This window comes from Pinus tabuliformis, chromosome 4_1 (assembly GCF_031772625.1).
Source record: "Pinus tabuliformis cultivar Carrire ecotype Pingquan chromosome 4_1, CPIR1, whole genome shotgun sequence".
Lineage (NCBI taxonomy): Eukaryota > Viridiplantae > Streptophyta > Pinopsida > Pinales > Pinaceae > Pinus > Pinus tabuliformis.
The window spans coordinates 722,096,210-722,168,298 of NC_142303.1; the positions used below are offsets into that span (position 1 = coordinate 722,096,210).

The window sequence follows — 72,089 nt, forward strand, 5'->3', positions numbered from 1 at the left end:
ACTAGAATGAAATAGCACACTTCGAAATTCAAATTTGAATTCAAATCAAATGGGTAGATGAGTATTAATGTCGACGGACTGGATTACGTACTATCATGTATGTTATGTCCATGAAGTGCATTCTCGTCAGTATTATATGGTCATGGAGCAGTCGCCGGAAATAATCGCGTTATTTGTTGCCAAGAAACCAGGGAGATGGGAGTCCCCATATCGAGGCGGCCAAAACCCACTGTCAAGGTACTGTCTCTCGTACTCTTAAGGTGTAATAAATATCCTATAGGGGTGGAAATAAGGCTTGCCGAGTATATGACGTTTCCAAAATATTTGACTAATCACATGGCCGTCATCAATTCATTAGTAAGGACCAAGTATAAAAATAATGAGAATAGCATGAATGATTCAAATTAATGCAAGAATTAAGAAATGCTGCTAAGAGTATTTAGGTTGATAGATGTCGGTAGAGTAACTTTTTTCAATTTAAATGTTTATATATATATATATATATATATATATATATATATATATTAGATATATATTCGATATAATTTTAAATCACATTTATTTTATATACTTATAAAATTATTATTTAAATTATTAAATAACATAATATAAATGTAAATTAAAATAATCAATTAAAAAATCACAATAATTTAGTTTTATCAACTATATTTATTAATATAATTGCAATAATAATAAAGAAATTATTAATAAACAAGTGTTATATAGTAGCTATTATATGCTGTTTAGTTTTAATATAATTAAATTAAACTAAAAGTAAAAGTATTAAATTTAAGTTAGTGTTAAGGTTTAGTATCTAGTTAATTTAAGTTTTATTGATTGGTAAATTGAGTATTTTGTTAATAGCTGCATTATGGTGGTGGAGAATTCAATCTTACCCAACAATAATAATGGCTTATTGTGCTAGTAGTACATTTGTCGTGAAGGTTGTCTAGAAGGTTTTACATTTTCCACAAAAAAGTTAGATAGATATATTTTAAAAGGTATTTGTTCTTGCCAAAGTATAAATAAATATTGTTCTTGCGAGATATATCTATGAAACATAGATTGAATATATTCCTTAAAAATATATATATTAAAATTGAAGTTGATTTATTTACTAAGTTATTTCTTATTTGAATTGAAAATTATTTGAATTTATTATCAATAATTTTATACTTATTTGTTATTAATATTAATATTGAAGGACAACTTGGTCATGGCACAAATAGGATGAAACAACAAACAGATCAACATCGTAGTGAAAGGGAATTTGAAGTGGTGAATTGGGTATTTGTGGGACTACAACCATATAAACAAATGTCCCTTAAGCAACAAAAGAAGGACAATAGATTAGTTTCAAGGTATTATGTCCCCCATAAGGTGTTGTAGAGGATTGTAAGTATGGCCTACAAATTATAACTGCCTCTATATTCACGTGTAGGTCCAATCTTCAATGTTTCTTACTTAAAGAAGGTAATTAGCGATATGATCATAGTACAAACTCTTCTACCATAAATTGATGAAGAAGGGAAAATAATACTAGAACCATAAATAATTTTGGAAATGAAGACTAAGAAGTTGATAAATTGAACAATTATTGAGCACCTCATCATACAGAAGAACCTATTAGTGGAAGAATTGACATGGAAAGATAAGTTTTCCATGCAAAAACACCCAAACATATTCAAGTGTTGAGGACATCACTTCTTTGATAGGGAGGGACATGTTAAGCCCTATATAAGCCCATGTTAACCCAAAAGCCCCTTGTTAAGCCCTAGATATTGAGTGATTACATTCCTATTGTTATATTGTTATATTGGCTAGAACCCCTGATCATCTCATTTTACTATAATTGTATCCTTTGTCTCCTATATATACACTAAGAAGACCTATTCTTAGGATCATCAAATATTGTCTTGTTCATTGTATTTATTGTAAAATGAGGTTTCCCCCTCAAAGTGGACTATAATGATTGGTTTCTTATCATTTTTAAGGTGCAATGATCATAATAAAATCCTTATTAGATTTCAGAAAAAAAAAAAAAAAATAAAAAAAAAAAATAATTATGCCTAACAAAGGGTCAAAAGATAGAATATTTAAGCTACATGAAATATTTATGGTCAAGCCTTGAGAGATCAAATATCTTATAGTGTAAAGTTCTTGTATACTTCAAAACTTAAAAAAAGGTTTTCACATTGAGAAATTTAATCTCTCTCTACGTTTGATATATATATATATCATCTTTGAATGTATAAATGGATTCAACACCTTGAAAATCTTCTTGGGCACTTGGATTATGTAAACTACATAATTTAAGTTTGTAATTCCAATAAATCTTTATTGGATTTAACACAAAATTGACTCAAAAATATACCTTAAAAATAGCGAAAATGTAATTTCGAGTTAAATATAATATATACATATTTGATATTGAAATATTTATTTATGACTTACACTAATATCTATATATATATATATATATATATATATATAAATTTAAATTGTATCTTTAAATGTATAAATGGATTTTTAACTCTTTGGGCACTTGGATTATGTAAACTATATAATTTAAGCTTGTAATTACAATAAATCTTTGTTGGATTTATGACAAAATAGACTAAAAAAATATACCAAAAATAGCCAAAATGTAAATTGTTTTCTAGTTAAATATGATATATAGGTAGTTGATATTGAAATATTTTACTTGACATGGAAATTGAATGATTTTATTTATCGACCATATTATCCACACATTGGAATATTTTTCATTTTTGTTATTCATATATTTTTAAATTTGCGGCTATATTACTTGACCTTACATAACTTGAAATATTTTATTTATGGCCTACACTCATTTTTTATTATTAATAATTTCCAAATGCAACATATCAATCTTATGTTAAAAATTGAATTAAATACACATCTCTGTGTTATTACTTTTATTAGGTAATATTTAAAGTTATTTTTTCTCTTTTAAGCATTGAAATATTTTATTATGATTAACACACATGCATATTAAAATAAATTAGTTTAGCCCTCGATCGAGGTGTGAGTTGGAGGGAAACCCCATCAAGACTGATTTAATGCCAAGTACGTCGAGGTACACCACCATCGCCCCCCACATGCTCGAGGCGATGGGTGCGGTGGCTCCCTGCATACATAAGGATATCAACACAGTGGAAGGTGGTAGATTTATTATGTTAAGGTTTGAGTTCGGTGGCAAGTGTTCTGAGAGGTTTGTAGGTTGTTTCCGCACCCAAATGATTGTAGTGCAACGATTCTGGAGGAGAGACTCCGCGAACAATGAAGTGCAGCGATTCCAAAAGAGACGGTCGACTCTTCAGCTCCAAGAGAGGGTAATATGGTATGTAAACTTCTTTTTCTCCTCCTCCTCCATGCATCCGAGTGTCTGGTTTTGGGATTGGATTCTCAATGGAGACAATTTCTCTGCCGAGGGGGTTGTAAATTGCGCTGGTGGAAGTGTCTGGCACCGATAGTCTAGCAGCAATATGTTATCGTCACCAGAATAACCTCAGTGTTGTTAGCTATGAAATTCTCCTCTCTCGAATGGGGTTATGTGGGATCTGGGACAGGGGTGTCAACCCTAGGGAATGTTGTTGTCTGGCTTAGTTTGAAGACCAGGGGGTTTGGGATTGGGTCGCTGTCAGTTGTACATTTAGGGTCTGCTTTACTGTTTTTTATGTAATTGAATGGAAACCTGGATCCCTGCATAACTGATGGTACCGACATGGTAATGAATTGGTTTGTTGGATTTCTAGGCTTTGCACCCATAGCCTATGTTGAAGCATCTGCGGGGTCACTATTGAGGTGTTGCGTCGCCCTAGGTTTGGGAATTGTTATAATGTTGCTGAAGCTGGCTATGCTGGGCTCGTAAATTTTGTTCCTGTTTGTTATGAAAATAGGCCTGGGGGTCAAGAGATTGCATGCCTGGGTGGGTTGGAGGACTTCGATTACCTACAGGGTCTGTGAGTGGCAGAGGGACGAAGTTTAATTTTAAGTAAATTATGGCTTCTTTCTCCCATGGCAGGTGCATAGTAAGGTAGGCTCTCCTGGGTGCAAATGGATTCTAGGCTCGCACCCTCACCTGCATAGGGATCTGCCAACACCCATTTCATTACCAAGCACCAAGATTGTGTTTTCATGGCAAGGGCAGTGAAGGCTAGGGGCCGAGGTAGGAGGCATCAGGCAGCTAAGCAAGAGGAAGATACTAGTTCCTCTAGTGTGGGACGTGGCAAGAAACCAGTCGCCAACCTCATTAATGAAGAGGCCAATGCATATCGAGAGGGGAGCAATGAATAGATTATAAGTTTATGGAGGAATGGGAAGACGACCTGAACCGTCGAATGAGCGTGACAGATATAGATATGGAGTATTGGCACACGATGGTGCCAGACCTTGTGTATACTCGAGGGCAGGTGACCTAGTTCAAACAAACCCTGCACATCTATTGAATTATGAAAAGCCTCCTGGGCAAGGCCCGAGAGCAAATTTCAGTGAGCATGGAAGCAACAGTGCAAGACTTCCCTAATTACAAACAAGATTTCCAGAAGCTACAATTCCAAATGCAAAATTTGGATGGACTCCTCGACCACATCGAGAAACACTTCCCATGTCTTTTCTCACAGAGAGTAATGCATGGTTCCAGTGCCAAGAATCTGGCTCCATTTGAATCCACCTCTACTAAGCCAGATGATTAATGATGTTAGCTAGTTTTTAATTTTTTATTAATACATATGTAGACAAATTTTACTTTTCAGTTTGAAGTCATATATGTTCATAGGAAAATAGAGTATGGGCAAGGACATGATATACAAACTTATACAGCTTGGGTAGAAAGACTTATCACCTTTTTCTATTGGATGGCTTATCATGTAGTTAAGTGGCTAACAACTTGGTTTCGCACTAGGCAAGTTGAGGCCACCTAACCACTTTTATGTGGTTGTAACTTGCTTATATATTAATGAAAATGGAAGAATCTACCAAGCTTACAAAATAAATAGTTCACACATTTTCAAATAATAGTTTATTTATGTCATTAGTAGAAATATTTTTTAAAGTATAAAAATTATATAATTTTCTTGGATTCAAAAGTGAAAAGTAAGATTTTTTCACTTTTTAAATACTTTATATCTCTTTAAATCTCATATAAAATAATGTTACTTCTCATGAACATTTAGCATATTTTATCATGTCTTCGTTTCCCTAGATTTAAACCCACGTATCTAGGAAAACAAGTTCACCATACCACTAGAGCTAACATAATTTGACATAACAATTAAGAAATATTAAATATCAATTTTATATTAAAAATTGAATAAATTGCTATGAAGTAGTTGAAAATAAAGGAGGTGTAATTCTTTCCAATCAACTTGAAGTTGACAAAAATAGAAATATTCACTTAAAAAAACAATGTATATATAACAATTTCATATTAAGAATTCAATAATTTACACATGTCATTGTTATAAAGTGATGAATTTTTTTATTCTTTGTTAATTTTCCTTTTTATATGTGTCAAATTATTGTACCAAAAGGCACATCATACAACCAGCATGAGCGAGAATTCATTTTTTTTATTTTTAATTATTTTTTCTTTCTATATATGTCAAATTGTTTCCATGAGAGATTGCATTCTAGTATGAATAAGGTGTAATTTCTTTCATGCTCAAAACGATGTAGATATAGAAAAAACCAAAAATAAATTGAAATATATTAAAAAAAAATTCATGTTAAGAAATGAATGAATCACAAATCTCTTTATTATGAAGTAACTGAATTTTTGTATTTATAATTATTTTTTCTAATGGCAGCTACAAGGAAAAAAAAATTAAAAATAAAAAATAAACATACTTATTTATTGAAATATATTAAAAATAAAATAAAAAACAACTACCATAAATAAAATAATTGTCAACTATGTATATATCATATAAAGCAATTGAAAAAAAAAAAACTTATAGTTAAAACATTTTATTAGTTTATTAGTGTGTTGTTCAAAATGAAAGATGCGTGTAATTTCACACATGGTCACACATAGTTTATACATGATATATACACAAAGATACATATATAAAAAAGAAATTAGTCTAGATCCATCCAATTTTATCAAAAACCTTTAGGGATTTCCATTATAAAATAAGTTTGCAGTTAGAGAAAGGACTTGATAAATAACAAATTAAGATAGATTTAAGTTAATTTTATTTAAGATGAATATTCAAATATTTTATTTATAATTAATTTTTTACTTGTTTTTATATATGTAATTGATATTAAAATATATTAATTAACATTGATATTTAAATATTTTATTTTAATATAAAAGAATATTTTTCTTAAGTGGAAAATTTTATGATAACTCAGTTAATTGCAAAGACAATCATTTTTGGCTGCTATGTGCCAATACAAGTTGAGTCATCACTATAAAGAAAAACACACCTCTTAGAATGATTTGTTGGTGATGTATTAAAGAGCAAGTTTTCACTTAGGTTAGATACCTCTGGATCTTAGATGCCAAATTTTCACTTAGGTTAGATACCTCTGGATCTTAGATGCCGGGAAATCTGGTTTTTAATCAATATCATATATATAGACATATTGATCATGTATAATATTTCCATATTTTATTTTATTTTAAAAGAGAGATAGATCTTTCATATTTAGCTCCAGACTAGAGCTTTTTATGCAAATATAAACCTGAGAGTTTTTATGGTCTCTTGTCAGATAACACGTTTACACTTTACAGGTTTGCATGTAGATTAATTTGTTATAGTAATGTTCTCTGCAGGCTTATTTCTTTTCATTTGAAATGAATCGATTTTCTGAGACAACGATGGATTTATTCCATAAATCGGAAGTTGTCCATTGTTTAGAAGTAAAAATAATCACGAAAGTGTCTTACATTTAGTTGTAAATTTAGTAATAGAGATTTGTATTATATTTTGCTCAAAACATTTGTTTCCCTCCTATACCAATCAATATCTACAAAACTTCAACTCCAAGTACCGTACTCGCCTGCTTACGATATTTATTTACCCCAATTCCCATCAAACTCTGCTAATTTATTAACATTTATAACAGATAATTCCAGAGCGCATTACATTAATGTAAAAATTCAGAACACGGCCTACTCAGAAATGGCTACAAATGTTAGGTTAAACGGCAACAGCTTTACAACCGAGTATTCCTTATCTACAGTTTGTTTCAAGGATTACAACCGAGTATTCCTTATCTACAGTTTGTTTCAAGGAGTATATGTTAATACTGTGGGTAGCCATGATCTTCTTCACTAAGTTTGTCAAGAATAGCAATCACTCCAAAAACGAATGCTTGATCAACTCCTGCTCCCACTGCAACGCTGTATATGTCCTTCGAATCCGTAAATGCAGTATTCACAAACACCTGCAAACCATTCAATATTTGGATCATTTATCTGAATAATAAGCAGAAAGCAAGAGAAAGATAATGGGCCCACCTCTGCAGCAATTGCACCGGAATGATCGTAGATGCCACAGTCTCGTTCAGTGAAACTACCCACAACCTTGTAGTCCCACCCCCTTTTATTCTTCTCTGAATTTGTGAGGGAGACCTTAATGGGGTCGTCCTTCTGGCAACAACTCACGGCCGAAGCGATGACCTTAAAAATGGGTTTCTGGTGCTCATCTATAATCTCGTCCTTCACGAACCCTTTCCATTGAGTTCGAAAGCAGAGCACCTCCACAAGACCCACCTGGAAATGGCATACATACATCCTTATTACTTTCACAATTATTATAAATTTTGAAATTGAACTTGGTGTTTTCCAGTCATATAACCTTGCGTTTCAGGGCGAGTATGGAATTCCCTTCATCGTCTTTGATAACAGCTTCGTTTTTAAACATTGGACAACATCCCTCCACTCTGAAAACTTCGTTGCCTCCGCAATTAGTGACCACAAAGCCGCCACCATTAACAACACACGGCCTCTTCTTCACAATGAATTGGGCTTGTGAAATGGAGCAGAACTGTTTGCTAACCACAGGAAGAATAATCACAGGAGCAGAACTGTTTCTATTCATCTTTTCTTGTTTTTCTTGTTTCTTGTTTTCTATTCGGGCCGGCCTTTTTGAAAATATTTGAAATGACCGCGGGAGATACAGATGTGCGATTTTTCCGGTTGACGAAGCTCTGAAGAAATTCGAATGTGGTTGCTGAAATATAGATGAGCGCTGAATTTTGGGCGCTTAAATTCAAATTTGAATTTGAATTCAAATGGGCTCATTAATTGAATAACATTAATGCTGTGATTACTATCAGCATCGGAGCGCACTACTTGCATTGATTACGCTGAACCGTTGGGCAACTCGGGCAAGAACACCGGCGCTGGAGGCGGGCAGGAACACACATCGCAGGAACTGGGTGAGGGGAGATGAGTGCATGGATGCATGCTCATGATCAATGGTCTCATATGTATATAGATTTAGTCCGCTGCCATAGTTATTATCACAATCAAAATCTAACATGTGGTTGAATTTCAAATTCCAACCATGCTTGGGTGTACCCGGCCAGCCTCTATTGCTGGAAATAAAACTGTTGTCATCTCTGTGTTGACGTACGCACGTGATACCATGTTATTAGAATTTAAGTTGTGTACAGACGACGCCGTCAAGGTCGGCAACAAATAACTGGCCTATGAATAATCGTTAGATAATTAGCTTTGCCAAAATCCAAACCGGTCCAACTATGTGGCATCACTCTCGCCGGTCCAAAAATCTACATTGTATTCGAAATTGATATGGCGAAACATTCAAACTATCAACCATTGAAGCACAGTTGATATGGCGAAACATTCAAATAAAATCAGATATTTGGAAAAAAGGAGACGAAAACATGATTTCCTCCCGACGTCAGATCAGTGGTCCTTGTCCCAATACTTCCCTACACGTCGATATTGTAAGAATTTTTTTTAATGTGTTTTGGGAACAACATTCAACTGTATTTAATTCCAAAGAATTTTTTTTAATGATGTGGTTGTGAATCAATTCACATCAATTTCGATCAAACCTTATAAACAATGATGGTAAGTACCCATAAAGAATATCACGAAAAGACCGTCGTTGCATTATCAGAAATCTTTCCGAGATCTTCTCCGCTGCTAATTTTAAAAAAGAAAGACCGCACTCACATTAATTAAATCTTTATAAGTGAAAAAGCATTCTCATTTTCAAAAAGAAAAACCTCACTCAGATTAATTAAATCTTTCAGTCTGTTTGAAGTTTGAATAAACGAAAAAGCATTCTCATTTTCAAAAAGAAAGACCTCACTCACGTGGATTAAGATCTCAAACTGCTAACTTGGGTTTGATAGAACAACACACATAATCCAAGAGGCTCATTAACGGTTATTCTATAATTTAAATGGGTTGATCCTGGGATATGGTTATGGCTGAAATTCGGACAGATAGATAGGAAATATAAATATAATTACCGCTGCTTACTATTACATAGGAAATATATTTGTGTCTGAACATAAATCTAAATATTACATCTCAACTGCTAACTTGGCTTTGTTAATTTTCTATCCGACCAATCTTCACTATGGTTGTATATTAATTTCAGTCACTAAATTACGTATCAAAATTTTCTACTCCACCAGTCTTCACAAAAATTAAATTACGTTTTAACTCGATTAAATTAGAAGAAAATGATAAAAGAAAAAAAAGATGATTGGAGCAATAACATGCAAGGCACACAAGTCAAGGTAGGCGGCGAGATAATCTAAAGCAATTATAAAGGTGATATAATCTTTTAATTGATAATATTTTACACCCGGGTTCAAGTCCTCCCGAGTTCAATTCCAGTCCTCCCGAGTTCAATTCCATATGTAATATAATATCAATCTAAAAAAACTAATACTCTATACCCTTGGATCTTTGGATGTTTGTGCAAAGCACCAAGTGACCATAAGCAAATGTGGATAGGAAAAAATAATATTTTTATACACAAATAATGATATTGGTTTAGACAGGGAAATTTGAATTTTAAGAACGGATAGAAAAAAATAATATTATTATACACCATAAATCTTAAGAGTGGAAATTTGTATAGAATTTGTATTAATGATTTTTTTTAAAAATTATGTTATTTTTAGAATGTGATTTCGTATTTATTTAATGTGTTTGAAATATAGGTATATATTTATTGATAGTTAAAATAACAAATAAATGTTTAAGTGAAGATTAAGGAATATCATAATGACTTAAATAACTAGATTTATAATTATTATATTTGTACTATAACTCTAGGTGTATTTGTTACAATTTTCCTTTCAAAAAAGTATTTCTCATATCTCTTGTCAGTAAGATTTATTTCAATAAATTCGAACTTTAGCAGTAGAAATTTATATCTCACTTTAGTATTAAGAGTTAATTTTAACAAATTTGTGTTATTTTTAAAATACATTTGATATTTACATATTTATTTGACACTTTTAAGAGAGAAACTTAATAATTTTTGAATGAAATTTTGAATAGAAAAAATAATTAATGGAAACTTAATGCAAGGTACATGTATATTTGATAAAATTGGTGTATGACACGTTTATCCATTAGGCCCAACTTTATCTTTTCTGGTTTTGGCTTTCTAATCTCTTAGAAGGAAATACATGCTTTTACCCATTAGGTCCACTCAAACTATATATATAAGGTGTATAACTCTAGTTATATGTTTAAATTTATATTTTTTAAAGAAAAACAAGTATGTTGCTTTTTATTATTGGATTTTATATTTTCGTGTAAGTATTTTCAAAAGTAAACTTAAATGTTTAATCAACAATATCCAAATATAATATTTGTGTCAACTTTTATTTCATTTTATACTTATTAATTTCTTTAAGAATTTTAATTTTAGATAATTTGTATTTATTTAAATATTTTAATTTTTGAATATATATTTGTTTAGAGAGATGTGTTAGTGTTGGTATTTTTCAATGTCCATTATTTTAATGGGTTAAGTGTTGTGAGTTGCAAGTTCATGTAAGGTTTTTATTTGCCCAATTTTCATAGGTATCTTTAGCCAACATTAGACCTCCTCTACATATGACTTCTCTATGTATTTTTACAACATTTTCAGTAATAAAAAACTCTTTCATAGTATTAGAGTGGTTGTTTCTTGCACTGGTGAATCATAATTTTTTTAATGGGGTCTCCCAAATTTCTCTTATTCCAGATCTATAGATATACTTGAGTGTGAGTTCTAAGTTTCAGAAGCTTCTTCAATTTGTTGAGTCACTAGTTAATTTACTTTCTTATGAATGGTTGTGCATAAAATATAACAGGGGTGTGCATGGGGGATTGCTTCTTTACTCGTGGACTCTCTAGTGATTCAATAACTCATTATTTTTTGTTGGATTGTGGTGTTTTAAGAGATTGTTCCTCTTCAATGTGACTTCCACTATAAAGAAAAATGCAATCAAGTTGTTGTGACAAAAAATATATGGACCTTGTGGGTTTTTGTGTAAATTTGGCCCTAGCATATTTGTCCCTTATGATGATTATTTGTTGATCCTATGATCCAACATTTTATGGATTGGACTTCCTTTTATTTCATATAAATAAAATTAAATTCATCCCTTAATCAAGACATATTGAGTTACATTGAGTATCTATACCACCTAGACTGGTCGATTTTTTAGCATTCTAGAGAGAATTTTTTGTTGTTGCTTGACTTCTAGTTGATGAGAAGCCATACTAGAAGAATGGGAATCGGAAATGTGTTGTAGTTGAAGAAAAAAAATATGTTTGCATCTTATCCTTTAATAAAAAGCGAGGGCAATGATCTAATTTTGATAAGTAGGCTTCTTGATTAGTGTTGAATCCAAATGATATACATTGGTGGATGTCTGTGTGCTAACCTCAACCATTGATATGTCAAAGTGCATGTCATTTAATCAATTAATAAAATTCCAAGTCCCTCAAAGGATTTGATTTTGTGGCATGTAATGCTACAGGGTTTGGAGAAATCTAGATAAGTAAAACTGGAAAGTTGGAGGTCTAGTGTTCGAGCCTCAGTGATGCAGAAGCATCCCTCTTCATTTTGTTTTCTTGAAAACAACTCTCCTTGTAAATATCTTCTACAATTATATATTTGTTGGGATTATGTTTCCCTTGTTAAGTAGCTACCCTTAAATACTTTTTTTTTTGTATGTCTCCCTTTATTTTGTTTAGTTGTGTTAGTTCTTTCTAAGGGGCTTCTAGAAGGGCCCAATTTTCATCTTTGGGAAGGATGTTATTACCAATGCCTCCCTATTCAGTTATAAGAAAAAAAATATCTTTTTTGTTCGCATAAGATATGGGCCTAAAGGTCTCGTGGGAGAGGGGGAAGATAGTAGGAAATTATGTCTCAATGTATTTTGTGAAACTTGAATATTCTTATTGGTGATTAATTTTCTCAAGAGATATGTACATGCATATTCTTTTAAATGTGTTGATCTAAGAATTGATGTGATTCTGAGCAGGAAAGACTCCTCCAACAGTTATAGGTAAATTAGTGAGAAGAGCCCATCAAATTCATGGGAGACTAATGAAGTCGACCTGAAACAATTTTTGTTGGTCGGGAAGTGTATAGTAAAATATAAGAAACAATCAGGTGGAATAAGTAAGTATGGAATGAAGGCCCTGACCCTAACTAACCTCAGGGTATTTCAAGATCTAATGTCATCGATGTAGTCAACAAGTTGATATATGTTGGTGTGTTTCCTTTACCCGACCACCAACTACATTAGTAGATAGATTGGTTGAGCCTGAGTTGTTCGACATATGAGTTGCTAAGGAGAATTAATTGACCCCCAACTAGCTTTAATACCAAGGAGTGTGGACTATGTCTTCATAAATAAAAAATAAATTAATTAATAATGCAAAAAGGGTAAAGGAAGGCTTTATACTGAATGGAGTAAAAGGGACTCTAATGGGATTTTTTTTTGTTTTCCTTTGTGATTCAATGATAGCCTAAAGGTTAAGAATGGGAAGTCTCACTTTGAAAACATATTTTTGTTATCATAATTTTGTTGGGGTGATTCCTACTACCGCTGCGTCAAAGTGGTATTAGAGAAGGAGAAAATTTAAAGAAAATAAGGAGAAAGTCTGCAATCAATAAATAAAACCTAAGAATCCATGAAAGTTGTTGTTGCAAGTATGCCTCCCAAAAGAGGATGCTCAGAAAGGAGTAGATTAGATGAGAACCCGAGGTTGGAACTAAGGTGTATCTAGGCAAGAATGGAAGCCATGGAGATTTCACAGAGATGAGAACCTGCCATGGGAGACATCAAAGAGAGTTAGGACATGAGTTCTTAGGAATAGATGGAGGAAACCCTAGGAAGGGCACAACGAGATGAACAATTGATAAAGCCAATTACCAAGGGCAGGTTCAAACCAACGATGGAAGTACCCTATATGAAAACAACCTGAATGTGGAAGAGTTGCTAGACTAGGTCACAACTCTGGAAAAATATTTTGATTACAAGGATGTTGAAGAGGATTAGAAGGTTATGTATGTTTTTACCAGGTTAAGGGGACATGCAACCCTATGATGAGATGAATTTCAAGAAGGTTGAAGGAACAAGGTCAAAGTAAAGATTAAGAGTCGGGACAGAATGGTGGCCAATTTCAAGAGCAATTTTATGTCCAAAGACTAATTGCTAAACTTATCCAGGTGGTTGTAGAGTTTGAGGAAAATGTCCATGATGATGAAATAATATGCAAAGGAATTCTAGAGGTTGAATATTATAGCATACCATATCGAGGAAGATGTGGAGGAGGTGGAAAGATACATAAATGGCCTAAGGAATGAAACACAAGATGAAATTAGTGTTTTACCCTTGAAGACTATGGAGGATTCCTAACAGGCAACACTGGGAGAAAAAGAAAAGTTCGCTAGAAAAAAAAATCCAAAGGAGTAAAGGTAGGGGTCCAGCAAGAGGGAAAGGATATCCCAACATGGGAAGATTCAAGACTCCCAGAGAGGAAGAAGGTGTTAAAAAATGTAACTTATGTCAATCTTCATAATTTTATTTGATTCATGATGTAATGTATTTGTCAAAAGAAAGAAAAATAATTTTTATTATAAAATAATTTGACTTATTAAATCATGTGTTTCATGATTGGGTCAATCTCTGGATTATGTCAAGTGTCATTGTCCATGTCATAATGTAAAAGACCATTCGTGGGCTTCATATATCATGAAAGAAATTTATTTTAATTTAAAATATGTCTTTTAGGTATCCTCCACCAAGTTGGCCTAATTGAGGGGAAAAATCTACTATATAAAGGCAACAAAACGACCTCATTTGAATAACATCAATCACAAGTTCGATATATAGTAGTTGGAGGTAGAGAAGGGTACGAAATCCAAGGAAGAGGAAGGAAACCCTAGCGAAGGAGAAGGAAGTATTTTTCCAAGCATAAGAAGTCAAATTTCTCTCTCTTTGTCTCACATGTGCAAAGTTGTTGGGTTGTTGGAAGAGCCAAAATTTTAATAATGTAGCCGGGAAAAAAGTCTAGAGTAGCTAGGCTGAAATTTTGGATTGTTATTGGGGAGGAGTTTAACTGGTTTCCCCTAGAAAGGGATTTTAGCCATAGATGAGTGGCTACATATGTTGACATTGATCTTCATGTTTTGTTTTGATGGTTTCTTACTGAAGGAAAGATAAAATAATAACATAAAAAGAAGATAATAAGACTACAAGAATATCACAAGTAATTATCAATATAACATAATCTTTTTTCCTTTTGTATTTTCTAACATGGTATTAGAGCTAAGACGAAGAAGGAAGAAAAGGGCAGTTTGAAGATTTATTGAAGAAAAAGGAAGAAAGGAAGGTCATTAAGAAAAAGGATTATATAATAAGAGTATCCTACTATCTATAGAGACTATGTCAACTACAATTAAGGTAGAAAAAAATCTAGAAGGATCCGCTTGGAAAAAGAGGATATATCTTATCCTTGCTGAGCATAAATTTTTGGATCTTGTTCAAGGAAATTTCAAGAAACCTACATATGATGCAACAAAGGAGAAGTTCAAAGAAACCAAAATATTGGCCATGAATAAGATATTAGATGGGGTAAAGGACAACCTAATCACATACATATCCAACATAGACTCTGCTTAAGAAATATATGAAGCTCTTTTCAAGTTATTCACCATCAAGGAAATTTTTCAGATAGGTAGCCTCAAGAATGAACTCAGGACAATAAATATGAAAAAAGATGATATTGTGTCATCATATTTTGTAAGGATATATAGAATAAGAAATGAACTCCACCCCATAGATGAAGTTGTACTAGAGAAAGAACTAGTGATTGCTGGTCTACTAGGTCTACCAAAACCTTAGAGTTCTTTTGCTTTAGGAATTAGCAATTGGAAGTATATATTAACCTTTGAACAAATATGGAATGCATGAAATCAATATGAAACCCACATCTCATTAATAAATAACAAGAAGGAGGTTGAAGTAGAAATTTTTTTAGATGCCTACTTTTCTCATCACAAGAAGAAGGGAACATACAAGAAGTTCAAAGGACCAAAGAAGGAAGTTGACCTATCCAAGATCGAATGTTACAATTGTCATAATATGGGTCATTAAAAAAGTCATTGTACTGAAGATATAAGGAATAATAAGAGAGAAAGATAACATGCAAATGTTGTCGATGAAGCTCCACCTAAGAGAAACAAGATTGAAGAATCCGAAGGGAATATTATCCTCGCATATCCTTCTATTTTAAGTCTTGCAATGTTTTTTTTATGTTTTAATTTCTAGAGTTTGTAGGTCTAATATATCTTGTTAGAACATTTCTGGATTGTTTAAATTGTAGGTATCCTTCAAAGGACTAGATTAAGAGGGAGCTTCCACCATTTTAGTAAAAGATAAGTATCTTTTTCCTTGTTTCCTATTTTATGCTTGGTTTCCTCCAAATATCGATATTTGCTTGTATTGTATACTAATAAACTTTCCCTTGTATTTTCCTTGGTTAGGAAAGATTGCATAATGCACAAGTTTATGGAGGAGACTTCAAAGGAAAGACTTGAATCAAGAAAGAAGTTATTTTGGTAAGGAAGACCTTCAAGAACTAGAGTCCTACAAGTTTTTTGAAAGAACATTATAAGGTATTTCTTAAACTACAAATTTTGGTACAAGGTTATTTTCATATAGTAGGTATGGTAATTGTCTTTTGAAATTTTCTTTACATTACTAACATCATTATATATAGGATTTTGAATCAAAAAGATTATTTTTAGGGTGATTAATCATTAGATTCAATCAACCCTTGTTATACTATCTCTTGTCATTTGATCGTTATTGCGAAACCCTAACCCTTAGGGTTCACTATAAAACCCTAGCCTCTTGTTGTTAAGGGTATGTCAATGTTAAATAATTAAACCCTACTCTACTTAGGGATTTTTGATAAAATCTAGAAATCCTATTCTTTTGAAGCTTAGGGTTTTGATAATGTTATGATACAAAACCTTAGTCCTTTAGGGTTTACTGCTAATGTCTAGGTTATATAATGAAACTCTAGATTTTAGGATTTGAAGAATTAGGGTTTAGCAAAAAGACCATTGTAATAAGTAAATTAAGATGATAAGAATGAAACCCTAGGTGTATATTCATCTGTTTTATTGAAACCCCAGCCTGAATTGTTTGATGTATTGATGTTTGATGTAGATATAGTTGTGAAATGCTAATTCATGATTATGAAATCCTATATATGTGTATGTAAGTATGGTATCTCAATTATTGATACTCATGTTTTAGTTTGTGAAATCTAGAGTGTGTAACAAAAACCCTTTTAGAAGTTAATATCTAGGACATGATGATATTGTTTTCAATATGATTTAGATCTAGGGTTTGCAACAAACCTTTGTAGGGTCTGAATATAATTCTAAAAGAATATTTTTTAAAGCTTATATGTATATGATTGGATTGTTATTCGATTGAATCTAAGGCTTTGTGTCTTGAAGATGGAGTCTAGGGTTTATGGCAAACCCTAGCAAGAAGTTGAAGTCTAGTATGTAAAAAGATGTCACCCTTGATAATTATGAACCTATCTAGGTTTAGGTATTTAATGTCTAAAGTTTGAATGTTTTGATGCTTCAATTGTAATGATATGATTTTGATATAAATAAATTCATGCTTCTATATATTTATTTGGTTGTACTTGCTATCAAAATTTTGCAGGTACATGACCTTCAAGATGTTGAAGATGTTTGTAATTGAACATGATAATAATGATGAGCATGATGAAGGAAGTTATAATAATGATGATGATCAATATGAACTTGATGACATGAGAAATAAATGAAATCCTTGAAAAGTTGAAGTCTCTCCAATATTATAAAATAAGGAATTTTTTGAGTTGAGAGGGAGCTTGGATAGAAGAAAAGGTATATCTCCCCAATCGAGAGGGAGGGCATATTATGATAGCCATAGTAGCTACCTTGAAGAAAGAATGAAGCTGAAGAATGAATGAAAGTACTACAGATAGATTTTCAAATAAAAGACTTGAGAAGTACTGATGTTGTATTTGGTGCTACTGAAGAAAATAAAGAAGAATAAAGCTTCCAACAAATTATATTTGGATAACTTGGTAATAATATAAGTAGTATCAGAATGATTAAGGACCCCAAAGGTTTGTGTTTACTTGTATATATATTTGAATTTTTATTATTGATTGGGGTTGTGATTGTGCAGGATCTCTCTGTAAAAAGGTTGAAGCTTGAAGCATGATGGTGAATATATATCTGATTTAGTTAAAAAAGGAGAGATGAAGCATCTTTTCGAAACAAGATACTTGCGAGGAAATTTTGTCGGCCTATGTGTTGATATCTAGATCTCGAAGTAGGGAGGGTAGCGTTGGGCATGGAGCTCTGACCTTGGATACACATCGATATCTCTGGTTTGGTGTTAGAGCTAAGAGATGGATGGTACCTAGAGAGGCTCAATATTGAGTACACCTTAGACCGACCAAAAAAGAGTACCTTGGTTAGGTATCTAATCTCTAGCACTATGTGTGTTGTGACTCTTCATAGAGTATATCACTTTGATATCCTCCATGTACCTTTTTATATATGTAATTGTGAATATCTCCCTAGTTAAGAGGGAGTGTTGAAAAATGTAACTAGTGCCAGTCTTCATAATTGTATTTGAGTCATGATGTAATGTATTTGTCAAAAGAAAGAAAAAGTTTTTTTTTTATAAAATAAATGCGTGGGTAAATGGGTCTTATGTCAAATCCTCCATTGTAGGCTTCTAGGGATTATGTAAAGTATCCTTTTCCATGTCATAATGTAAAAGACCCTTCTTGGGCTTCAACTATCAAGAAATAAAAATATTTTAGCATAAGATGGGTCTTTTAGGTCTCCTTCACCAAGTCGGCCTCAACCTATAAAATTCATCCTAATTGAGGGGGAAAAAATACTATATAAAGGAAACAACTCGACCTCATTTGCAGCACATAAATCACAAGTTCAATTTGCAGTAGCTAGAGGCAGAAAAGGGTGTGAAATTCAAGGAAGAGGAAGGGAACCCTAGTGAAGGATAAGGAAGTCGTTGTCAAGCATAAGAAGTCAAATATATTTCTTTTTGTCCCATACATGCAAAGTTGTTTGGTTACTGAAAGGGCTGAAATTGCAGTACTATAGCCGGGCCGAAATTCTGGAGTAGTTGGGCTAGAATTATGGATTGTTGATGGGTTGTACTTGTTGGACTAAAAGAAACTAATGAAGTTTGATGAATCGTATTGGAAGACTGAATTGGTGGAGAAGGAATGTGTTTTGGTCAGGCCTAAGTTCTTGATTTATTAGTGGAAGAGTTTGAATGGGTTTTCCCCTAGAAAGGGGTTTTAGCCCTAGCTGATGGCCTACATATGGTGTCATTGATCTTCATGTTTTGTTTTGATGATTACTTGATGAAATAATGATAACAGAATAATATAAAAATAATATAATAAGGCTATACCAATATCACAAGTAATTATGAATATAAGAGAATCTTTCTTCCTTTTTTATTTTCTAACAGGGAGATCAAGTAGTCAATCTCGTAGAGGAGGATAGTCAAGGGGAAAAATATTTTTTCCAAAAGACAGGGGTAGAGAAAGACAAGTTAGATGTTACACATGCGGAAAGATACACCATATGTCATGGAACTGCCCCCAAAATAAATCAACAAGTCAAAGAGGAGCACATGTTGCAGAAGCCAAGGATGAGGTAGCAAAAATAAAAGTAAATGAGGAGTCTCTTGAGTTAGGTGACTCCTTAATGTTGAAGATAATTTTAATTAAAGGATAAAAGGAGAAGGAATAGCCAACAAAATGAAGGAACTTGTTCAAAATAGTTTGCAAAGCCAAGGGAAAGTGTTGCAAGGTGATCATTGATATTGGAAACATAGATAATTTGTTCCATTAGAGAAATTTTGAGGTATAAAATGGGCCTCAAAACAAAAATGTACAACCAAAATCAACTTTATAATACATAATAGGATTCAAGATGATGATTTCAACCATGGGGGACGGTTCGCCATTTTTGGAGTAAAAAAGTAAAAATATTAAAAAATAAGAAACTAAAAAAACTACTTTTTCAACTCATATTTTCAATTTATCTCCCTATGGTTTTACTTAAATTTCAAGTAGAAACACTCATTGGATGCGGAATTTAATTCGTCATCCTAGGAGTACCCATGTTGCATACTTTCTATGAACATTTCTACACGAAAATTCAAAAGTACATGAAAAACGTGATTGCAATCATGTTTATTCATGTATTTATCATCTTTTGTGTAGCAAGGTCCATCGAAAGTATGCAACATGCATACTCCTTGGATGAAGAATTAAATTATGCATCCAATGAATTCTCCCACTCGAAATTTGAGTAAAATCATAGGGAGACAATTTGAAAATATGAGTTGAAAAAGTAGGTTTTTCCTTTTCCGCTCTAAAATTTTATGATGTAATCTAATCTTATTTTATTATTTCCATTATTTACAATATTACTTAGGAGGCCCATTTTAGACCTAAAAATTTCTCTAAATTCTATCCAGATGGTGGAAAATTTAGGACTACAAAAGATGGCACAACCAACTTCTTATCGAGTGTCATGATTGTAGATAGGGCATCAGATCTTGGTCAGTGAACAAAGAAAAGTAGAGTTACAAATTGGAAGATAAAAGGATGAGGTTCTATGTGACATCATGCCTATGGATGTTTGGCACATATTTTTGGGAGGTCATGGCAATATGACAGGGGAGCTTTCCATTATGGGAGGATGAACACTTACTCTTTTTGAAAAAGGAAATTATAGGCACTCCTTATTACCCCTCGAGGAAAAAGGATTCAAGGAGGAAATCGGTCCTAATGTTTTGATGCTGACATGGAAGGAGCTTCTACAAGAGGTTAAGAAAGAAGAAGAGGTACAATTCACTAGAATTGGTAAGCCTAGAATTGTCCTTACACACAAAAATTTGAATGAGCTACCTGTTGAACTTAAAAATTTATTAGATGAATTTGCTAATGTTATTATGGATGAGCTAATAAATGCCTTTCCACCTATAAAGAGAATCAACCATCCCTTATGTTGTGCCGGTGGTATTGAGCCTAAATAAGGATAGAGGTTGGAGAATGTGCATTGAATCAAGAGCTATCAACAAGGTAACCCTTAAGTATAGATTCCCTTTATCCCACATGGATGATATAATGGATTTTCTTAGTTGTGCTAAATATTTTCAAAAATAGACTTAAAGAGTGGGTGCTATCAAATCAAAATGAGAGAAGGGGATGAGTGAAATACAACCTTCAAAACAAAGGATGGCTTGTATAAATGGCTGGTTATGCCTTTTTTCTTAACTAACACCCCAAATACTTTTATGGGACTCATGAATGAGGTCCTAAAATAATTTAGTGGTAAATTTGTGATTGTTTATTTAAATGATATCCTTGTGTAAAGTGAAACTAAAGAATAACATCTCATATTTCTAAAACTAGTATTAAGGAAACTACAGAAAGAAAAAACATTAATAAATTTGAAAAAGTGTTATTTCCTCAAGGTAGAGTTGAATTATCTAGGTTTTGTAATTTATTCTAAAGGGTAGAAAATGGATCTAAAGAAAGTAAAATCCATTAAGGATTTCCATTCTCCTTTGAATATCCATGAAGTGATAAGTTTTCATGGGTTGGCCAACTTTTACTGAAAGTTTATTTGAAATTTTAGCCACATTTTTGTACTAATAGTGGAAACTATTAAAAGGGAGAAACAATCTTTTAGATGAACAACAATAGCAAAAGAGGCATTCCAATTGTTGAAGGATAAAATAACAGATCATTTCGTTCTAGTTTGTCCTAATTTCCAAAGTCCTTTTCAGGTAATGTGTGATGCCATTGGAATGGCTATTGGAGTTTTTCTCAGCTAAGATGATAAGCCAGTCACATACCCCAGTGAGAAATTAAATGATACCGGGAAGAAGTATTCCCCTTACGACAAGGAATCCCTCAAGAATTGGAGGCATTACCTTATTCCAAAAGATTTCATTATGTACAAAAATAATCATGAATTACAATTCATAACCAAATAAGACAAGCTGGACTAGTGACATGCCAAATGGGTTGAATACACGAAAATAATTTCTTTTTTTTTGAAACATACTAATGGAAATGCTAATAAAGTTATAGATTCCTTGAGTAGGAGATGTTTGATTTTGTAGGAGCTTCAACTCAACACTTTGTGGTATGAAAACCTCCAAGAATTATACAATGGAAATTGAATTTCAAGGAAAATTATGATGCTTGTGAAAATATTGTGATTCAAGATCAAAGTCCATGGATTGAATACATGATTCATGAGGGAAAATTATTCAAGGGAAGCAAGATATTGATTCCAAGAGGGTTGGTGAGAGATAATCTACTAAAAGCACAACGGAGGACTCACCAATCATTTTGGCTATGACAAGACATATGCATAATTAAATTCCTTTTATTATTGGTCGAGAAGGAGGACTAATGTCAAAATATTTGTGGACAGGTGCAAAATTTGCTAGTATTGTAAAGTAAGATAGTAGAATGTTGGCCTATATCAACCACTGTCCATATCCAATAATACTTGGGAAGCCATTGGTGTGGACTTTATTTTGGGTTTGCCAAAAAATCAGAGAAAAAATGACTCAGTTTTTGTAGTAGTGGACAAATTATCTAAGATGACACACTTTATACCTTGTTCAAAAAAATAATATTACAAACATTTCCTATTTGTTTTTCAGGGAAGTATTGAGACTATGTGGAATGCTTAGGAGTATAGTCTCAAATGAGACAAAAAAAATTGTTGGAAACTTTTGGAGGACTTTGTGGAGGAAGCTTGGAACAAACCTCACATATAGCTTAGCCTATCATCCCCAAATAGATGGAAAAACTAAAGTTGTTAACAAAAGTTTGGTAAATTTGTTGAGATTTCTAGTTAACCAACACAATAAACAATGGGATCAAGTTCTCACACAAGTTGAGTTTTCCTATAATGATTCTCCTAATAGGAGTATATGAAAATCCATTTTCAATTGTATATGGAATGTACCCGAGAGGCACTTATGAACTTAGGAATTTGGGGAAAGAAGGATTTCAAAGTGTTGATGTAGAATAATTCCCTAGAGGCATGCAAATGATACATGAACAGGTCAAAGGATAGTTGCAGGAAAGTATCCTCAAATATAAACAGAGAGATAATCTTAAGAGAACGGAGGTGAATTTTGAGGTGGGGGGCCTAGTTTTACCACATTTGAGGAAAGAAATATTTCCAAGGCATGAGTATAAAAAACTAAAATTAAAGAAAATTGGTCCATGCAGAATACTAAGGAAGTTCTCAGCAAATACTTATGAGATCAAGCTACCCCATAATATAGATATTTATCCTATATTAAATGTTGCATACTTGTATCTTGATCAAGAGCCCGAAGAATAAAAAAATGATTAACAAGAAAAGGTTCAGTGGGAGAGACAACTACCTACAACCAAAAATTTCTAGATAGAGATGATTCTTGACCAAAAACTTATTAGAAAGACAAGGAAGAAAATTTATTATGATTATTTGGTTAAGTGAAAAGGTATTCCAACTAAAGAGGCAGTTTGGATGAATGAGACAAAGATCTTGAAATATCACAGCACTGTTGCGGACCTCATGGACAAGACATGAAATATTTTGTTCTAGGGTAGTATGATGTAGGAGCATCCCTCTCCATTTTGTTTTCCTACAAACAACTCTCATTGTAAATATCTTTTACATTTAGTTGTTTGTTAGCCTTATATGTCCCTTGTTGGAAAACAAACCCTAAATACTATTTTTTAGTTTGTATACATTACCCTTTGTTCGGGACAATTATGCTAGTTGTTTCTAAGGGGCTTCTAGAAAGGCCCAAATATCATATTTTGGAATCCTGATATTAGTAGTGCCTCCCTATTTGGTTATAGGAAAAAAATATTCTCTGTGTTTTGTATAAAGCGTGGGACTAAAGGTATCACGAGAGAGGAGGGCGGACAATAGGAATTATGCCTCAATGTGTTTTGTGAAATTTGAATCTTATTATTGAAATCTCGTATTGGTGATTAATTTTCTCAAGAACTTTGTATATGTATCTTGTTTTAAGTGTTGATCTAAGAACTTACGTGATTATGAGAAGGCAAGAAACCTCCAACTATTGCAAGTAAATTAGTAATCACACATATATTCCCATTGTTTTTATAAGTTTGAGAATTGATTAAATAGTAGAAAATAATGAATTTTGATAGTGAAAAGAGCCCATCACATTCACAGGAAACTAGTGAAGTCGACTTGAAACATTTTTTTGTTGGTTAGGCGGTGTATAGTCGAACGTAAGAAATAATTGGGTGAAATAAGTAAGAGTGGAATGGAGGCCCCAACAATGAATAACCCAGGGGTGTTCAGAGATCCAATCGCATCAGCGTAGTTGGGGAGTTGATATTCGCTAGTGTGTTGCCTTTACCCAATGATCGACTACATTAGAGATTAGACTAGGCAGGCCCGAGATTATTTTTGGCGTACAAGTTCATAATGAGAATCAAATGATCCCCAACAATTTCAAGGAGTTTGGACTATGTATTCATAATTTTTTTTTTAATTAATCATGCAAAAAGGCTAAAGGGAGGCTTTATGCCAAATAGCGGAAAAGGGGTTCTAGGGATATTTTTTTGTTTTGTTTTCTTTCATGAGTAAGCAATAGCCTAAAGGTAAAGAGCAGGGAAATATTGCTCCAAAAACATTTTTTGGTTTCAATGTTCTATTGGGGAGATTCTCGCTACCGTTGTGTTACTCAATGGCACTTGTTTGATTGAACAATCAGGATTCATTAATATATCAAATATTTCTTTATTTTTAGATCATGGTTTCTTATCATCTAGGAATTGGAGGATTAATTATTTCAAAAGTTTTAAAGAGAAGTTTGAATCAATGAACATGTTGTGGCATAATGTCTGGATGAAGAAGTATTGGCAATACAAATTATGGACACCTATTTTGGAAGTCTTTCATGATCATTTTCTTTGAAATGTTTTTGGTTTCATTAAATTAGTGGAAGTCATAGCTCAAGAATCATGGATTTATTAGCAAAGATTTCATGAAATATGCACAATGGTGATAAAATATTATCCACCTAATACAATTTACAAACCCAATTTTTATGTTGAAGGTTGAATTATGAGGAATGCCACATTACTTCAATACAGACTACTTGAACGAAATATTCTAATCGAAAAATTTGATGCACCTATGCATTATAATTATACCTTATTTTGCATGAGACATAGAAATAACCATTAGGTATAAGAGGTATCAAAGGCAGAGAAATATTGTCTTGAGAAATTATCAAATGGAGCTTACTGGAGAAATTCTATATAGATTCAAAACTGCTAATGTAATTTACTAAAACATAGAACTTGAATCTACTCTACTCATTTGTGGAAATAAATTCATGACCGAGAAAGGAAATCATAAACATGTGACATGAATCAATACATAAGAACGAAGAATTATCTAGGGAAAAGAAATTTCTCAAAATCCCTTCCTATATGTATTACATTAATAAGAAAATAAAGACGAAACACAATGCTTGGTCAAGCTTGAGAAACCTTTGCACTAGTATAGTCTATCTCACTGCTTCACAGAATGACTTCGATTTGTTATCAAATATGGCTCACTCAGTCGGTTTTCTAGAGTAATATAATGAAATATAATGATAAAAATATAAACCATTGCCTTAATCAAAACTAAAGGAAAATCCAAGCCCCCAACCATATGATCGATCCTACCCTCATATATAAATATTTATCATTTTTTGCAGTTTACTATTGCATATGGTAAAAAAGTATTAAGGAAAACATATTTTTTGAATGATACCTATTGGAGAATGATAATATTTGAGTCGACTATATGAAATTTCAAATAACATGATTATTTGTGTTCCTAATTACCAGGGTGTATTTTCTTGTGAGTAGATTGGTGGTTACTCCTCTTTGAGTTCACTTGTTAACTTATTTGTTGTAAAAAAATTATTACAATGGGTAAAATATTGTGAGAACTTTGTGAGAAGTCAGAAACTAAGAAACTTCACAATGAGGTCCATAAATTTCCGTATGTTGTTTCTATATTTCAAGCAGAGTACAAAACACTTCAACATTGGTTTGAATCTTCTATTATTGAGAAAATAATGAAGCTTGATATTCTCGAGTCAGTCATGGGAACTTATTTCTAGAATAACGTAGATGAATTCCATACTAAGGCCAACCTTGTTGATGATTTAGACGAGGGATTTGAGTCTCTATTTGATCCAAAAAATGTTATATTGAAGAAGGAAATTTGTAGGCTATAGGAGAAAAATTCCCAATATATTACAGAGGTTTCCTATTTGATATCCTTCCCCTCTTTATGAAAATACCAATAGATTGTTTGACGAATATTAGACTTTGAAAAAATTGTCATGATGCATTCTTGTTGTAGTTGAAAAGAAGAACAAGAATATTCAAGGTTTGCAGGAGTGTAAGTAGAACCTTGAGTTAGAATTCAATTGTCCACATAATTTTGAGAAGGAAGTTATTGTTGTTGAGTTGCTAGGATCACTAGCCTTGTTGCTTGTATAAAGCCTAATATTGATGATTGTGTATCATCATATGATTTTGTGTAACGCATATTTGAAAATATACTACTAGTTTTGGGTTTTGACTACTAAGAAAAATGGGATATACCATATGAAGACTTCGGACAAATACATAGGGCATTATTGTTTCTATTTATAACAGAGGAAGACTTGAGACAAATACACAGGGAATTATTGTTTCCATTTCCCTTGAAGTGCAAACATCATGAGAAAGTTTTGGATATGTTGTTGCTTCTGACTAACTTCCTACATTTGATCCTATTAGATGGAGGAAGGAGTCATTTTTTTAGGTGGAGTTCAGATTGAGTTGCTAGAAGATCAACCCATTGCTAATTTTGTTGTGCAAACTAATGAGATGGGTATAAATGATTTTGTAGATGACAAAGTTGCAGATGTATAGGGTTGCACACCTACTAATGCATTCGACTAGAAATAGGAGCCATATCAACATGCTTATATGAAAGAGAGATGTTTACATAGGAATTACAAACTTGTAACTATGCATTATTTCATTACAGAGATGATGTGAAAAGATGAACTATCGACTAGTACCAACTATCAATATTGTTTAGGGTTAGATTGATGGCTTGTCATGGAATCATTTCAATAGGTGTTTGCAAACTTCATATCATCATGTATCGTCAATTATGCTTTCATAAAATGGTCCTCTTGTTCATTGTTGATTTCTACACCTACATTAGTTATGTTTAAAGGGAGGAAATTTGATGATGATAAAGTATGTTGTTACCGCTTTGTTGTCTAGTCATCTAATCGACTTGACCTTGTTATTTTGGTACTTTGTTTTAAATACTTTCATACCACTTCATTTCTTTTGTTTGATTAGTGTGATCGCAACGATGTTCAAACATATTCATAATTGTTTTTGTACCATGTTTTAGCTAAGTTTTCCATACAAGTCTAATCACTCATTTTGTGGTTGATGGTGTTGCTTTTATTTGAAGCCTTTGTCCTAGTTCTCTACCAATGCCTATTTTCTTTGAAGCATTTATGAGAAAGTTGTCATTGTTTTCATTTCTTGTGCCTCTGCAACATCTTCCAAGTCAGAGATCAACAAAGCTCATGGAGGTTTCTTGGCTATCATATTCATGTTTTTGGTACTTCCTAATTGGAGCAGTGTTTTATTCTTGCCATTCTATGGATTTTTGTTGGATCTACACTTTCATCTTCATGTTTTTAGCATTAACATCTTTCTCTCTTTTCAGGAGGAATTTTTTTTCCAATGGGTTTTCCTCCTTTTCTCTGCTTATGAGAGTTTATACTTGGGTACCTTACGAGGCCTTATTGCTGTTTGGAAAACGTTTCTCGAGGACAGAATCAAAGTTGAATAGGTCAACAATAGTGTTTTTGGGCCCATTATTTTTTCGTTTCCCATTGTTTTTTGCCCATGGATTGCATGTAATGGAGCCTTTAAAGGTTTAGGAGGATATTTATTGTAATGGGCCAAGGCATGTGAGCATTGAAGGATCACTTGGTTGACTTGGATGAGGATTTGACAAAGGATCTAATGGAATTCCTTTAGCTAGGTTTTTTCCTGGAGTTGGGGTTTTCCTAGGGTACACTATGTACATATTGTGTTTATGATTGTTTTTATTGTAATGTATATTCTCTCCATAAATATGTCTCTCTTTCGTAATTTTAACATTCGGTATTAGAGTCAAAGGTGGACACATCTAATCAAAGTGTTGGCTTTAGTAAGAAACCTTTGTTTCTGAGAGTTTATCTGGCTTGGTGGATGTCATAGATCAAGAGCTCATCCATAGGAGGATTTTCTACATGTGCGACTGATGTATAGAGGATAGTTAGACAACCCTTATGTGAAAGGGTCTATGTAGAGGATAGAGTGGAAAGTTATCATTGTAGAAGAAGCCTATCTAATTGAATTAGAAGAGAAGAATACCTCCACCCACATGGCCATTGCAAGAAAAAAGAATGAAAATGACCTGAAATTTCTTTTTGAGAAAATGGACATTGAGGGTCTTTGAAAATTCATCATGAAGCATAGAAAATACATTATAGAACTTTGGGCCAAGCTACCACCAGTGATGAATAACACCATTGATCCCACCCAGTTGGTTTTATAGGTCCTCAATGGTTTTTTACAACAAGAGTTCTGAAAAAATTGAGAAGGATGACTTGGGGCTGAAGGACTAGAGAGATGAGTTCATCAAATTTTTTATTGAGCAGTAGGCTAATTTTTTGAAAATGAAACAAGATCAAGCTTGTCGATTTCATTGATGGAGACTATGAGGTACATTAGTTCCCTAGAAACCAAATTCGTCGTAGTCATGGCTACTAACAAGGATCAAAGTGAACAAATATGGTAGGGTGAATGGGTTTGTGAGGGTGATGAACTAGTGTGCTTGTATGGCTGCAGAAGGGAATATGCAAGAATACCTGTAGATCTATTGGAGGATTATGGAAGCCATGAGTAGCTTGTTTAATGGTGGAATTACACTTGGGATGTCTTTTCAAGGTATAATAAAATAATCTAGGGACATGATGCCATTGTACATATTGGATCTATTGACAGAGTGGGAAAATGTGAGAGTTGTGATAGCCTTGAGGACTAAGAAGGGAAGCCAAAATTGTAATCTCTTGTGGTTTGATTTGTGGTGAGTAGTAGTTGTGAGTTTTTATTTGTAAAGGAAGAACAATAATTGAAGGAATGGATTGCACACATGTATCTAGGGGTTATTTCCTTTCTAGAAGGGGAAACAACCTCAAATGCATTCAATTTAGTCGGGAAATGTTCAATAAATGGCAGAGCTTGTAGAAACTTGTGTGGATCGTCTGTAATTTAATGTCCAAGCTTGTGGACCAATGATTTGAGGTCATGTTGATATAGATGCAAGGGTATGACAGTGCATATTGGAGATGATGAAACAAGCATTGAGAAATAAATGTCATTTTGGAGATTAAGAACTTGTGGCATATATATAAAGGAGTTGTGTGTAGCAATAATTAGTGGCACGTTGCTACAAATTGAAGTCAAAGTGAGGCAAGGTTAGAGAATGGAAGTCAGATAGAAGCAGCATATTAGAAAAAAAGGTTATTATATGGAGTTGAAATTTTATTACACGTAAATGGGAATTCTACTATAAGTCCTAGTAAGGCAAGCATACCCATGGGAAATTACAGGTAAAGTCTATTGTTAGAGCTAGGTGGTAGGGGGCATGTCAGTTCAACAAATATGAAATTTAAGGGGTAAGGGCTAGAGTGACGAAGGTTGACTTACTTGTATCATTTGGTTGGGTTTAGTCAAGGGAAACCCCAATTCAAGTTTTAAGGGGAGATTGTTTGGTAAACGTTTCTTTGGGAAATAGTCAAAGTTGATGGGGTCAACAATAGTGATTTTCGGCCCATGGTTTTTCAGTTTCCCATGGTTTTTTGCTCGTATATTGCATGTAATGGAGTGTTTAAAAGGCTAGGAGGAACTCTATTGTAATGGGTCACGGGATGTGAGGAGTGAAGGCTTACCTAAAGAGCTTCGTGAGGGATTTGGTCAAGGATCTAATGGAATTTTGTTAGCTGGGTTTTCCCTTAGAGATGGGGTTTTCCCATGGTAAAACCTATGTACATATTATGTTTATGATTGCTTTTGGTGTAATGTTTATTCTTTCTATAAATATATATCTCTACGATAAGTTTAACATTTGGTATTAGAGCCAAAGGTGGGCACATCTGAGCCAAGTGTTAGCTTTAGGGGGATAACTTTGTTTTCAAGAGTTTATTTGGATAAGTAGATGTCATAGATAAAGAGATCATACATAGGAGGAGTGTGTTCATGTGTGACCAATTCATAGAGGACAATTAGAAAACCATTGTGTGAAGTCGTTTATGTAGAGGATAGAGTGGAAAGCTATCATTGTAGAATAAACGAAGATTTGGAAAAATTTTGAGGTCTAAAATGGGTCTCCTAAAGAAAATTATAAAATAATAGTGGAAATAATAAAATAATATTAGATTACATCGTCAAGTGTTGGAGGGAAAAAAGAAAAAAAACTACTTTTTCAACTTATCTCATGATTTTACTCAAATTGCAAGCAGGAGCCATTGTTGGATGCATAATTTATTTTTTCATACGAGTACCCATGCATACTTTCAATGGACCCTACTACAAAAAAAAGTGAAATACATGAAAAAATTTGATTGCAATCAAATTTTTCCATGAATTTCACATTTTTCATGTAATAGGGTCCATCAATGGTATGCAACATGGTTACTCCTTGGATGAAAAATTAAATGTCACATCCAAGGAGTTCTCACGCTCTTAATTTGAGTAAACTCATAGGGATATAAGTTGAAAATATGAGTTGAAAGTAGTTTTTTTTTCTTAATCTTTTTATCTTTTTACTCCAAAAATGGTGAATCATCCCCCATGGTTGAAATCACATTATTGAATCATATTGGTTCTTATAAAGTTTATTTTTGTTTTACATTTTTGTTTTGAGGCTGATTTTTTACTTCAAAATTTCTTCAATGAAACCTATCTCATTGACTTAGAAGAGAAAAATACCTACGCCCACATGGCCATTGAAAGAAATGTTGGCATTATGATTCAGGTTTGGCGCTATGGCACAGGTGTTGTACTTGATGGCAACTCACTCAAGTGGCAGATCTCTGTTCAGGCTCTCAAAATCATAGAAAATGAGATACCCGTAGGTGATCCTAAGAGAAGCTGCAGACCCGCAGGTACGCCGACCAAGAAGTGCGGACATATTCGCAGGTGCTCCATTCAGAAGGTGCGGACCCCAGTTCACTCACTCTAATGCAGAGAAGCGCACACACGTGGGGTTTCTTATGTTTGGCCCTTGGTATTTAGCCCGTCGATCATGATCCTATGGTTTTGGTCCGTGGTATAGGATCTAAAGTATTGAACCCCAGTTTGGATCCCTTGTATTGGTTTTCGATGGTTTTGTCCCATGGTGTGAATAAGGGCTTCCCTATAAAAAGGAAAGGAGATCACTTGGCTAGACACTTGTGAAAATTGAATATCTTAAGATCTAAAATTTTGGGTGATTGGTTTTAAAAGCTAGATCTAAATCAAGGTGAATTTTAAGGCAAATCTATTGATAGGTCGTGATCTCTCAGGCGCATGATCAGATCTATGGATCTGACTGTTTGTGGCACATTGGAGGATTGTTAAATTGGCTCTATTCAGAGGTCCATAGGCGATCCACAACGCAGGTACGGGGGTCCATAGTGCAGCAGAAGGCACAGGTGCGGGGATGTGCAGCGCAGCAGAAGGCGCAGGTGCGAGGTACACAGCGCAAAAGAAGGCACAGTGTGGAGGTACACAGGGGAACAGAAGGACCAGGTGCGAAGGTACGCTGTCAGGCAGACAGTGCAGGTGCAGATCTGAGCAGAGGTACACAGGGCAACAGAAGGAGTAGGTGCGGAGGTACGCAGAGCAGAAGAAGGACCAAGTGCGGATCTGTGCAGTTTAGACACATAAGAGCTGCGGATATTCGCAGGCTTCTATTGGTGAAGTTGCAGACCTTTCTTGAAAAATTTGTTGGCTATCTTTTATCTATTGCTGAAGAGTTCTGGGTTTAGATTACTGGTATTTTTGATGTGGTTACTGCATTCTGAGAAGTTATTGGTTGATTCATTGGTTGATTGAAAAAGTTAATTGGGTGATTCACATGTACTTGATGATTATTTGATGTTCATGGATCCAGTTTTAAAATTTATGAAAAGTGGTCGTTGGAAGAAAAGAAGTAGGGTGTTGTAGCTCCCTTCCAGGAGAGACTGGAAAATGGGAGAGGGTTGTAGCTCTCTGCAAGTTACAGCTTGCGTGCTGGTAAAGGACTGCATCAGTACAAAATCATTGTAAAAGAAGTTTCTAATTGAAAGAAGATAGAGACATATTGCAGCAGGTGGTTTTCACCCAGATTGGGTTTCCACCTTATATCTGGTGTTCTTTGGTGTGATTATCTATTTTTCCTGTTCTTGCTCATTATTATATGGTACTGGCATACAAAATAATGATCAATATCTGAAGAATAACTTAAAGTATAAATATGGAACATATAATGAAAAGAATTTGATAATACTGATTCACCCCCCCTCTCAGTATTATTTCCAACAATTGGTATCAGAGCAGGTCCTTCTGAAGAAGATTGATTGCTTGGAGGAAGATCCATCATCATGAGCAACTACGAGAGAGAAGCATCTATCAGGCCACCGATTTTTGATGGGACAAACTTTGTATATTGGAAGGTAAGAGTTACTGCCTATCTTGAATCACTTGGTACAGAAGTCTGGGATATCATAAATACAGGGTACACTTTTCCTTCAGCAACTCCTACAGATCTGGCTGAGAAGAAGAAGTATGAAACAAATGCAAAATCAGTCAATACTCTCTTAGGGTGCCTATCTCAATTAGAATTTTTTAAGGTAATGCAGTATAAATCCACAAAAGAAATATGGGACAAGATTGTTCTGAGCTATGAAGGAGATGAACAGGTAAAACGAGCAAAACTTCAAACCCTCAGGATTCAGTATGAAAATCTCAGAATGCACAGTGATGAAAGTGTGGCTAACTATTTCCCTCGTGTAGATGAGATTGTTAATTGTATGAAAATTTTGGGTGAAGAAATAAAAGAGGTTGTTGTGGTTGAAAAGGTTCTAAGGTCTTTGTCCCCTAGGTTTGAATCTAAAGTTTCTGCAATAGAAGAAAAGGAGAATCTACGAAACCTTACCATGTCACAGCTACACGGGATTCTAACTGCTTATGAAATGAGGAAGGGAGGACCATCAGACAGGAGAGAAGCAACTTTCAAGGCTTCAGGCAAAGGAGACTACTATGAGTTAGGACATGCGTCAGAAGAGGAGGAAGAATCAAATTTTGTCAAAAACGTTCAACGGGGTACTGGAAGATTCAGAGGTAAGTTACCTTTCAAATGTTTTGCTTGTGGGAGAGTTGGTCACTATGCTGCCAAATGTCCTCATAAGGATAAAACTGACAAAGGGAAGGAACCTGTTAGATGGAACAAGAAACAGAATGTAACTAAGAAAAGTTACTATACTGATGAAGATAGTGATGGTCTTTCAAATAGTGATGAAGATGAACGAGGTAATAACTATAAACTTTTAATGGCTTTTGAAGATGATGATTACATGGATGCTATAGATGTGGATGGCTTTTATGAAGAGATTTCTAGACTCAAAACATGTTTATAAGAAAAGAATGTGATCATTGATACTCTACAATTCCAACTTGATGAAAAAGAAAAATTTCTTGAGAAGTTAGAATGTGAAATTGTTGGCCTTAGAAAAGAAATTGAGAAAACAAAGGCTCTTAATCTTAAATTTGTTAAAGGATCTGAAACTCTGGATGAGATTATCAATGTAAAACATTCTCCACTAATCAAGACAGGTCTGGGGTATAATGGAGAAGCATCTCAAGCATCCACCTCAAAGAGTTATCTCAATGCAGCAAGGAGGGATGAGCAAAAGCCCAATGGAGCTCACCAGGTAAAATAGGGACGAATTACATCAAGAATAAACAAGGACTACCAGGTAAATCAGGGGCAATCCACCTTAAGGATGAACAAAAGCTACAACCAGCCACAGGTTAAATCTTCTCAATTTGCCTCAAGAATGGATGACAATAGAAACTACAATCATTTGGTAGGTAGATTTGATAATCGCAAAATTTTCTTCAATGGCCAATGTTTCTCTTCCCATAACTTTGGCCACAAAGCAGCTCAATGTGTTGCCTATAAAACAATCATGACTAGAGAAGCTCAAAAACAAAGAAGTATGACTGGGATCATGAAACGGACCTATAACAACTTTTCGGCCCTTGAAAATGAAATTGAATGTTCTATTTGTAATAACTTTGGTCATGAAGATTCTGAATGCAGGAGCAGGTTTTGGCAAACAAAGGAACAAGCCTCAAGTACCCGAACATGGAGAATAAAGGAACCACAACCAGAAAGATGTGGGATAGCCTTTTATGCAGAAGGATAGGAAAATCAATGGTACATCGACAACGGATGTTCGAAACGTATGACAGGTGATAAAGAAAAACTTGAATCATATAGTGTTTTAGAAAAGGGAAAGAAAGTTTCTTTTGGAAATGATACCCCTGCAGTCATAAAAGGAAGAGACACTGCTCAATTGAAAGAAAAGGTCAAAGTTGGAAATGTTTTATATGTTGATGGCTTGAAGCATAATCTTCTGAGTGTCATTCAGATGTCCGATCAAGGAACCGAGGTAATATTTCAATCAAATGGATGTAGTGTTCGTGATCTTGATACAGGAAAAAGAGTGAACAAAGGCAGAAGAACTCCAAATATCTTATACATATTTGAAGAAGGACAACAACAACGCTATTTGAGCAAGGATGATGAACACTGGTTATGGCACTGGAGGTTGAGGCATCTAAGCTTTTCACAAATAAGGAAAGCATGCAAGTACCAGGCAGTTCGTGGTCTTCCAGATATCAAAATTCCAAACAACACCATATGAAAATCATGTCAGTTTGGTAAGCAAACCAGAACTAACTTCCCTGAGAAGGAAGGATCAGACAGCAGGCCTCTTGAACTAGTCCATATAGATGTATGTGGTCCATTTAGGACTTATGAAACACAAGGACGAAGCATTCGAAAAATTCAAATCTTTCAAAGCCTTGGCTGAAAATGAATCAGATCACAAAATTAAGTGCCTCAGGTCTGACAGAGGTGGGGAGTTTACCTCAAATGAATTTTTCGATTTCTATGAAGAACATGGAATAAGAAGGGAATTCTCTACAGCTAGGACTCCTCAGCAAAATGGAGTGGTGGAAAGGATGAATAGAACGGTTCAAACAATGGCTCGTGCTATGCTTGATGAGTCTGGAACTCCCGCAACCTTCTGGGGTGAAGCTGCATTTGTCGCGGTTGTTATTCTCAACAAAACAAATGTCCGAGTGAACAACACTCAAACTCCTCATGAGCTCTGCTATGGTGAGACTCCTTCGGTAAAGCATTTCAAAATTTTTGGAAGCAAATGCTATATTAAGAATAATGATGAACAGCTTGGCAAACTTGAACCTAGAGCAGATGAAGGCATTCTCCTTGGTTATTCTCCTCACAGCAAAGCATATAAGTGTTACAATAAAAAAGTTGGAAGAATTGTTGACAGCATTGACGTGGTGGTTGATGAAAAAGGAAACATTCCTAGGCAAGTAAATCATGAAAATATCGAAGAGGATGAAGACTACCCTCCAAATTAGACTGAAGATGAAGTAGAACCTCAAGAGGCACCAGAGGAACAGACAAGGATAAAAGAGAAGACTCCATCCAGGTATGTTCAAAAGAATCATCCAGAATCTCAAATCTTGGGGCAAAAGGAGGCAGGCGTACAAACAAGAAGAACAATTGAAGAAGCTTCAAGCTATTTGGCATTACTCTCCTCCACTGAACCACAAAATGTAAGAGAGGCATGCAAAGATGAATGGGTCAAGGCAATGGATGAAGAACTTGAGCAGATCGAAAAGAAAAATACTTGGGAGTTGGTTCCTAGACCAAAAGATAAGAATGGCATAGGGACAAAATGGGTCTTCAAAAATAAGTTGAATGAAAATGGGGAAGTCATTAGAAACAAGGCCAGACTTGTTTGTAAAGGGTATGCTCAATAAGAAGGAATAGACTTTGAAGAAACTTTTGCTCCTGTTGCAAGACTTCAGGCCATCTGAATGTTCCTTGCTCTCTCAAGCTTTTAGAAGTTCAAAGTATTTCAAATGGACATGAAATCATCCTTTCTGAATGGAGACTTAGAAGAAGTATACATTGAGCAGCCACATGGTTTCATTCTTGGGAATGATCCAAATCTTGTATGCAGACTGAAAAAGGCTGTCTATGGTCTTAAACGGGCTCCAAGGGCTTGGTACTACTGTTTGGACAAATACCTTCATCAACAAGGCTTTTCAAAAGGATCAACAGATAGAAATCTTTATATAAAAATTGAAAATGACAAATTGCTAATACTTGTTGTGTATGTAGATGATATTATCTTTGGCAGCAATGAAGAAGCCATGAGTCAAAGATTTGCCTTGGTGATGCAGATAGAATTCGAAATGTCTTTGCTTGGAGAACTGACATACTTTCTTGGTTTGCAAATCCAACAAAATGAAGACGGTATCTTTTTGTCGCAAACCAAGTATCTCAAGCAGATTTTGAAGAAATATGGCATGGAAGATGCAAAACCAGTATGTACCCCCATGGTTACAGGATGCAGCCTCAGTGCAAATGATGAATCAGTAGTAGTGCATCAGCCAAACTATAGATCTATGATTGGAAGTCTACTTTATTTGACATGTACCCGACCAGACATTATGCATGCAGTGGGAATAGTTGGAAGATTTTAGGAAAACCCAAAGGAAACTCATCTTCAGGCAGTGAAGAGAATTTTCAAGTACCTTCAGGGAACTCAAAACTATGGCTTATGGTATCCTAGAAATACAGATCTCACTCTTCATGCTTATACAGATGCAGATTGGGCTGGAAGCGTGGATGACAGAAAGAGCACAAGTGGTGGTGCATTCTTTATGGGTTCGAGATTAGTATCTTGGTTCAGCAAGAAACAAAGTTCAATTGCTTTATCTACAGCTGAAGCGGAATATGTGGCTGCTGCATCTTGCTACACTCAACTCCTTTGGATGATGCAGACCATGCAGGATTTTCAAATCACTTGTAAACCACCTATCTCCATCTTATGTGATAATACAAGTGCTATCAGCATTTCAAAGAACCCAGTCATGCATTCAAAGTCCAAGCATATACCTATCAAATATCATTTTCTTCGGGAACAAGTGCTTGAACAAAAGGTCAAGTTGGAGTATGTTCCTTCTAAGGAACAGGTTGCTGATATACTCACCAAACCATTGCCCAGGGAGACCTTTGAATACCTCAGGCAAAAGCTGGGGGTAGTTGATGCATCATCTTGTTGTTGAATCTCATCTGTTCCAGAGATTGTTGGTTATACGCGAGTTTCATATGGGTTATACGCGTACATTTGCTGGGTTATGGATTGGTCGAAGATCGAATGGCACAGGTTCGGGGGGAGCATATATTCTTCTAATAATGCATTGTTGGCATTATGATAGAAGATGTTGGAGGAGAAAGTACAGAAGGAGAACATGGATGCTGATCTAAATATTGCTGCTAATATGTCTCTATCTCTTTTTGTCAAGGTCACGTATGGCATATGGTAGTTTATGGTTCTTCTTGAAGAATTTTTCTTTTGCAGATCTGGTCTATAGTAAGGGGGAGCTCATTCAGAAATTTCAGCAGGCACTTAGGGGGAGTATGGACAGCAAAGGAAGAGAATATCTTGGTCCGCACTTTGCCCTTGATGTCAAAGGGGGAGAATGTCTTTGAGGATCTTGGGGTGCCATCAAGTCCAAAGGGGGAGATTGTTGGCATTATGACTCAATTTTGGTGCTATGGCACAGGTGTTGTACTTGATGGCAACTCACTCAAGTGGTAGATCTCTGTTCAGGCTCTCAAAATCATAGAAAATGAGATACCTGCAGGTGATCCTAAGAGAAGTTGCGGACCTGCAGGTACACCGACTAAGAAGTGCGGACATATCCGCAGGTGCTCCATTCAGAAGGTGTGGACCCCAGTTCACTCACTCCAATGCAGAGAAGCATGCACACGTGGGGTTTCTTATGTTTGGCCCTTGGTATATAGCCCGTCGATCATGATCCTATGGTTTTGGTCCATGGTATAGGATCTAAAGTATTGAACCCCGGTTTGGATCCCTTGTATTGGTTTTCGATGGTTTTGTCCCATGGTGTGAATAAGGGCTTCCCTATAAAAAGGAAAGGATATCACTTGGCTAGACACTTGTGAAAATTGAATATCTTAAGATCTGAAATTTTGGGTGATCGGTTTTAAAAGCTAGATCTAAATCAAGGTGAATTTTAAGGCGAATCTATTGATAGGTCGTGATCTCTCGGGCGCATGATCAGATCTGTGGATCTGACTGTCTGTGGCACATTGGAGGACTGTTAAATTGGCTCTATTCAGAGGTCCACAGGCGATCCACATCGCAGGTGCGGGGGTCCGCAGTGCAGCAGAAGGCGCAGGTGCGAGGATCTGCAGCGTAGAAGAAGGCGCAGGTGTGAGGTACGCAGCGCAGAAGAAGGTACAATGCGGAGGTATGCAGGGGAACAGAAGGAGCAGGTGCGGAGGTACGTTGTCAAGCAAACAGTGCAGGTGCGGATCTGAGCAGAGGTACGCAGGGCAGCAGAAGGAGTAGGTGCAGAGGTACACAGAGCAGAAGAAGGACCAGGTGCGGATCTGTACAGTTTAGACACAGAAGAGCTGCGGATATTTGCAGGCTTCTATTGGTGAAGTTGCAGACCTTTCTTGAAACATTTGTTGGCTGTCTTTTATCTATTGCTGAAGAGTTCTGGGTTTAGATTACTGGTATTGCTGATTTGGTTACTGCATTCTGAGAAGTTATTGGTTGATTCATTGGTTGATTGAAAAAGTTGATTGGGTGATTCACATGTACTTGATGATTATTTGATGTTCATGGATCCAGTTTGAAAATTTATGAAAAGTGGCCCTTGGAAGAAAAGAAGTAGGGGGTTGTAGCTCCCTTCCAGGAGAGACTGGAAAACGAGAGAGGGTTGTAGCTCTCTGTAGGTTGCAGCCTGTGTGCTGGTAAAGGACTGCACTAGTACAAAATCATTGTAAAAGAAGTTTCTAATTGAAAGAAGATAGAGACATATTGCAGCAGGTGGTTTTCACCCACATTGGGTTTCCACTTTATATCTGGTGTTCTTTGGTGTGATTATCTGTTTTTCTTGTTCTTGCTCATTATTATATGGTACTGACATACAAACTAATGATCAATATCTAAAGAATAACTTAAAGTATAAATCTGGAAGATATATTGAAAAGAATTTGATAATACTGATTCACCCCCCCTCTCAGTATTATTTCCAACAAGAAAAAGGAGTGAAAATGTCTTGAAACTCCTTTGCCAAAAAATGGGCATTGAGGGTCTTTGAAAATTCATCATGGAGCATAGAAAATGAGTTATAGCACTTAGGGTTGGGCTACCGTTAGCACTGAATAATGTTATTAATCCCACCCAACTAGTTTTATGGGTCCTCAATGGTTTTTTACAACAAGAGTTCCCGGATTATGGCAAAAGAGGACTTGGTGCAGACAAATTAGAGAGATGAGTACATCAAATCCATTGTTAAGTAGCAGGCCAAGTTTTTGAAAATGAAACAAGATCAAGATTTTTGATCTCATTGATGAACATTGTGAGTTGGATTAGTTCCCCAAAACCCAAATTCATAATATTCATGGTCGGTAACAGGGATCAAATTGAAAAAGTATGGTAGGGTGATTAGGGTTGTGAAAGTGTCGAACTAGTGTGCTCATATGGTTGTAGAAGTTAATATGTTACTACAAGGTTACCGGCAGATTGAGTCAACGATTCTGGAAGCCATGAGTAGCTTATTCAATGCAGAAATTACGCCCAAGTTAATGTTACAAGGTATGGTAAGGTTGTCTAGGGACTTGACACCATTGTACATAGTAGATATATTGATGAGGTGGTTGAATGCAAGATTTATGACCACCTCATTTACTAAGAAGGGAAGCCAAAGTTATAATCTCCTATGGTTCGATGTGTGGTGAGCAGTAGTTGTGAGTTTGACATCATAGAAGAAGAAGAATAATCCAAGGAATGGATTTCACACATGGATCAAGGGATTCCTTCTCTACTAGAAGGTGAAACAACCTCAAATGCATCCGCTTTAGTTGAGAAATGTTCAATAAATGGCAGATCTTGTGAAAAATCATGAGAATCATCTTTAATTTAATGTTCAAGTTTTTTTATCTATGGTTTGAGGTAGTGGTGATATAGTTGTAAGGGCATGATAGTACATGTTGGATATGATGAGACAAACACTAAGAAAAAAATGCCAGTTTGTAGATCAAGAACATGTGGCATGTGTAGAGAGGAGTCATACACAAAAATAATTAGTGCGACGTCACTACAAATTGAAGTCAAAGTGTGGAAATGTGAGAGAATGAAAACTTGATAGCAAGAACACACATACACACACACACGCACACACACACACACACACACACACACACATATATATATATATAGAGAGAGAGAGATTGTAAAGTTTATTGCATGTAAATAGGCATATTGCTATGAGACCTAGTAAGGCATACGTACCCTTGGGAAGTTATTAGTAAAGTTTGGTGTTAGACCTAGGTGATAGGGGGCATGTTGGGTTAACAAATACACTGAGGTCTGAAATTTGAGGGGTGAAAAGGCTAGAATGAGCGAGGTTGACTCATTTATTTGACTTGCTCGGAATTGGTCAAGGGAAACCCCAAGTTAAGGTTTAAGGGGGGATTGTTTGTTAGAAACTAGGAATATACTAATGGGGCGGGGGGGGTGTTGAATTAGTATTTTAATAATTTTTTACCTTGTGGGTATTTTCATGATGTAGGCCTTACATTGCCCTTGCCGAAGATGGGAAGAGACAACAGTGTAAAAACTAACAGGTTCAAATTGACAACCACAACAACAACCCATTCAAGGTTGTTACAATACAGCAATTTGAAGCACAGGCATTGCAACAACTATGATCTACATCACCCTTGTCTTTTTCATTGGTGGGATTCAAACGCTCGTTCGTTTTCTACATGACGAATGGTAACAATGTCAACTAAGAGAGAATTCGTAGATCTAATGACTCCACATTGTGAGTCGAGGAGAGAATGGAATATGTATTATGCATGTATCCTTGAATCTCACGTAGGTTTTGTCCCTGGGAATAGCCATATTTATGAGCCCCAGCTACCTGCACAACCTCAACTCTCAAATGCAGTCGCTCTGTACATTTCTTGTCATAAAGACACAATGCCCAGCTTGGCCTCACTTAGAAATGTGGCATACATCTATGATATTGGATCGAATGTTATGGGTTATGATATTGGATCGAATGTTTCTGATTATGATATGACTTTGTCTACCAAGGCCACAAGTTCGACCGGAAAGTTATTTTTTGTTGGAATCAACAAATTTTTTTTTTCAAAAAATCTGATCAAAGGAGTGCTTGAATCATATTTTTATGGTGGAAATTGATTCACCACCATCAAAACCCCTCTTTGTAGCCAAAATCCTGAAGTTTGACCACTGTAACCTAGATTTCCCAAAAAAATTACCAGATTTTTAGCAAAAATCATGCTAGAATTTCAGTTTTTTCGAAGCCAATTTGTGGCCTGTTTAGACTACTCTTTATGGTGTCAAAGCTCTACATTGTAGTGCAGCTTGCTTAGTGCTTTGGAGCCCTAATACCCTCGGCCAAAAATAATCCTAAAATTAACTTTGCAAAGGCCAAAAGTTTTTGCAAAATTTTGTAGGCACTCAACAAAAAAATCACAGCCGATCCTATATGTCACCTAGTTAGATAACAATGTAAGTCTTGAAACAAACTTTGATTGGGCTTATGCACTAGTACGAATATAATTGACTCTCAATACCAAAATCACGATCGACGTACACAACTAAGACCCACGCTGTACAATAATCTCAGTTTTTCAGTTTTCCATCAGTTATATGCCTTTTTAAGCTCATGCATGTTCAGCGTTGTAGTTTCGCGTAAAGAATACCCGTATAAATGAAAAAATCCAATCGTTCGTCCACTGAAAAAGACTAGGAACGTTGAAACCTCTTAACCACAATACAGTCACAGATCTTTGTGACGAGAGAAACGAAAATCTCATGTACTTTGCAATCAATTGCGAATAAAGTATAGCCATTCATCAAGTTCAATATTTCCTGCGATTGCTTGGTAATTCTATTCCCTATCATGTGTGAGAATTTCAACCATAACGACATAAACAGAAAACCATAACCACATACCTTTTGACAATCTTCTGCATATATCTATCATATGATATATTTATTCTCAAACCATACCAACCTGACATGTTTTAAAACAACCTATCATCATATGGTGGATTCGTTCTGAAAGGCCATCCTTAAGTTGATTGCAGATTCCTCTAATATTCGGAAATAGGATGGACATAGGCGCGGTCAATTTTTTGACCGCGCCTATGTCCGTTAGATTCCCAAATATTTGGGGAATCTGCAATCGACTTAAGCTCAGCGGTTCTGAAACCATATCAAAACGGGGAGTTTTAAAACAATTACATAAACATCCGCACCGGTCCAGTAAATCTTACTGTACATACTCTACTCCTTTCTATTTCAACTATATAACCGTGAGATTTAAACTTATAACATTTAAAAATAAAAATAAAACAATGAAAAACACATATTACCACTAAGCCAATGGCCTTCAATCCATGAATTCAACGGTGATAAAAAGAAACACATGCCCATTAAAACAACGCCCTTCAATCCATGAATTCAGCGGTGATAACCTATTGCAAAATTATCACCGTTGAATTCAAGCATCCAATTAGGTTTACGAATGGCTTAGAAAGTTGCACGCGTCTTAGAATATCGACGTCGATGGAAATATAAAGACAAGAACAGAGGAGTCTACAGTGTTCCTTTTCACACTGCGTTTCACGGTTTTATATGTATTGTGTTCTAAGGTAACCTTTTTGTCGCAACAATCACTCAATGTGAAATATCTGAATTGATACTTAGAATGAGTACCCACAAGAATAGTTTGGCAGTGGCCTAGGACCTTGGAAAACTAATGGGCTGGGTTTCTGGTGTTTTGATAAGACGTCTGGTGTGGGAATGTGTATGTCTCTTTGGAATGGTTCTCTGCATTTTCCTTTGCAGGAGAACACGTGAGTTGTATGAATCTATTCACCGGAAACAATTCGACCAAATGGACCAGTCACAAAAAAATATAAGATATATTTTTCATAAATTGTTGAAATATGATAATAACGTCAAGCATTCAAAATCCTATGATAACACACGTCTTGAAAATACATCTATTCATTAATCCTAGATAATATTTATATTTAAGAGAAATTGAAATATTAATTTATGGTTATCTACATAATTGATCTAGTCAATGATATAAACCACAACATCATCTAGATTTTAATCACATAGAAAAAAAGAGAAATGATACATACGTTATATTCAAAATTGCACATAGAAGGATTACAAAAGCATCAATATCATTCAATGTAGCACGTACATTCAAACCATTTTAGCAATAAGTTTCTTCGCATAAAAAATTTGACCCCCTCATATGAGAAACAAGGTCATTATATATAGAATTTAGATAAATGTCACAAAACTTGTCTTCATAATTGATAGGTTAAAAAAGTAAAATAAAACTAGCATTTGCACCAGATGTTTCAAAGAAAACGCCGTAAGGCAATAGGAAAGGAACTAGTACCTTGAAGTGTCTTGTAAAATCGATGCAATCTCTACACATCATTATAATGTTTCAAAATTATATATTTACAATGTCCAAGATCATTCAATCAACTTTTATTACCATGACAAAGAACAATATAAAGCCCTGGAAAATAGGCTAATGATCACCCTATGAGGACACAAACGAGAATGTTGAAGGTACTTTCCTTGGAAACAACTTTTGAAAGGTGCTAGATAATATCTACAATAAACATATGATAGATATTGTATAAAAATAAATATTGGAAACAAGTTACAATTCTAATCAAAATCAATGTATCTATCCATGTTTTTTTTTATATAACGACTAAAGTCACGATAAGTCAAGTTGACTGTTAGGCATGGATCTCTTGATCTTGCACAAAAGTTTGTATAAAATACCATAGATGTTGTAAGCCATTGTTGAGGGAGGGGACAGATGGCAAGAGGCACAAAAAATCTGATGGCTTCTTCAATGTCCCAAGCATTCTTGTAGGAAGTTGCATTGTGATGATCTCCATTATCCAATGATGTCCATGTGCTTCGACTACAAGAAAGTTAGAAGTGACCATCTTGACTATTGTGATAGCAGTAAGAATCCTCCAAATAAATATCCCACCAAAACTAATTACAAGGTCATCCCATCATAAAGAAATATATACATAATAACATATATTAAACAAGAGGGCATGGGTTCCAGCATCACACCATACATAAATAGGAAGCAAAGTACCAGAGTACATTCAAGCAGCCTGAAAATTTTCACCACATATCTTGGTCCTTTGCCTTCTCTAGAAGGTATGATCTTGAAAGGTCTTATTCATCTCTAATACATAACCAAAATCCACGCACTGGAGTTAGAAATAAGAACATGGTCACAATTCCCCCTCACCACCAACATTGATCTGTTTCCCAATTCCTTCCTCTCCAATGCTCAAATGAGGATGGGGATGTTGCAACCATGACAGTGTCAAAGTTGGGTATGAGGTGCAGATCATCATATGCTTTTCTCTTTTGTGGATCAAACGCAGTGTCATAAACCTGATTTATCTCAGAATAAAGGTCAGTGGTTGTCTCAAGCTGTTGTAGAGGCATGACATCAGGGTGGTATTTCAGTGCCAGTCTTTTGTATGCAACCCTGATATCATTGCAGGAGGCATGACAAGAGACACCCAAAAGAGCATAGTGATCATTTTTCCTCCTGAAAGTAATATCCCTCTTTCCTTTTGTTGCAAAACTGGTGCTGATGGTTCTGCCATTGAAGCTGTGAGAAGCCCTTAATACCACATTGCCAAGACTCAATTGATTACTTGAAAATGGGCTGCTTGTTGTACTTGTTGGGAATATCAATTTCCCAGTAATCAAAGGGGATTTGCCTTTGGGAGATGAGAGTGGGGAATTGATTGTGAGAGACCCAAGTATGGAAATCTTCATGATTAATTTCTGGTTTGGAAAATATGGAGACAAGGCTAATTGTATGTATGTTCTGATATCCAAACTTTTCTACTTCCAGAATGAAAGGATTGGCTACCGTTTTTATGTAAAATCCATAATTCATCATTTTCCTACATCTAAAAGTTTTTCAAACTGAAGCTCATGCACGTGCCTCATATGGGCATCTTTGCATTCATGCACCTATAATTCAATTCCATACCAGAAGAACTGATATAGAAAAGCTCATGGATATACTTGTTTGTATGCATACGACCATTGTTTGCATTCATACGCCTATAGTTCATTCCCAAACTTGAAGAACTGAAAAAGAAAACGTGCAACAACAAGTACTGAAACTTAGAATCAGTGTTGCGAACATCTCGATAACATCCCTATTTTATCTCGAATTATGTATATGAGAAAAGTTTCAAGGTCTTGTGAATAAGGTAAGAAATTGTAATGGACAGAAATGCAAAAGCAATATTTATGGCCAAGCAAGTAAAATATGTGACGCTATGTTTTTTTGGTCTCCCTGGAGAGTTGCTTTTGACATGTTACTATCAGTGCAGAGATTGCTATGACATTCTTGATAAATTTTTAAGGTCTCTTAGCTTGAAGTAGATCGATGTTTGCTAAATAGCTCATTCAATGACATAATAAAAGTGTATATGATTCACTCCAAGTTATCTAGCAATCCTTGATCTATTCTTCAAGCAAAGAGACCTCAAAGAAATACCAAGAATGTCCTAGCAATCTCTGCACTGTTAGTAACTCGACAAAGGAAAAAGTACAAAGGTAGATCTCTGGATAGACCAAAGATGCATAGATTCAATTCTTTTAAATGCTTGTGCAAGAATGTATTGCTCATGGAGTAGATCAATTCACTATCTAGCTTGCCGATTGACATCTCGACATCTCTATGTCTAATTTACAAAACTTCCATTTATTTTAAAAATTGCAAGAATGAAGAGCAGAGTTGTCTAGCAATATCTGCACTGCAGTATCACATCCAAGAAGGAAAAACAAGGGAACTCTCTATACTAAAGAAGCATGGATTCAATTCTTTTGCATGCATGTGGAAGAAAATATTGCTTATTGTGTAGATTAATTCAATTTATCTAGCAAATCAAGATCTCAATCTCAACCTCTCTTTGCCAAATTCAGCAAAGTTGTGCTGCTATACATTTTATTGGTTGTCATCGGTTAAACTCCTCTTCTAAAACACTTATTATTTCAGGGATTCTTTTCCTCCAACAATCAGCACACAAAAATGTGTTGAATTATTATACTCGAGATAATTACAAAGACAAAATGAGGCATCTTGCAAATTTAATTTCATCTCGAGGGCATAGATAATAAACAATATTAAAAATCCTTGAAATATGGAAGCTTTTTTAACTCGCCAAATAGTTTTACTTAAATCTTTAAGTGGTGGCAGCTTTTCCATGATGGAGACCACATGTTTGAATTGAATACACATTGCATGCGTGGAATGCGAACATGTTGCTTCTTCTCATCTTTAGGCATGGACTTAACTAAATCCTTCAATGCATCATTGTCGCCACTTTTACAATGGCCAAATGGAAGAATAAAACTGGTCTGTTTCCACCACAAATCCAAAAATCGCATGCTCCACTCAGAATTACGGAAAAAGAACATCCCTGTGCACATATTCAAGAAGAAAGTTACTAAGCATTTAGCAAAATATCCAGAGGTATCTCACACATGAGACAATGAAGTAACAGGTATTTGAGATAACAATAGTTTCAAAAATCGATTATGCACATGAGCAAAATATCTAGAAGAACCTCTCACATGAGATAAGAATAATGCATACCCGAAAAATCAATTCAAAACACCCATTTATCGATACCAAAATAGTACTTTAGAAAATACTAAATCTAAAACCTTTATAACAAAAAAAAAAAAATCCTTTATAGGTATCTTGTCATGAAACAAGATTTTCCAGTTATTTAACAAGTGAAATGACTTACAACTTCTTTTGGTTGTAAATATAAATAATAAATATCTTATAATAATATAATAAGCTAAAGGCTATGTGGTTCAATAAGCTAAAGGCTACAGAGTGAGTGGCCTCGACATCCACTAAATCTATCAAAAACCAGAAACCACACAAGTTTACTTCTCTTATTTTCAGTTTATAAGATTAATAGTTTCTGTGTATGTTTATCTTTCAAAATTAATCTTTGTTGTTTTAATCCAAAGTATAGTGTGAGAGCAAGTATACTATGTTCTTTATCATCTCTTGATAAGGTCTCTGTGTCCATTTGAGTATCTTTCATTATTCAGAATCATAAATGCTACATTATACATGTTTTGAAATTACTTGCACTTTATTTTGGAAATGTTGATATCAATCTAAAAGAAAAAAAGAATTATTGCTAAGATTTCATTGGTGAATGGCAGCAAATAAGCTTTTGGTAACATCTTGAGACCGGAAGCATGGATAAACCCAACAAGTTATTCCTATGACTACATAAATAAACATTTGGGAGCACGTTCAGACCAGAAATATGGAAAGCCAACTAGTTATTCATATGACTACACATGTTAGGGACGTGAAGCTCGCATTCCTCGGGCAAATGCTAAGCAGAAGGTTTCAGGTTGCTACATATGGATATAGCAAGACATAAAGAAAAACCCTAAGATGACAATATATTTATAAATTGTTTGATAACTAACCAGTTGCAGAGGAACATAGCACCAATTCCTCTAAGAAAAGTTTATATCCATTCAACATCATACCATATAAAAAGGAGGAGGCGGTGGTTGCATTATGCTCAGAAGAACAGAACACTGCAGCAATTCCTCCAAGTAAAATCGCATACCCATTCAACAATAAAAATATAAAGGAGCCTCGAAATGCCAAAAAGAAGGGTTATTATAACCACTAGTTCATCCCGAGTCGTACTATGTAGTTTGATGTTGATATTTCTTTACACCATGAACAAAGATAATTTATGAGAAATTTTGATAACTTCTTTGTGGACTAAATAAATAAAGTAAAATCTCTAGTTTAAGAGATAGTAAGTCAAATTTCTTTCCAAGGAAACCTTTGTGGGATCCTTCCCCGTCAACTTTGAATATCCGTATGAGGATGGCTCAACTGCCACAGTAGTGGCTGACAAACCCGAGGGGATTGGCTGGATTTGAACCTGTAGCTTATAAATTCCCTGTCAACAACATGTCTTATCGGTTGCAAGATGATTCAACCAGTTGAGCTAATGCTCAGGGCTGACATAGTAGATCAAATTTATTGGTGACACCCCAATCTTCATTGGAAATTAATTATGATGCATCTGTGCCATATATCTAGCATTGAAGTCAGCTGAATTTTGCTTATTCATCTCTTTGGTCTGGATTTGACTATGCACAGTTGTGTATGAGCTCACTGATTGGCTTGATCTATCAATTTCAAATGTATTGCAATTTTTCTTTTTTCCAAAGAATACCATGAGAGATTCCCCTATTCCTTGGAATATTTGGATGGAGGGCAGCTGATCTGCTAGCCACAATAGAGGCTGGTAACCCAGAGCGATTTCAGAAAGTGATGGGAAAGAACTGACTATACATTAACTTGAGATGCATCCGGACTTATCAATCTTTAATTAACCAAAATACAAATGCATAAGAAATATAAGAATATAAATGGAAGTTTGAAAACTTACCAAGTCAATGTTTGGATTCGTCACCAGTGAACCCTGCATCCAAACATGTATATTTATTATTATTATTACCAATTTTGAAAGGACCTCATAAGAGCAAGAGATGAACAAAATTAGATGAATGTCAAGGCAATTGTTCATATTATAATATGAACCGTGTACCCGTTCCCAACTGATTTGCACAAGGAGGAGTTCTAGATGATTTTGGAATAATGTTGCTCCCAATCTTCAAAAATAAAATGACCAACCTGAATGCCAAAACATTTATGCTCTGTGTTTCTATTTTGGAAATATTATGCATAATGCTTGGGCCCAAGAATAGGGTTCTAATGGCACAACTTACCAAGTCAATGTTTGGATTCGTCACCAGTGAACCCTGCATCCAAACATCTATATTTATTATTATTATTACCAATTTTGAAAGGACCTCATAAAAGCAAGAGATGAACAAAATTAGATGAATGTCAAGGCAATTGTTCATATTATAATATGAACCGTTTACCCGTTCCCAACTGATTTGCACAAGGAGGGGTTCTAGATGATTTTGGAATAATGTTGCTCCTCATCTTCAAAAATAAATTGACCAACCTGAATGCCAAAACATTTATGCTCTGTGTTTCTATTTTGGAAATATTATGCATAATGCTTGGGCCCAAGAATAGGGTTCTAATGGCACATCTTAATGTCCCAACAATGATCAACCCTCTTACCACAATCCTTATTGTGAAAAAACTCAGGGTTGTGAGTCTGCTAAGCCAGTCAACTCCAGTGATTGGGGTGTAAATTCAAGTTTGACCCCTAAATTGAAGGCATCTAAGGAAGCGAAGACAAGATTTAACATGAATCAAGCTACAGAACCTGAAGATGTTCATGGAGATTCTGTTTCTGTTCTGGATGAGGAACGGAAAATGGCTGAAATGGGCATGCGAAATGGTTTACTTGCTCAAGTAGAATCACAAAGGGATTCAACAAATTCAAGTGAGAATAATCAGACAATGGGTCTGCCTAAAATTTATCATGAAAATCATTCTAAAGCTACATTGTTAGAGGAAGCAACCAATAATAATGAATTCGGCACGCCCACTCGAAATGAGGTGGAAGTTGTACCTTTTGATTGTTCACATCCTGTAGTTCCTGTCAGCATGTGAAAAGGGGATGATACAGGGGTTGGAACTTTGAGAAACTCTCATGCAAAGCCTAATGTTAACTCTGAAAACTGAGCTGTGAACCAATCAAGGAAGTCCCAGTTGGTGAACCACAAATTGGCGGGTCAAGGAAGAGAGTTTTAAGCAGACATGGTGTACATGATTGTGATAGGAATGTGCCTAATGGTGTTCAGCTGTCCCCACCAGATTTCACTGGTTCTACAGGTTTTTAACAAGTGAAATGACTTACAACTTATTTTGGTTGTAAATATAAATAATAAATATATTATAATATAATAAGCTAAAGGCTATGTGGTTCAATAAGCTAAAGGCCACAGAGTGAGTGGCCTCGACATCCACTAAATCTATCAGAAACCAGAAACCATACAAGTTTACTTCTCTTATTTTCAGTTTATAAGATTAATAGTTTCTGTGTATGTTTATCTTTCAAAATTCATCTTTGTTGTTTTAATCCGAAGTATTGTGTGAGAGCATGTATACTATGTTCTTTATCATCTCTTGATAAGGTCTCTGTGTTCATTTGAGTATCTTTCATTATTCAGAATCATAAATGCTACATTATACGTGTTTTGAAATTACTTGCACTTTATTTTGGAAATGTTGATATCAATCTAAAAGAAAAAAAGAATTATTGCTAAGATTTCACTGGTGAATGGCAGCAAATAAGCTTTTGGGAACATCTTGAGACCGGAAGCATGGATAAACCCAACAAGTTATTCCTATGACTACATAAATAAACATTTGGGAGCACGTTCAGACCAGAAATAGGGAAAGCCAACTAGTTATTCATATGACTACACATGTTAGGGACGTGAAGCTCACATTCCTCAGGCAGATGCTAAGCAGAAGGTTTCAGGTTGCTACATATGGATATAGCAAGACATAATGAAAAACCCTAAGATGACAATATATTTATAACTTGTTTGATAACTAACTAGTTGCAGAGGAACATAGCACCAATTCCTCTAAGAAAAGTTTATATCCATTCAACATCATACCATATAAAAAGGAGAAGGCGGTGGTTGCATTATGCTCAGAAGAACAGAACACTGCAGCAATTCCTCCAAGTAAAATCGCATACCCATTCAACAATATAAAATATAAAGGAGCCTCGAAATGCCAAAAAGAAGGGTTATTATAACCACTAGTTCATTCTGAGTCGTACTTTGTAGTTTGATGTTGATATTTCTTTACACCATGAACAAAGATATTGTAGCATATAAATTCCCTGTCAACAACATGTCTTATCGGTTGCAAGATGATTCAACCAGTTGAGCTAATGCTCAGGGCTGACATAGTAGATCAAATTTATTGGTGACACCCCAATCTTCATTGGAAATTAATTACGATGCCTCTGTGCCATATATCTAGCATTGAAGTCAGCTGAATTTTGCTTATTCATCTCTTTGGTCTGGATTTAACTATGCACAGTTGTGTATGAGCTCACTGATTGGCTTGATCTATCAATTTCAAATGTATTGCAATTTTTCTTTTTTCCAAAGAATACCATGAGAGATTCCCCCATTCCTTGGAATATTTGGATGGAGGGCAGCTGATCTGCTAGCCACAATAGAGGCTGGTAACCCAGAGGAACTTGACTGGAATTGAACTTGTGACCCATAAATCTGGTATTTTTAAGCACAGTTGTGCAACTTAAATATCCACTATTTTTTGGGTTTTTCGTGCTAAAATTGGCATATACAATACATATAGTTGCATATTGGGGATTTCAGCAGCATTGATAAAAAATTGGCAAGAGTCCAGAAAACATGTTTTTGGAATTATTCTTGAAAAAATCCACAAGCATTAAAAAATAAAAAATATTGTTTTGGCATTTCCGGATTTACGTTGGATTTCAATGCTCTTGCTTTGAAACCTCCCTTAAGGTTAGGAAAGAGCTCATGATAGATTTGAATTCAACAACAATTCCCTCAATTTATTGCAACCAAATTCATTATTGAAGTACAATAAGGTAACCATGCAGTCAACAATTTATTCACATGAAACCAATTCCACAATACATAGAGAGCTTAGGACTAGTCCTCTCAATGTTTCGTTACAATTCAAAAACACAGTGATTTCTATCACAAATCCTACTGGGCTACTTAATTTGACCTTACCTCTATCTTTGGTACTTTGTACCTCCTACTGCTCCAGACTGCGTGAGATTATCTCAAAGTTGTTGTTGATACCAATCTGGGCTTCCATTGCTTCCAAACGCTCTCCACCATACCTCGCTACCAAGAGGAATTTAGCACACCTTTTTTGTTGTCAGACGATTAGGCCGCTATCGAAAAGGGCCTTTCGAAATAGGTTGCAGCCTACCTCAATACCCTAAAATCTGTCTGCTGCTACAGTTGGACTCCTGAAATCCTTGTTGCCACAAAGGGATGATATGTTGCGGGTGATATGCTGCCCAAATTTATCTTCAAATCCCTGCGTTGTCCCACGTCAATGCCTAGAAAAGTGTTGTTGTCTCAGATGGTGGACATAAGATTCTTTCTTTACCCCCAATCCCCAAATTTTGTCTTGTTTCAATGCAGTATCGAACAGGGCCTTTGGAAATAGGTTGCAGCCTACCTCAATGCCCTAAAATCTGTCTGCTGCTACAGTTGGACTCCTGAAATCCTTGTTGCCACAAAGGGATGATATGCTGCGGGTGATATGCTGCCCAAATTTATCTTCAAATCCCTGCGCTGTCCCACGTCAATGCCTGGAAAAGTGTTGTTGTCTCAGATGGTGGACATAAGATTCTTTCTTTGCCCCCAATCCCCAAATTTTGTCTTGTTTCAATGCAGTTGTGTAGCTTCCTTGTACTTCAGTGCTTCTAACTGAATCCAATGCTAAAATCAATGGGTTCAGACCCAATTTTGAACCAGTGAGGACTCTCAAACCAACAGGTTGTCCAATTTTACATGCCGCTACCAAACAAAGCCAACCACAGACACCTCTGTGCTTCCCTGAAGAGATTTTGTTCTCTGTCACTAACATGGGTGTCTGTGTATTAATCCATTGATCGTTCTTCCAACAAATTGCCATTTAGGTCAACCTGTCAAGAGCCGAGTCCATTCATAGGTTGTAGAGACCCACCCTCGAGTTATAAACTAGCCATATTCTAAATACTTTTTTCCCACCCACCATATTCAAAGATCCACTGGTTGGAGCTGCAATATCCGCTGCAGACATCGATCTGGACCTTCGCTTCAGCTTCCCGTTATAACCATTGAACTCCCTTCCTTTAATCCAACGATTGACAATACTATAATCGTCTAACACATGATCTAACGGCACAGACGAATGATAGGTAGATTTTAGGGAAGTTCATTTCAGAGGGGAACGCCTTACGGCGTAATAAACTAAGATTGATTTCGAGAAACATTCTTTCCCTTCGCGGTATTTTTGGTAACTTTTGTTGTTTTCTTCATAATTGTGGTAGGTGTTGGAATGTCTAGAACCACCACGTTCTTTGTCTTTGGATTAGGAAATATGGCTCTTGTTACAATATCCAAGTCTTCAATGTTTTCAAATAGTGAACTACAATGATGTAATTGGAGTGATATTTTGTAGAGTTGAGGTAGGAATAGTAGGTCATTCAAATATATTTTTATATCTCATGTACTTATCCCAATCAATATTTGTTATGCATGGTACTTTCTTAAGCTTTGAACGAGTGATAACAAGTTTCATTCTAATCTAGTACTTTGTAGTAAGAAGTTCTTGTATCAATTTATCCAGGAGTACGAGGACGTTAAATTCTCTAAGGAAAGAATCAATTATCTCTTGACTAGAGATGGCTCTTTCCTCATTATAAGAGAAAAATCTAAAGTCTTGTTTTACCCTTTTTATTTATCTTTGGAATACATGTTCTGCAATTACCCAACCTTTATTAGTCTAAGGTGAAGGGATACCAAACCTTTGTATGTAACTATATTCATCCTTAAAATTATCAATAATTGCCATAGTTTTAGAAGTCTAATCATTTGTTTCCTGAATTAGCTTCTTAGCTTCTTTGATTAACATAAGGGTTATGATGTAGTCATTCTTGTTAGAAAAACTAAGTACTTGTAGCTCTTGATTAGTTAGAGAGTTGAAACGATCCATGATTAAATCAACATATTTTAGTCTCTCTTCAATTGTAGGGCTCATTTTCTTAATTTCTATATTCATATTTAGAATTATTGTCTTTTCACATTCTTCTAGAATATTCACATATGGAATTAATTGAGAAAGTTTCTCATTAATAATGCCCCATATTATGTCTATAGCCTTAGTTAGAGTTTCTTTCCAAAATGTAACTTGTGATAGACATTTCAGTAGGGATTGAATTCCCTTTTATTCATATGTCAAGATAACTTTCATTGCTTCAATGCCTTTATCTTTTTGTTCAATCTAATTTTTCCAGTCCCATTCTAATTCTTCCCTTTCTAGCTCCTTTTCTTTAATTCCTTTTCTAGCTTATTAACCTTGGCTTCAAACATATTCATTTTATTAGGATCCACCTTTCCTAATGAATATGATTTCAAATCTGCATCAAGAATCCTTTTATAATTTTCTACCTCATCCAGATATCCCTTTCCTTGTTCTTTTTCTTCCTTAACTAATTTATCGAATTTATCCTTAAAATATTTGCATTGATTCTCTTTCATATTCAGTGAATTTTCCATTTCTTGCAGCCTTTTGTCTTGATCTTCTTTTAATTGGAAAGTCTCTACTAGGTTAGTTATATTGTAAACTAGATTCTTCATACTCAACCTTCAACTCTTGATTTCTTTATCTTTATCTTCCAAGATTTTCTTAGTTATTGAACCATCCTTTGGCATGTTTGATTGTTTTATTATTTTGTCTTCAAGGTATTTTATCTGGTTGAATCTAGTCCTAGCAACAACCTTGGCATGGTTAAGATATGCTTGGACCTTGGTAACAAGAGTTTTATACTTTTTATTGTTAGCAATAGAGTCCAATAATATCTTGCTAGGTACCTCGCCTTTTTTCCTATGCCAATCAACTATATCAGTATCATTGATTTTAGACAAGTTGATGTCGATAGAAGTAGCTCTAGAACAATGTAACTATGAATTTTCTTCTATTCCTGACTATATGATAGTTAAATTTAAAAATATTTCTATCAAATTTAGTCTTTGATGAGAACCTTGGTCTTGAATATGAATTTATTTCTTTCATCATAATATCAGTTGTGGCTTTAGTTCCTCTAGATAGTAGCATTATCTCCTTCTATCCTTTATACATTTTTGAATGATTATGGCATTATCAAGTGATACAGTGTTCTTTCTAGAATATTTTTGTTTTGTTTGTTCCAACACATCCTCCAACTGTTTTAATAATTTGTCATTGGATTTTTGGAACATGATTTCCTCTTTACAATTGTAATTACTATCCTTTATTGTTTTCTTTGAAAAGTTCATAAGTGTTGATTTCCCCTTCCTTCCTCCTAAGAGGATTACCTTGAGGTTGATAACTTACAATACTTGTTTCTTCTTGAACCATCTTTCCTTCTTCATGAATTTTTGAAAGTGCACTTTGTTTCATAGGGACGCTTTTGACAGAAGCAAGTTTAGGCATAACCACTTGAGATACTTCTATTTCAACTATATTAATATCATATTGAGAAGGATAGTTTTTAAAGCTTAGGCTTTGGATCATGAACATATGATGGTAGAAAAACTAACTTTATTACATTAATTGATATAGTTTGTAAAGGATCAGAACACCAAGATATATCTTTATCAAGACACAAGATAACAATTCTTTTTCTATGACTCCTGTAGAGCTATAAAAAGGGTCTCTTTCACCTCTAATTACCTCACATTAATATGTCAATCTGGGAGCGTTTTGTTATTTCAAAGAGTGTCTCAGTCTGAGGCTATCACTTGTTAGAGTAATGCTAGTAGTACAACGTTCAAAAATACAAGAGTAAATGGATGCTTGTTTATAACTAAGTTACTTCAAAAGAATAAATCACACACTCAGAAAACTAGGCAACTTATCAGTCAAGGGTTCGGCAGCGATAACCCATCCCTGTGGAAACTGATGGAAAAGAAATTAGAGCATGGACAACGGGTTTGGGAGCTAGACAGTAAATGCCGAGGCTCACTACAGCCACAGATCGTCTCTCACACCAAAATAACAAATGCGAGTAAATGGAACGACAGATAGCAAAATGGAACAGCAAATAAGAAATTGGACAACAAATCTGGAATGGAACAACAATTCTAAAATGGAACAACAATTCTGAAATGGAACAACAATTAAACAACTAAGTCTTGCGAGTAGTAATCAAACTTATTCTACTAACTCAAATGCACTCATCCCAATCAAACGACAATCTTTCGCTTCTTAAGGAAAATCAAGCAGAACACACTAATGGAACAACACCAATTACTGATAAGTTATGGAACAACGCCTGTAAATCATATACGCACACAACACGCTAGAATAGTAATCTGATCAATCTTAATTAACAGGAACACGACTGTGTTTCAAAATAGTACAACATTACTTCTGAATCCAACAATCGTAAAGAACACAACTTTCAGATGAATTCTATAACATGAATGTACAACACAAAAGATCTGTAACAAAATAGTAACAATATCCGGTCAAGACTAATAATATTCAATTAACTCCAAAAGGATCAATAATATAATGCAGAGTCAATACAACAGTTCTGTCTGTAAAAACCTTAATGAATTAATCTTAACAGAGCATGTGATGTGAACTTATAAAGCATATCAGATTACCAAATAACGACGATAAGCAAACCACGCAGAAATCAAATCGTAGTGATACAGAAGCAAGTGTCCTCCGGGGTCGGGCCCTTAGCCTCCAAGGGTACACCGCTTTAAGTCAATCCAGACGTAGAGATAAGATAATCACCAAGTTTATATTAAGGCATAAAATAAAAGTACAATGAACCAGTTGTCAACGAGACTCGATGATCAAAGTTTGATCTTTAACAGAAAATTACATAAAAGCATAATCCCCCAAAGCTTAACAGTGCTGTCCCTTTATATAAAGGTGACGGCGGAGATGTCTAAGTAACAAGATAGATAAAACATCGATCCCTCAAGATCAAAGATCCCGAGGGATTCGCCAAACTGTTAATCCTTAATCATTTCTTTTCTCCTCTGCCGAGCTGGTGCCTTCTCCTCCTTTTCCAGGCCGGTTTGCTTTGATTTGCTAAGCCTTGTTTGCACTCGGTCCCCCGTCAAAGGGACAACAATTACCCTATTCTTGTCTTTTTCTTTGGAACAGAAACTTCTCGTTTTCACCCTTTCCTGCACAGAAGAATAACAATTATCAGCGGTTAAGTCTTGCATATTAATTCTCACATGTTTTGTTATAATTATTTATTGTTTTCCAAGTTCATGATGCAAAAAGGTTTACAAATTCTACTGAAAAGCCACTGAAATGACCATCAAAATCATACATTTTTAGTACTCCACACACCCCCCTGCTTACCCTATTTCATGCCCTCATGAAAACGTTGTAGTTGACATGCAAGGCAGTGAGAGAATAGGCTAGAGAAGGAATCTCATGCGGAGGCCTACAGCTGTGATGAGTGACTAGGTAGTCAAAGAACTGGCCTGTTTGACCCTCAGGCATCTCATATAGGGCTTGATATCTAGGTGCAGGGTGCCAAATAATTGGACTGCGGAATCTATATCCTAACCAGGATGGCCCTGCTCTCAAAATGCTTTCACCATAGAGGTTCAAACTGTTGGCAGCTAATTCAAAATTCTCATACTTAAACGGTTCCCTGAGCTGGATGTTTGGATTAGAGATTCGGTACTGAAATTTTGTTGCATTAATGGCGAGGTCTTCGATAGAAAGAAAATATTTTAAACTTTGTCGAATGAGTGCCTCATGCATGGGTCCTAACGTTTCAATGACACCCGGAGTCCTCATGAGGTTTCTATGTGCTTTTTATAACTGCACTGTGTTCCTAGGCTTAGCCCTTACCCACAAATCTAGGCCATTTTCCTGCCTCTCGAAAGTATTATAGGATTTGAGCCATTTAATCTGATTAACCCCGAATGAGATGAATGCTTGCAATTGGTGTCTCCAACAAAAGGGCCAGGGTTCAGCTCAGTCTCCTGATCTAGCACGAGGTTATGCAAATAGAATTCACACAGCAATCTCTGGACCTTCACTCCATAATGTTTATAGCAGTCTATAAAGTCATTGACAGTGTTAATTTGTATAGGGGCGCCTGCTTTAACAGCTTTTATTTTTAATTGTAAATACCATTCCAGTAAAAACAGAGCATAGTTTTTGGCAGGGTCCCTACATGCTAAAACGTCATTGTATAAAGAACACAAGGTATCCATCTACTTGATAACAATATCTAGCCTACGGGTTACCTTTGCAACTTTCTCTTGTTCCTTTCGCCATCCTTCAAAGGCCTGGCTTTTGGATTGATTGACGTTCCTTAGTTACTGTTGTAGTTCTTCATACTTCTCGCAAGGGATAGTTTGCTCTCTAAGCCTTTCTGCTTCTTGCTGAGCCTGTTTCAATCCCTGGCGCAAGGTCACTGTCTTTGGATCTCTTCTCCATGCAGCAGTGGAGGCTGGGAGTTTTACCTGAACTTTCTTATTGCATTGTTTCGAGTTCAGAACCCTTATCACCCCTGAGGGTGGTGCCTCCATCTGAATATTCTTATTATCCATTTCATTTTTAACATGAATATCAGTTTGCTGTTGTTCCTTTTCAAATGGAACAACAGTCTGTTCTTCATCATCATTTGGAACAACAGCTGGATTTTCAGCAGGGTTTTGATCAACAGGGCGATTGTTGGTCCTCCGCCTTTTTGGCTTGCGGGGTTTTACTACAGTGGCCACCTTTTTCTCCCCTGCGGTCTTCCTTACCCTCTGCCTTGCTTTCAGGATCCTGATCTGCTGGTGGTGTTGGGCTATTATGCTCAATAATCTCTGCTGTTCCTTTCGCAATTCCTTAATTTCCAGCGTTTCATTAGAAGGAACAACAGGCTGTCTGCTGCGGTTTGGACCGTGACTAGTCCCTGGATCTTTCTCCTGTGTTCTTGGGAAAAGTATCCAATACGGAATGACCCTATCCCACTCTAAGGAGTGATAGTACCTCAGCAACAAACAAGACAAAACTATATAAGTGTTCTTCTTTATGAAATGTAAATAGAGGAGAAGGATGTAACTAACCGATGTCTTCCGCTAGTTTGTTGATCAAATCCCACTCTCTCCTGCTTGCTTCCAGCTGCTTGCTCCTTCACTAGCCCAGCTACACCAAGTTCCTGCAAAATGGCAAGAGAGGGAAACTACAAGAAGCATACATTCATAACTAGTTTAAGGATTAGAATAAACTAAATATGCAAATACAACAAAACATCATTGAGATACATGCATATAGAAGAAACTCAAATGGCTTTATTGATGAAGAAGTAAAGTTTAGGAAGTGATAAAACCATGTGAGGCCCAATCCAGCATCACCTTCCCAGCAGAAAGGAATCTCCTCTTCACCTCCTTCAAAGCAAATCACCCAATAGCTCTAAACTCAAACCAACAGCAATTCTTTGCATTCACAAAATTCTAGCCTCTAGATCTCATGGGGGAGAGATCCATATATAGATGTTTGGAGAGAGGATGAGTTAGCTTGAGATGTGACTAGTGTCCTCTCCCTCTGTCAGTTCTTGATTCCACTTGGAGGTTCTTGCTTCCACTTGGAAATTTGGAACCTCTTACTCATCACGAGTCGAATTCCCTGAGACAAGTGTCATTTTGGAAGCTTCCTGGGTTTTGACACCTTGAGAAATGAACTTGCCACATGTCCCTTCTCGCTCAGCGCAGGTAGCCAGTGTTGCATTTGACATTCAGCGCAGGTAGCCAGTGTTGGCTTTGACATTCAGCACAGACAGCTAGTGTAGCCACTGAAATGATCCTGAATTGACTTGTTTTTTAGCAGTTTCTGGTGGAGAACTTCTGTGAATTGCTGTGGTTTATTGGCCTTGTTCCTCTAGGGGTAGGAACAACATGTTTAGGGACTTTGGATCCCTTAGATTATGGACATTTCATGCTCAATGCTGTAAGGCACAAAAATGTCTATAACATCCTGGGGTGTTTCTTCGTTGTTCTGCTCTGGCTGTTCTGGGGTAGGAACCTTAGCTGGTTCCATCACTTCCAAAACAATTTCTTTTTTTACTCCTACTTCCTCCGGAATTTCCTCTAGTGCCTTGGAAACAGATTGTTCCCTTTCAGTATCTCTTATCTCCTCTTCGTCATGAACAGGCAAATTTCCTTCTTCTGCCTCTTCTGCATGTGGTTTTTCAGATGCATTTTCTTCTTGGGGTTTGTCGTGGAGGTCTGCTAGACTAGAAGGTTGGCCATACTCACCCATATTGGCCAAAACTGCGGCCAATTCATCTTCTCCCACTGGGTCCTGTGGTGGGCTACCTTCCTGCTATCCCATTTCCTTCTCTTGCTTGGATTGTTCAGCTTCTGCCTCAGAATGCCCAGCTTCTGTTTCAGAAGGCTCAGCTTCTTCCTCATTTTCTTCTTCGGATAGCTCGGCCTCCTCTTCTGATTGCTCGGCCTCCTGTTCAGATTGCTCGGCCTCTTTTCTGTCTTCTCCTTCAGCTTGCTCTACTTCTACTTCTGGCCATGAGGATTGCTCGTCCTCAATTTCTACTGGCTGGCTGGTGCTTTCCTGAAGCTTTTCCAGCCTTCCTCGTATCCGAGCTAACCGAACTGATTTTCTGCGCTTCTCTGGCTGTTTGGGTGTACTGGTGGCATGCTTACTCTTTGCCAATTCCTGGCGTGTTTCTAGTCATTCAAATGTACTAGCAACATGTTTTTGTTTTACTGATTCTCTGCGTTTTTCCGGACGTTCTGGTGTGCTTGTAGTATGTTTACATTTTGGGGATGGTGCTGTCGCCCTTCCCTCAATTATTGCAATTAGCTCTTCCCAGCTGCTTTGCTGCTGGGTGAGGCTATGACTAACAATTAATTGAATTAACCCGTGGTGACTAACAACTGACTCTACATGCTGTGCCTTTTTTAAGCTTCGTGCAACGTCATGAAGTAACGAATTCAGAAGTGCAGGTAGATTTACAGAGCATTTCTGCTTTAAAACAGCTAAGAGTGTAAGATGTCGTGGTCTTACCACGTATTTTCGACCCTCGCAGGTGATGTAGCTTTGCACGGTTCTTGCTAATTTTTCCCAGGGCTCTCCTAGCGTTGCTGGAAGAACTCCCTTCCCTTTAATCGTCAAGCTCTGGCCTTCGTCCTGGAAAATTTCTATATTCTTCTGTAGTCTTTCATTTTTTAGTGTCCATATAGGTCCGGTCGCTGGTAGTGCCGAGACTTTTGCGATTATATCGTCGGTGACTGCTATCTGCTTCCCCCATACTATGGAGTAATCCTCCTGTAGATTCTGCAAGAATTCAATCGCCACTGTTTCGTTAGACTCCTGCAAGTGGTTGAGATAAGTCAGCCACCCTGCTCTTTCCAGGATCTCCCGGGAAGCAGCGGAGACTATCAACACCTGAGGTTCCCTTCGAATTGCCCTTCCTCCCATGGTTTCATTGTGGATTCCCAATGGAACAGCAACTGCTTGTGCTATTTGAAACACAAAGAGGGTAATAATCGCAAGATTTCGAAAAACACAGAGTATGCAACAGAAATGGCTTATGAATAGCAACTTGTGTGAAAAATAGAAATATCATGTCGTTAAGCCATGCCATACCCTAGTACACTATCTTTCCGGAATAGTGAGCTGACACATAATCCAGGGAATAATGAGGTTAACCTCCCCCCCCACATTGTGATAGGCTGTCCCAGCCGTCAAATAAAGGAGCAACACCCGATCTGCAACAGAGTCATAAAGGAACAGTGTATGAAAACATGCCATGTTTAGAAAAATAACGAATTACCGAAATCGAGGCATAAAGCTGGATCGCGTATTACATAAGAGGCTGCTGTGATATGATGCGAGGCTAGGGGATAAGACGTCTGTCGTACTTGCCAAATCTCAAGTGGTCATTATCACTTCCTTTGCCATGATTGGTGGTAATAAATGTTCATGCGATATATAAGTCGGGAAATAATATATGATTAGTTCCTAGGATATAAGAAACAGAAGAGTATTAGTATCTTACCTATTGGTGTAACCAATGTGACTTCAATACCATTAACAGTGCTCTGCTACCGACAGGTGTCCATAACCTTGGCAGAGTTGTTTATTTCACCCCTGGAACCATGATCCTTTATGTGTATATTAAGGAATGTAATGTCAAAGTGTAGGCCATTATGTTGGCTTGGTAACCAGTTTAACCATAATGCCATTCACGAGGAAGGAGCGAAAAGTGGGCATGCTGGCTCATGATGAGACCTCCTGTTCCAAGGTTTGTTTATTTGATATACCTTTTGGACCATATCCCTGGTGTGGTGGCCATAGTGGGAATGCCACTTCACTTCCATCCTCATGACCATGGTAGGCTGGCTCTTGATGAGACCCCCTATCCTGCATTTGACAACTTATAATTCATCTTTTTACTTTTCTTTTTTCTTTTTCATAAATCACTTTTCCTTATTTATACACAAAGGGTGGTTCAACACTCCTTAAGAGTAGGAATGGTGGAAGAAGTCTTATCATCTCAATAGGAAGATATAAACCCTTTGCTCTTATTCCTAAACAATAATCAAAGAGGATTAAAGGGAATGTCATGATAAAGATAACCAATCAAAGCAAACTTAGTAAGACAATGACAGCAAAAGATGATGAATAAGTGTGTCCTTCCTTTTGTCCTCTTACCAATACAGAGCCTTATAAATATAACGATTTATAATTTGTGAATTTCAGTATGTTGTGATTTTGTGTTCATTGCATAAGTGCATAGTTGTCTCTAAAGACTTTGAAAGAACAGGAGCAAGAAGCATCCTCAATTTAGATCAGCAAAAGGGATAAGCTGTTTCACAAGGAGAGAAAAAGTAAAGGAGCATAGATCTCAAAAGTGAAAATGCCATTCCTTTTGAAAAAGGAACAGCAGAACACACCAATGTCGTTCCTTTGAAAAAGGAACAACAAAAATTAAAAAAAATGCTATCTTCTTGGAAAAGGATAGCAAAACACTCGAAATGACATTCCTTTTGAAAAAGGAACAACAGCCATGAAAAATGTTGTTCCTTTGGAAAAGGAACAATAGAAAATCAAAGATGTTGTTCCTTTAGGAAAGGAACAACAGAAATGACAAGAAAACATTTAGTTCAAACATATGTACAAGAACGACTCAGAAAAAAGAACTTATTTACAAATTGTAAAAAGAAATGAATTCCTTAATGAATTACAAGTGATGAAGACTTCTCTTCCTCTCCTAAAATCTCCATATCAGTGTCTCGGCATAGCTTCTGGAAGAAGGATTCCCGAGTGAGTGGTTTACGATAGAGACGAACTTGGTGGCCATTTACTTTGAAGGCATATCCAGAACCGTCAATGGTGATTAGAGTAAGGGTCCCATTGTCATGTACCTTCTGGATTTCGTATGGTTCCAACCAACGAGTCTAGAGTTTCCCAGGGAAGTCCTGAAACTGAGAGTCGTACAACAGAGCCCAGTCTCCCTCGTGGAAGACTTTGTTTTTGATGAGCGCATCATGCCATTTAGTTCGCTACTGTTGAATCAGTGTTGTATTTTGTAGTGCAGAGAGCCTAATTTCATCCAATGCATTGATCTGCTGTAGTCGATTAATCTGTGCCTCGCTTAGATCTAAGCCAACTTCCTGTGTTGTTCGTAATGTTTGGATTTCAAATTCTATGGGAAAAATGGGTTGTTTTCCAAACACTAATTGTTAAGGTGAGTAACCAGTGGTGCTTCTCCATGTTGTTCTATAGGCCCAGAGTGCTTCAGGTAGTCTGGCAGCCCAATCACGCCTATGTGACGCAATGGTTTTCGTTAAGATTGATTCTATTACCTTATTGCTGCTTTCTACTTGTCCATTCGCTTGTGGGTGGTATGGAGTAGTGATTTTATGCTAGACGTGATAATTATTGAGTGTTGCAGCTAATTTATTCCCAGCAAATTGTGGTCCCCAATCTGTAATTATTTCCCTTGGAAGACCATAATGTACAAATAGATGGAACAGGAACTGTATGACAGAGTCCTCTATGGCTCTTGGCAATGCTTCTGCCTCAACCCATTTGGTGACATATTTTGTTGCCACCAAGATATATGTCTTTTGATTTGATGATGGGTTGATGGGTCCAACGAAATCAAGAGCCCATCGCTCGAATGGTTCAATGACTAACTGTGGTTTCAGAGGCATCTCGTTAGCTTGACCAGAACGTCTTGCTCGCTGGCAGCTATCATAGGCTTGGACAAATTTATTTACATCTCTGAAAATCATGGGCCAATAATATCCTGTCTGTAGTACTTTATGTCCAGTTCGGCGCTCAGCGAAGTTTCCACCACACGGTCCATCATGACAGGCTTTTAGGATGTCAAAGATTTCATCTTCTCGAACACATCTCCTGATATGCATGTCTGCCCCTATGTGAAACAAATAGCCCCCAATCCATGATAATCGAGCACTCTTTTGAACAATCTGTTTGCGCTCATTAGGGGTTAGGTGTTTTGGTAATTTACCTACTGCGAGGTAATTGGCAACATTTGCATTCCAGGGTGTTTGAATGGCAACAGCAAATAGATGTTCGTCCGGAAACTGATCTTCAACTGTTGCTGCATCGATCGGCTTTGGCATTCTTGAGAGAAAATTGGCTACAGGGTTTTCTTTTCCAGGCCGATCCTTGATTGTGATATCGAATTCCTGCAATAAAATCAACCTTCTAGTTATTCTGGCATTTGTGACAGCCTTATTTGCTAAATATTTTATGGCAGAATGATCTGTATACAAGATAACAGGATAGCCTGTAATATAATGTCTAAACTTATTGAAAACATGTATTACAACTAGGAATTCTTTTTCAGTAACAGTGTAATTTAATTCAGCAGGGGATAAATTTTGTTGATGTAATAGATAGCATATGGTTTTTTATCCTCTTCCTGCCCAAGAACTATGCCAATGGCTATATCTGAGGCATCAGATGATATCTGGAATGGTAAATCCCAGTTTGGTCCTCAAAGGACTGGGGTTGTGGATACGAGCTTCTTTAAATCCTCGAAAGCACGCTCACATTTTTCTGTCCAAAGAAAATCAACGTTACCAGTTAGTGCATATAAAGGTGCAGCAATGTGCGAATAATGTTCTATAAATCGTCTATAATAACCAGAAAATCCAAGAAAGCTGCGTACCTCTGTTTGAGTAGTAGGAGTGGGAATAAGCAAAAGTATTTGGATTTTGGCCGGGTCTACCCGAATGTCGGCTGCTGAAACATAGTGTCCTAGGATAAGTCCTTTAGTCATCATCATGTAACATTTTCGTGGCTTAAGCAAAGCCTGGTAGCGATGCAACGTTGTAGGACTTTTTCTAGGGTGTCTAGTGCTGGATCAAAATCATCTCCATATGGTGTAAAGTCATCCATGTATACTTCAAGTCCATCATTTATTAAATCTACAAAAATGCTAAGGATAGCCCTTTGGAATGTGGCAGGAGCGTTACATAGGCCAAAAGGTAGAACTCGATAGGTAAATGTTCCCCAAGGACAAGTAAAAGTAGTTTTGTCCTGGTCTTCGGGGGCAATCTGAATCTAATTGTATCCACTGAAGCCATCTAGGAAAGAAAATAATTTCTTTCCTGCTAAAGTATCTAATACTTGGTCTATGAATGGGACAGGAAAGTGATCTTTTTGTGTTGCTTTATTTAGTTCCCTATAATCCACACAGATTCTCCATTTCCCATTCTTTTTTGGTACCACCACAAGCGGAGAGACCCATTTACTATCAGAAATAGGATAGATAAAATTGACATCGAAAAGTTTATGAAGTTCAGCTTTTACCACATCCTTTAGATGAGGATTAAGTCTTCTTTGTGGTTGACGAACAGGTCTGGCATATTTTTCTATATAAATGTGGTGTGTACATAATTGGGGATCGATTCCTTTCATATCAGGGTAATCCCATGCGAATGCTTCTTGATATTTTCTTAACAAATGGATGAGCTTCGTTTCTTGTTCGGGTGTGAGGTTGGCATTGATATTTAAAGTTTTTCCCGGTTCAATTTCCACAATTTTACTATTTGCAACAGAAGTAACGGGTATTGTTTGGTTATGCATATCTTTCAGAGGATCTTCCTCTAATTCATTGTCAAATGCTGCTTCTATCATGTGACACTATATGTAGGATCCAGATTCAGTTTGACTAATGAAGTTGTTAATGGCATCATCTTCTGTTTGATCTTTAAAATCAAGTGCCTCTTGTATAGTCAATGGAGATCTAATGTTATCAGTAAGGTATGATACAGGGTGCTTGTTAGTTTTAATTATTGTGACACTTGGCTGCGCTGGAGGGTATAGAACTAAATTCTTGATATCTGGTCCTTTGGTTATGCTCATATTTCCTTACCGGCAACCAATGTAAGCATCGACAGTGGCAAGCCAAGGTCTACCTAGAATTAGCGGGTGTCCATCAAGTCGGGTTTTTGGATTAATTATCAGGAAATCGATTGGATATTCCCGGGAATCTACAGAGACCATGACATCATGTAGAGTACCCTCTGGTCTAACCACAGATCGGTCAGCTAATTCTAGCAAAGTAGAGGTGGGTTCTACAGATGTAATGCCGAGCTTTTGGAAAGTAGTGGTTGTTAAAATATAAATTTGCAGCTCCTAGATCAACTAAGGCATTAGACATGGTCTGACCATAAATTTGAACAGTTACAATTGGATTTCCTGGGTCTTCATATTTAATGGGTGTTTCTTTCCCGGATAGTAAATCAGATAAAGTACCGACTACTTGGACTCTTGGATTAGTTGTTATATTCCTCCTTGGTTTCTTTATGCACAATTCTTTGATAGTTTTTGCGTATATAGGAATGTCTTGAATGGCTTGGAGGAATGGGATTTTTATGTACAGATTTTGTAATTCTCCCAGAATGTCGAAGTCAGGATACTGTAAAGGTTGAGGTATGACTAATCGTTCTGGGAACGGAGGAGAGAATGTGGTTTCTTGATTATGAGTCTGCTGCTTATTTACATCCTCTTGTTGTAGCTGATGTTCTCTTGGTAACTGATCTTCAATATGAACTGTTTTATCTCCCTCAGTTTCAATAATACGTCCAGATCATAATTGAAGATCATTGCACTCCCTCAGGTTGGGTCCTATTTCTGGTGATTCTATGATTTGGAGAGATTGGACCGGTCTGTTATTTGGATTGGGGTTGGGTTGGGCTGGGAGTTACGGTCTCAGATTAGACTGGGGATTTTGTTGTAAGGCTGGCAGAGTAGGTTGAGGGAGCGGAATAGTTCCTGCTGGCTGGTGCATCGGTCTTTGCCAGTTTGTCTGCCAGGGTGAACTTTGTGAAGTAGGGGGAGTCCATTGTGGAGGATATGGGCCATTTTTCCAATATGGAGGAGTGTAAGGGAAACTCGGCCAGCCAGATTGGCTTGCCTGATTCAGCCATGGGTTTGAAGAAGGAAACGACTGTGGTGACCAGTTTGAAAATGGGAGTTGAGATTGATTTTGCCACATACTATATTGTTAAGCATTATACTGTGGAGGCTTGAAAAGAAGAAGTTGGGTCTAGAAACATACCAGATTGTCTCGGCTGCCACTGGTGGCACTGGTTGATCAAGTACACCGATTCTGGTTCTTCTTCCGCTTCCTTATATACTGCTTTCAATCCAGGAAGTGAGGGGCAGCTCTTCGTAAGGTGATCTTTTGTACAGATGGCGCATGTTTGGACTGTATCCAGTGGACATTCCTTGTGGCTATGCTTTTTCCTACATCGGGGACAGAAGATCGCCAAATTCTGTTCTGCCTCCATCTGCTTTTGTTTAGCCTGCATAATATCAAGTTGTGTAGTTAGTGTCCCTAGAATATCAGTTTTAAAATTTTCTAATAAGTTTCCAATCTCTACACATGTTACTCCTTCTGTTGATATCTTATTATCTCTTGCAAACCGATCATATTCTGTCAGTTTTACTCTTGTGCTGCCTCTCGAACTCCTGATACATAAATCAATGATGTCAGCAAAATTCTCTTGATAAATATCCCCTTTTCCCATGATGTTTAATGTTTCAATCCATTGTTCCTTCATGCCCCTTAACAATGCAGTTTTTAACACATTATTAGGTAAAGGTAGTGATGCATAAGGAGATCTTTGTAGATTGTACTGAAAATGTTCCACATACTCCTCTAATGTTTCATTCAGTTTGGCTGTCATTTGGAATATTTCGTCCTTTAATTCTCTAGACCTACAATAATCCTGATATTTTTTTAAGAAGGATTCTTTCATTTGATCCCAATTGTTGATAACCCCACCACCTAGTCCCATAAACCATCTTAAAGCAGCCCCTTTTAATGTAGAGGGGAATAATTTCAATTTCTGGGGATCGGTGGTGTAATCATATCCCCTGCACAACACATCGAATTCGAATAAAAATGCATCCGGATCTTCTAATGTGAGACCGTGAAATGTAGGGATATGTTGAAGCGGGATAGCTTTCATGGGCGCATTTGCTGCAGAATCCACTATAGGATGTTGTAATGTAGAGGTTTGAGTGTTTGGCTGGTTCTGAGCCATAGGATCGAATATATGCCAATAACCTTCTGGGATATCTAGGAGGGTATTCCTAGGTTGAGAGGGAATGGTTTTGACAAGGATAGTTTTAATAGCACTTCCTTTATCTGGGATAATGAGAATACCTAATGTTTGAGGAGATTGGATTCCTTCAATAGTGATTTTTGTAGCGCTCCCCTTATCTGGGCTATTTAATGGCTGATTTGTTCCAATAGGAGATTTTGGTTCATCGGTTTCCCCTGTTTCTCCTTCTCCTTCACAAAAGTTTCTGAAATTCCCTTCCTGCGATAATTCTGGAGTAGAATTTTCAATTTCTTGAAAGTCCTGCTCTTCAGTTTGACTATGCACCTCAGCAAAGGCTACAGATGGTGATCTTGTGGCCTGAAGGGAACTAGTAGGTTGTTTAGAAATGATTTCCCTGGGGCCTACTGATGGCTGAGACTCTGTTTTCTTATAGATTTCGTCTATGAAGGTCGTTTGGCCAAGGGTCACTGACCCCTTAGCTTTTTTAGGTTTGGATGGAGGTTTCATATTCTTTTCTGGTTTTTTCTTCTTAGTCATGCACTCAAATGAACTACTAAATTCTATTCAAACAAAGCAACAACAAATCTGTTAGGAAAGCGGACAATGGAGCGGGGCTTTTACATGCTCCGCACGCAGGTTCTTACCTTCCGTTTTTAAGATGCAACTCTTCCCTAGCAGGTTCGTACACTACTCTGAAAAAGAAAAATGGCTACACTCTTTCCCCGGCAACAGCGCCAAAACATAGGGCTATAAAAAGGGTCTCTTTCACCTCTAATTACCTCACATTAATATGTCAATCCGGGAGCGTTTTGTTATTTCAAAGAGTGTCTCAGTCTGAGGCTATCACTTGTCAGAGTAATGCTAGTAGTACAGCGTTCAAAAATACAAGAGTAAATGGATGCTTGTTTATAACTAAGTTACTTCAAAAGAATAAATCACACACTCAAAAAACTAGGCAACTTATCAGTCAAGGGTTCGGCAACGATAACCCATCCCTTTGGAAACTGATGGAAAAGAAATTAGAGCATGGACCACGGGTCTGGGAGCTAGACAGTAAATGCCGAGGCTCACTATAGCCACAGATCGTATCTCACACCAAAATAACAAATGCGAGTAAATGGAACAACAGATAGCAAAATGGAACATCAAATAAGAAATTGGACAACAAATCTAGAATGGAATAACAATTCTAAAATGGAACAGCAATTCTGAAATGGAACAACAATTAAACAACTAAGTCTCGTGAGTAGTAATCAAACTTAATCTACTAACTCAAATGCACTCATCACAATCAAATAGCAATCTTTCGCTTTTTAAGGCAAATCAAGCAGAACACACTAATAGAACAACACTAATTACTGATAAGTTATGGAATAGCGCCTGTAAATCATATACGCACACAACACGCTGGAATAGTAATATGATCAATCTTAATTAACAGGAACATGATTGTGTTTCAAAATAGGACAACATTACTTCTGAATCCAACAATCGTAAAGAACACAACTTTAAGATGAATTCTATAACATGAATGTACAGCACAAAAGCTCTGTAACAAAATAGTAACAATATCCGGTCAAGACTAATAATATTCAATTAACTCCGAAAGGATCAATAATATAATGCAGAATCAATACAACAGTTCTGTCTGTAAAAACCTTAATGAATTAATCTTAACAGAGCATGTGATGTGAACTTATAAAGCATATCAGATTATCAAATAACGATGATAAGCAAACCACGCAGAAATCAAATCGTAGTGATACAGAAGCAAGTGTCCTCCGGGGTCGGGCCCTTAGCCTCCAAGGGTACACTGCTTTAAGTCAATCGAGACGCAGAGATAAGATAATCACCAAGTTTATATTAATGCATAAAACAAAAGTACAATGAACCAGTTCTCAACAAGACTCGATGATCAAAGTTTGATCTTTAACAAGAAATTACATAAAAGCATAATCCCCCAAAGCTTAACAGTGTTGTCCTTTATATAAAGGTGACGGCGGAGATGTCTAAGTAACAAGATAGATAAAGCAGCGATCCCTCAGGATCAAAGATCCTGAGGGATTCGCCAAACTGTTAATCCTTAATCATTTCTTTTCTCCTCCACCGAGCTGGTGCCTTCTCCTCCTTTTCCAGGCCGGTTTGCTTTGATTTTCTAAGCTTTGTTTGCACTCGGTCCCCCGTCAAAGGGACATCAGTTACCCTGTTCTTGTCTTTTTCTTTGGAACAACAACTTCTCATTTTCACCCTTTCCTGCACAGAAGAATAACAATTATCAACGGTTAAGTCTTGCATATTAATTATCACATGTTTTGTTATAATTCTTTATTGTTTTCCAAGTTCATGATGCAAAAAGGTTTACAATTCTACTGAAAAGCCATTGAAATGAGCATCAAAAGCATACCTTTTTAGTACTCCACAAATCCCAAAGAAATTTTATGTTTTTATAAAAAATTGAGCAATGGAAACATGTGTCACAACAACAACTCTTTTATTCTTTGAGGAAAAATGAAACGCAGTTATGTGTATTCATTGTCTAGCAAGTGTGTTGGGAATGGGTTCCCCCAAGAGTAGTTTTAGGGCTAAAGGCCCATGTTTTGGGACAATTTTGTAATAAAGTTGTAAAGTCTCCTCATATTGTAGTCATGGAGCACGAAGGTGTCAAGAGTCATAAAGGGTTGTCCGCCCTTATTTTGTAAAGTGTCAAATCAGCTCTAAAGATCTACCCATGGTCTGTGGACCATGGGATTGTATAAAAAGGAGCTAAGTAAGCTCGCTCTGGGGAGAAGGTAAGAAGAGAAGAGTCAGTAGCGAAGTAGAGTGGAGAAGTCTAAGTGTTTTCAAGTCTTAGCATAGGTAGAGGCTCTACAACTAAGTGCACAGAGGCCTAGGGTAGAAGTCTGTAGCTGAGTGCGTGGACCCGTGCAGCTATGTGCATAGGGTGAATAGAGTCTGTATTAAATTGGAGATATCAATAAAGAGAAGTATTCTACAACTACTATGTATTAATATCTGTTAATGCATCTGATTATATTGTGTTACGATCTGGGTTTATATTACAATGTTTATTTGATGTGCGAATGCATGTGATTATATTTGTTAATTAAACACAAGTAAGAATATCAGTTTATGCGATGATAACTGTAATTGATTGGTAGAATAAGTAGACACTTGAGATAACTTGGGAACCTATACAATACATCGTCATAGAAGCGCGAAAGTACCTGAACCACCAGTTAGGGCTGCGCGAAGGTCAACCGTACACATTCGTGGAGGTATTGAAGGGCGGGATAGGGGGTATATTGGTAAGCCCTAAGTCTTAGCGACCTCCGCGAAGGTAGGAGAAGGGGGTATAAACCGACATCACAACCATCTTAGGGTGCAGAAACTTGGTTCTAGCATCCCCCCATACTGCTTCGGGTTAGACTTCGGTTCAGGCTCCACAGGTTGATGCCGAAAGGGTCAGTAGTGTAGGGATTTGTTTGGCTGACTAATGCTGTACTTGGTTCAGGGCCCACAAA

At 36.2% G+C, this 72,089-nt stretch overlaps 2 protein-coding genes across 2 annotated transcripts; both read right to left on the reverse strand.

Moving 5' to 3' along the window:
* Positions 1-7,115: 7,115 nt before the first annotated feature.
* Positions 7,116-8,075, reverse strand: LOC149178172 (protein LURP-one-related 6-like). Its single transcript, XM_089423552.1, has 3 exons — positions 7,833-8,075; positions 7,493-7,747; positions 7,116-7,419 (listed from the first exon to the last, which is right to left on the reverse strand). The coding sequence occupies exons 1-3, from the start codon at positions 8,073-8,075 to the stop codon at positions 7,276-7,278; spliced, it is 642 nt and encodes a 213-aa protein (XP_089279678.1). The 3' UTR covers positions 7,116-7,275.
* A 36,397-nt stretch (positions 8,076-44,472) lies between these two features.
* Positions 44,473-45,018, reverse strand: LOC149178173 (uncharacterized). Its single transcript, XM_089422011.1, has one exon. It carries the CDS (start codon positions 45,016-45,018, stop codon positions 44,473-44,475), a length of 546 nt encoding a protein of 181 aa, XP_089278137.1.
* Between the last annotated feature and the right edge of the window lie 27,071 nt (positions 45,019-72,089).

Excerpts from the sequence above, each read along its gene's own strand:
- LOC149178173 (XM_089422011.1), bottom strand. The coding sequence starts at position 45,018 with ATGAAGATTTCCATACTTGGGTCTCTCACAATCAATTCCCCACTCTCA.
- LOC149178172 (XM_089423552.1), bottom strand. The coding sequence starts at position 8,075 with ATGAATAGAAACAGTTCTGCTCCTGTGATTATTCTTCCTGTGGTTAGC. Across the intron at positions 7,748-7,832 it reads TACTCGCCCTGAAACGCAAG|GTGGGTCTTGTGGAGGTGCT; the intron begins GTTATATGACTG and ends TGCCATTTCCAG. Across the intron at positions 7,420-7,492 it reads CCGGTGCAATTGCTGCAGAG|GTGTTTGTGAATACTGCATT; the intron begins GTGGGCCCATTA and ends AATGGTTTGCAG.